Here is a 72,089-nt window from a genome sequence, read left to right as displayed (position 1 = left end):
TGGGGTCAGAGCCCCTATACAGAGTCCCCACTGGGGCACTGCCTAGTGGAGGGTGAGAAGAGGGCCACCGTCCTCTGGACCCCAGAGTAATAGACCCACTGATAGCCTGAACTGCATACCTGGAAAAGCAACAGACACTCAATGACAGCCCATAAGCAACCAGGAAGGGAGCTGTACCCTGCAAAGCCATGGGTTGAGCTACCCAAGAACATGGGAACCAACCTCTTGCATCAGCGTGATCTAGATGTGGAACATCGAGTCAACAGAGATTATTTAGGAGCTTTAAGATTTGACTGTCCTGCTGCATTTCAGACTTGCATGGGGCCTATAACCCCTTTATTTTGTCCAGTTTCTCCCAATTAGAACAGGTGCATTTACCCAATGCCAGTAACCCCATTCTATCTAGGAAGTAGCTCACTTGCTTTTGATTTTACAGGCTCATAGGCAGAAGGGACTTGACTTGTCTCAGATGAGACTTTGGACTATTGTTTTTTGAGTTAAAGCAGAAATGAGTTAAGACTTTGCGGGACTGTTGGAAAGGCAGATTGTGTTTTGAAATGTGAGAACATGAGATTTGGGAGGGTCTAGGGGCAGAATGAAATGGTTTGGCTGCCCAAATCTCATCTTGAATTGTAGCTCCCATAATCCCCAGATTTGGTGGGAGGGACTCAGTGAGAGGTAACTGAATCATGGGGGTTGGTTTTTCCTGTGCTTTTCTCATGATTAAGTCTCATGAGATCTGATAGTTTTATAAAGGGCAATTCTCCCGCACATGCTATCTTGCCTGCCACCATGTAAGATGTGCCATTGCTTCTCCTTTGCCTTCAACCATGATTTGAAGCCTCCCCTGTGGAACTGTGAGTCCATTAACTCTTTTTATTAATTACCCAGTCTCACCCAGGCATGGTGGCTCATGCCTGTAATCTCAGCACTTTGGGAGGCTGAGACATGCAGACCACTTGAGGCTGGGAGTTCAAGACCAGCCTGGTCAGCATGGAGATGAGGCACGAGAATCACTTGAACTTGAGATGCAGAGGTTAAAATGAACTGAGACTGAAGCACTGGACTCCAGCCTGGGCAATAGAGCAAGACTGTGTCTCAAAAAAAAAAATAATTATATATATGTAACTAAATAAATTACCCAGTCTGGATATTTCTTCATAACAATATGGGAATAGACTAATACAATATGTCAGCTATGAACAATGTGAAAAAGAAATTAAAAAGTAATTTCATTTACAATAGCCACACATAAAATTAAGTACCCAGAAATTAACTTAACCAAAGAAGTGAAAGATCCCTGTAATAAAAACTATAAAATGCTGGCTGAGCATAGTGCCACACACCTGTAATCCCAGCACTTTCGGAGGCTGAGGCATGTGGATCACTTGAGGCCAGCAGTTCGAGACCAGCCTGACCAACATCGAGAAACCGCATTTCTACTAATAATTACAAAAAAATAGCTTGGTGTATGGTGCATGTCTGTAATCCCAATTACTTTGGAGGCTGAGGTTTGAGTCAATTGAACGCAGGAGGCAGTGGTTACACTGAGCTAAGATTGTGTCACTGTACTCCAGCCTGGGTGATAGGGCAAGACACTGACTCAAAAAACAAAAGGCAAAAACAAAAACCCGTAAAGCATTGATACATTGATGAAGGAAACTGAATTAAAGAGAATAACATAAAATAGAAAACTATTCCATGTTCATGGACTGGAAGAATCAAAATTGCTAAAATTTCCATACTACCCAAAGCAATCTACATAGTCAAGGTAATCTTATCAAAATACCAATGACATTCTTCACAGACATAGAAAAAAGCAATACTAAAATTTATATGGAACCACAAAAAGACCCCAAATAGCCAAAGCTGTCCTAAGCAAAAAGAACAAAACTGGAGCAATCCCTGTACACTGTTGATAGGTACGTAAATTAGTTACAACCACTGTGGATAACAGCTTGGAGGTGCCTCAAGAAATCAAAAATTGAACTACCATGTGATCCAGCATATGGCATATATCAGGGTATATACTCAAAAGAAAGGAAATCAGTATATTAAAGAGACATCTACATTCCTATGTTTGTTGCAGCACTGTTTACAATGGTTGATTTGGAAGCAACCTAAGTGTCTATCAGCAAATAAATGAATAAAGAAAATGTGGTACATATAAACAATGGGGTACTATTCAGCCATAAAAAAGAATGAGATCCAGTCATTTGCAATTACATTTAAAAAAATTTAAAAATATTAAACAAATGTCCAAATTCAACAACCTTCGGGCTGAAAAGTAACTGCAGTTTCCAGAATATTTTATACCATTTTCATAAAACTATTATATTATTATACCTCTGAATTTGGAAATATAAGTGTGATATTTCAACTTTACATTTAAAAGCTATTTAAATTTTTGTTACTGTTTAAAAAATTTTTAAGTATGCAAAAAAAAACCTTTTTGAGATCTTTGCTAGGAATGTTTCTTGTAGCTAGTATATCAATATACTATCAGTTCAGATGATAATTTCAAAATGATCTCAACATTATCTATTTTTAAAAGACAATCTATAAGCATTTCTCAAAAAAAATCAATAAATCACCTTGCTTCTGAGTTAGTCTTTCCTTAATACACATTAGCTTAAACTTCATTGGTCCTACTTGGAAAATTCATATTCAACAGGTTTGTGAAAAAACTGATCAGAGAGGAATGACAAAAGAAAATGGGTATAATTCTAAGAACACAGCACAGACCAAATACTTTCCCATGGATGGTGCTAAGTGTTTAAAAGAATAATTCTAATAATAAAATATATAGAAGCACATGCCATTTATGAGATGACAGGCATTGTACTGTGAGTTTAACATATATCATCTCATTTAATTGTTTAAGCAAATACTTATCGACTGATATATAATTCACATGCCAGAAAATTCACCCTTTAAAGTATACAATCCTATGTTTTTAATGTATATTCTCAAAGTTGTGCAACCATCACCACTATCTAATTCCAGAACACTATCATCACCCCAAATTGAAACTCCATACCCATTGGTAGTCAATCTGCACTTCCCTGTCCTGCCAGCCCCTGGCAACTACTAATTTCCTTTAGATGCCATCAGTTTCTCTAATCTGGACATTTCATGAAAAGGAAATCAGACAATATGTGGTCTTTTGTGTCTGGCGTATTTCACGGAGCATGTTTTTAGGTTTCACTCATGTTGTAGCCTGTATAAGTACTTCATTCTTTTTTGTGCCTGAATATGTTCTATTAGACGGATATGCCATGTTTTATTTATCTGTTCATCTCTTAAGGGACATTTAGGTTATTTCTACTTTTTGTCTATTAGGAATAATTCTCCTATAAACAGTCTGCTATGTACAGGTTTTTGTATGCACATAGGTTTTGAATTCTTTGGGACATATACCTAAAAGTAGAGTTGCTAAGTGCTATAGAAATTCTATGATTAATATTTAGAGGCACTACCAAAGTGCTTTCCAAAGTGGCTGCACCATTTTACATTCCAACCAGCAATGTATGAGGATTCCAATTTCTCTACATTCTTGTCAACACTTGTATCTCATTTAATTTGTTTAATTTTCACACAACCCTGCAAGATAGGTACAACTTCTATTATTAGAGACTTTACTAGGAGGCTGACTTTACTGTCACCTGCCCAAATTTCACAGTGCGCTTAGCTATGTTAGAGTCAAGATTCAAAATGGAAGTAAAGCCTGATTTCTGGCACTTAGATTATAGCTCTCTCATACAAAGTCTTTAATTTAGAAGCTGGGTTTCACCTGAGTGGCCCCAGTGAGGTCTTTGTTTGTCCTTAAGGTTTTTGGCTTAAGACTCTGGAATGGAAGAGACCAAGAGCTTCATGGTGTCTTCTGAGTCGTCTTTACTTTACAACTGCATGATCTCCCTATCAGTGGTTTTGGTTATTAATGAACTTCCTCACTTTGTTAACCACATTTCAAGCAGCGTAAAAGCACATTTAAAACATGACTTCTGTGAAGAATGAACACCAAATGGTACTGACAGCCAACCTGTGATGAATGCATACTATGCGCTCCATATTATGCTAAGTACTTAATGTTTTTTCTCCCTCATCTTCTCAGCTGCCTCATGAGGCAGATCCTAATATTATTTCCACTTACGTGTAAGTAATCTGAAATGAAAAATTGTTCATAAATGTTCCCAAGCTCATAAATGATAAAGCCAGGATTTGATATCTGGACATCTGTTTCCAGATATCAATATTACTACTGCTCTCCAAATTTTTGCCAAAATTTCTGCTTATAATGGTAACTGTATAAGTGTGTCAGAATATGGACAAAGATAAATTAGCCCAGAAATAAAACAGAAATATTACTGGCCAATGAGACCGTGGGTGCTTTCCTTTATCTTTTATTATTTTATTTAATTATTTATTTATTAACTTTTATTTTTATTTTTGAGATGGAGTTTTGCTCTTGTTGCCCAGGCTGGAGTGTAATGGCGCGATCTTGGCTCACCACAACCTCCTCCTTCCTGGCTCAAGTGATTCTTTTGCCTCAGCCTCCGAAGTAGCTGGGATTACAGGCATGTGCCACCACACTGCCTAATTTTGTATTTTCAGTAGAGACGGGGTTTCTCCATGTTGGTCAGGCTGGTCTCAAACTCCTGACCTCAGATGATCCGCCCACCTCAGCCTCCCAAAGTGCTGGGATTACAGGCTGAGCCCCTGTGTCTGGCCTATTATTTTTTAAATTACCCTTAACGGTGCTATTAAATTCACACACACACTCACACACACATTTGTGATTTTTTGGGCACATGGTTAAAAGTTGTCTCTTTCTTACTGCCTTTTCCTGACCCAAAATTTGCTATCATAGTGTCACAGACAGAATATACAGTTTGGCCAAGCATAAAAAATTATGTTTTTTGTTTTGGGGGATTTTTTTGCCCATTGCCTGTAATCCCAGCACTTTGGGATGCCAAGGCGGGCAGATCACAAGGTCAGAAGATCGAGACCGTCCTAACCAACATGGTGAAACCCCACCCCATCTGTACTAAAATACAAAAACTCAGCCAGGCGTGGTGGGGCGCACCTGTAGTCACAACTAATTGGGAGGCTGATGCAGGTGAATCGCTTGAGCCTGGGAGGCAGAGTTGCAGTGAGCCAAGATTGTGTCACTGCACTCCAGCCTGGTGACAGAGTGAGACTCTGTCTCAAAAAAAAAAAAAAATCAATAATGACTTTTTACACTCATTATTTCCCCTTCCTTATCTTCTTTAGCTTCAGAGGTGTATAAGACAAACTCCATTACAGATACAGATGTGACCTGTCGTCTTTGGACTCACTACCTAACTTCTGTGCCTAGAATAGAAATTTGAATACAGAATCATTAGTTTGCGATTGTTTAGTAAAGGTTATTATGAAACGAGTTCACTGTGGACTGGTTACCAACTTGTCTAAATCCACGGAAACAGAACACACCCATATGCAACAAGTGACATGAAGCAGGTTTATTACTTACAATAGGCAGCAAGGAACAACAGAAGCCTAAGAATCACTAGAAGCAGGCTCTCCAAAGCTCAGAAAGCTGCCTGGGGTGGATGAAGTCTCCATTCTCGTGACAGAGATGAAGTCTCAAGTGTGTGTGTCCCACTTGCACCACAGATAAGGAACTCTGAAAGATAGCTTCTTTAAGATTATATATATCCAGGGATTATGAGACAACTGGGCTCAAACTCAGTTTGAGTATATCAAATCTTAAGCGAGCTGTCTTTCAGAGTTCTGGGGTGAGAAGAGGGGGCTGGATCAGAGCCCAGGCTATTGGGCTCTCCTTCTATCTCATAATGTTGCATTCTTAGCACAGTCTATAGCTATTCTTGAGAACTACATGCGAAAAAGAGGGAGCATGGGGGGAGGAATTGGATCACTCTAAGGCCACCCAAAGAACTGTCTTACAGTTATGTATGTCCATAGTATTTTGAAACTGGGAGGTAACGCTGTTTCTTTTCAAAGGAAACCAAGCTGGCACTGTATGTACCATGGCACCTATGAAAGAGAGCATGAACCAGGGAATAAGAAGCACAGAACAAACTTGGGTTTTAGAACCATCTGTGAGATGGGAATAAGACCTCAGAGGACTATTGTAAATCAAACAAAATATACAAACTGTTAAGCATTGTGTGGCAGATGGTTCTTAGAAAATCTTATTTATTACTAGGACTACAACTACCAGTAAGGCACTCTGTGTAATATCTAGCACTTTAAACATGCTTAACTTCCTTTCTATGCCTTCCTAGTGATGACGTCACCCTCCTCACAGCCAAAGGTGCCTGGGTACCTTCTATCTCATTAGTAAGTATTTTACTCTAAATAGTTCCATCATCTACAAGCTGTTTTGCCCTCCTGCTAGCCCTAGAATTTATCTCAATAGGTCTATACGAGGAACCCAAGTATCTGCCTAACAAGACAGTGGCCCTGCTTTTCAGCAGAGAAAACGTCCTCTCCAATCAGCCCTTGCCTAGGACTCCAGCCCATTCTTACCATTGTTTGTTTCCAAGCATTTAGTTGATTCACAACGTGGATTAAAGAACCAAAATATTTCTAGGATACAAAGATAGCCATGGTCCCTGGCATGCTTATCCTTGTGTCCAGCTGCTCTTTAGGCTCTACAAGTTCCAGAATGCCAAAACATTGCTCCTGACATATAACACCTGCTTCGAGCACATGCCTCACCCCACACCAGCCTGGTTATAGCCACAGACCATGTTTCATGATTCTACACTGCCCAGATGAACTTTTGTTGCTTGGCTGGCTTTTATGGTTGTAGCAAAGTCCATTTGGTCTTGTTTTAATAACATCCCAATAAAAGAGCTGGGAAATTAGATGCTAGGAATGACATTTAAATCCTCCACTTCCCTTTGCTGCAATAATGGCTTTCTTGATAATAAAGAAGATAAATTTTATTAAATTATGTGATGTTTTTCCATTTGAAAGCAATTAAAAAATGCTTTCAGTTCAGAATTACAAAACTATTTGCTTCAGATTCAAGGTTGACATTTTTATTGGCAATTTGAGTTATAACATGCTCAGTTCTGTGCCCATTCATTGGTCCCTGATATTTCTGCCAACTCTTTATGGCTTTATGTGAAAGTACAGTGTTTAAGCCTCCTCTAAATTCATGAGCTGCCCCTGCTTCTGAAAAATGCTCTCTCAGTGTCTCAACAACGCACAACCAGGCTGATGTTTATTTAAAAAACATCTGTTCCATCCTTTGTGGTATAACATACCAAAGTAGCCTGACATTTTAAATACTTTTTCTTTACACTTTGTGTCAAATAACGAGAGAAACTAACTACTTTTCTGATGAAAAACTGTTCAGGGCAATTACAAGATGATACAATAAGTGGTCTAAATGGTACCAAAAGTAATCAAAGGAAAACACTGGGATTAGCTTGAATGATGCAAAAGCCCACTTTTATGGAGATTTCTAGCTCCCCAAATATCTTCATGATTATGCTTAGTGCTTCCTAATTGATAATGAGAATAGTCCTTTGTTATTTAATTTTTTTAAGATAAGAAAGTGAATTATTGTTTTTAAAGTTTTTGACAAATAAGGACAAGGAAAATAACACTATCTCTACATCTCTGATTGCTAGGTCCACCTGGCAGTCAGGGGTGGCCAGGAATTCTTTTAGTGCTACTGACCACTGATTCATTGAAACCACTTTTCATCACCATCCTTACTTGCCAGTGTTATGTTCAGTGTAGAAGTGGATCAACGATATAAAGAAGTGCAGCATTTTTTTAAACCTAAGTGCATACAAATCACTTAACTATCAGAATATTGCCCAGACCCTGCTCAACCTACTTTAATGATAAGATGGCTGTTTCTAGAAAAACAGGTGCTTCTCATATTTGAAATGACAGTTTCTATAAATAGGCCAAACACATCTTCAACAAGATACACATACACACATGTAAAAAACTATTTTCTGTTATAGATTGGGCAAAAGTAAACTTTAGCCTCTATTGATAAAACCATAGGAGTGAAGGTACTTGAACATTCTCTTAGACAAGACATCTGAAGCAAAGGAGACATCTGAAGGAGATGAAAGTCAAAAAGGGCTAAATTTTCTGAGGGGAAATTTGACAGCTACAATACACCCAACATAGGAGAAAGCACAAGTCTGTTTCCTAGGTAAAAGGAAGAACAGTTTCTCTCTGCTATTGAAAATCTTATTTCTGCAGTCACTAAACCACAGGATGTCAGTGCCAGAGGGAAGCCATAGAACAGCAGAACAGAAAGAGGCACTGTCCCCTCCCTGGCCAGTCTCGAGCTCTACCCTTTTCAAGAGGGTTCAATTACAGGTCCCGTCCCGCCCCCCACTCCCCACCTCGCCCCCGACAATTCATTCCACACACCTAGGAGATTCTGCTATCCCACGGCTTATTGATCCTGAGTTAACAAAAGCTCACAATGATACTCAAATGAATTCTCTAAAAGCAGTTAAAAATACAGGGCCTTAGGATATGTAGAAAGTAGATGCAACAGGGAAATGTTATTTGTGACCATTTAATATTGTGGTTCACTTTAGTCCATAAATCTCCTTTTCTGATTGTACCAGCCTACCTTGTGAGCACATGGGCCTTTGATTGCCCTCTTTATTAGCTTAGTAAATGGAGTGGTGTGTGAGTTTCTGTCACAGTGCTGACTCTGTTACAAAGTGCAAAGGGAACTCCCACCCACCATGGACCAGGAGGCGCCCTAATGCCAAAATCCATCTGTTTTATGGACAGTCAGCAGAAATGTTTTGTCAAAAGGCACACATATAAATCTCTACTGCTGTCACTCTCTATTGGACCCTTCCACATTATATAACATGTCAAATCATTTGCCGTCTTAAAATCAAAAACAAAAGAGAGAACCCAGACTCCTCCCTTGACCCACATCCCCTCTAGCCACCACCAGATTTCTATCCTTCTCTTTATAACACCATTAGGAAGAAACAGTCATAATTCTGATCCCCATCTTCTCTCCTCCCATTTTTTCTTGATCCATTCCAATCGGGCTGTTGTTTCCACAATCAACCAAAATAGCCACTTTCAACTGTCACCAACAAACACCTTGTTGATGCTTGCTTACTGACTGCTCTTATTCTCCAGTCTCTTTGTATCCCTCCAGTCACCTTCCAACTTTTAAATGCTAAAGCATGTGAAAGCTCAGTCTCAATACCTCATCCCTTTTCTTTCTACTCTGTCTTTCTTGGTGCTGCTATCCAGATCCACAGACTTAGACACCATCTACATGCTGTTGACTGCCAACGTATACCTCCAGTCCAGATGTAATAAAACACTAGTCCCCAATGTTTTCTTAACATTCTCATCTGAATTCTAATAGAAACCCCAAACTTAACCTGTCCATTTCCTAAAACCAGTTTCTCCTAAAGTGTTCCTCATTTTAGGAAATAAAATTTCCATTCTTCAAGTTGTGGCAGCTCACTCTTACCCCTATAAAATTAGAGTTAGCCTTGACTCTTTCTTTCATACCTCATGTCCAATCTTTCAGTAAATTACTTTGAATCTACCACTGAAGTATTTCTAGAATAAAAGCACTTTTTGCCACCCTAGTACAAGCAACCATCATCATACATCCAGGTTTTTTCCAATGCCTCCTAATTGAATGTGTTTCCACACTTGACCCCAAATGTATATTTTTCACAAAGTGATCAAAGAGATCCTGTAAAATATATATTTAAATTATATCTTTAAATGATTATACAGTGAAATTGACTCCTTTTTTGCTGTTCAGTGTCAAGATCTTGATACTCCTATGATCAAAATCCTCGAATGGCTTTCTGACATCTCCACCCTGGCCCTCAAAGCCCTGTGTCAGCTGAACTCCAATTACATCTCTCCATTTCCCAGCTTCCTCACCTACCGCTTGTGCTCTGCTCCGGAACACTGTGGACTTGCTGTTTCTTACACCCAAAATCACTCTCTCACTTTTGCCTCTCCTCTGCCTGCAGTGCTTACCTTGTGAATATATGCTTCACTTAATATTTCACTCCCTCCAGGTTTTCTAGTCAAATGGTATCTTATCAGAAAAGTCTTATCTGACCATCCTATCTTAAAAAAGGACCTCAACTCTATGCCTTGCACTGTACTGTACTTTCTTTCACAACATTTATCACACCTCCTGGCTCACTACTTCTATTACCTGTTTATTCATTTGCATAATTATTATCCATCACTCTTTACCAGTATGGAAATTTAATGAGGGAGAATGTTTTTCAGTGTTATATCCCATTGTCTACAACAGTATGATTCACGTAGTAGTACTCAAATACATATTAAATCACTGAGTCAATACATCTGTGAATGTTAGTTAAACTTAGAAAGGACTACAGAGAACATCACATTAAATTGAGTTTATCACACAACTCTTACCCAGTAGAATTTGTCAGACATTCTTCTAGGCAATAGGGAAGGAATAACATACAGATTATTTACAGTACAGGTAACTTTGCAGTTAAAAATTAGGCATGCCTTTTGATGTCTAAATTTTAGAAGACATTTAAGTAAGGATGATGGAAAATTTCCACGTTAGAGGAAATCTTAACTAATTACAATTTCCTATGTCCATGTACACATATGTATATACACACACAGGATTCTCTCATAGGAGAAACAGAAGGTATCTGAATGGACAAGCTGATATCACATATAACAAAAATAAGGAGTAAGGAGGGGTTCTAGGGAAGTTTCTATATGTTTAGTTGGTTAAGTCATAGGTGAGAAAGGAGATTTGCAGGAAAGTAAGCAAAAGTTTCTGTATTAGTTCTTTCTCAGGCTGCTATGAAGAAATACTTGAGACTGAGTAATTTATAAAGAAAAGAGGTTTTAATCAACTCACCATTTCACTAAGCTGGGGAGGTCTCAGGAAACTTGCAATCATGGTGGAAGGGGAAGCAAGTACCTCCTTCTTCATATGGCGGCAGCAAGGAGAAGTGGGGAGCTAAAGGGGGGAAGTCCCCTTGTAAAACCATCAGATCTCATGAGAACCCACTCACTATCATGAGAACAGCATGAGCGTAACCACCTCCAGGATTAAATTACCTCCCACTGGGTACCTCCCATGGCACATTGGGGTTATAGGAACAACAATTCAAGATGAGATTTGGGTGAGGACACAGCCAAACCATATCAGTTACTATGCATGGTGAACAATCATTTTATAGTGTAAGGAAATCTGTGATAAATATTTATTTTAAACAACCCATTTTCTCTTAAACAAGGTGGGTGATTCAGATTATCCTCTGAATGATACTAGATATCACTCCCATTCACAATCCTATAAAAGACTACATTCGTGTCAGTGTAAGCTTTAGGAAAACAGGACCAAATGGGACAACGAACATCTTTTTGAGGGCATTAAATCTTATATCACCTCATGTATGAACACATAAACACACCTAATTTTTACTTCCTTTCTCTGTATTTTCACAAGGAGGGTGGTGCTTATACCTGCCGCTGGGAGACTAGAAGACAGGTCACATCACAGGGTCCCTTGCAGACATTACCTAGCACCAGCCTAGAGTATGGCAGCCCCCGCAGGTAGATTCAGAGAAGCAACAGGATTCACAGTACTCTGGTCTACTGTGAAAAAAGGGAAAGTGCACCGAATTAAGGAAGCAGCCCATGGAACTGAGAAAACCAGACTGCAGGTCTTCAGTCTTGTGGGAGGTTTCTTTCAGCCGAAGCAAAGGTGCAGTGCTGGACTCAATGGGGAAAGTCAGCAGCTGTACCCCACAGTCAGGCAGCCCCAGTGCTCATGAAGAGTCTTAGAGAAGGAAACTTCTTCCCCTCACCCACCACTGCAGAAAGAGTTGGGGCTTCTCCCACGGGAGTTCAGCATGGGTGCATCTGGAGACAGCCTTTCTGGAACATTTCAGAGTAACTGCATTTGCTCCCAGATTTATAAAGTAATTACCACCAGACCCTAGGAAAAGAAATAGATGGCAACACAATAATAGTGGGAGACATCAACACTGTACTGGCAGCACCAGACAGATCATGGAGGCATAAAGTCAACAAAGAAGCGCTGGACTTATATTGCACTCTAGAACAAATGGATCTAACATATTACATAACACACTACCAAAGAACTGCAGAATATACATTATTCTCATCAGTACATGGAACATTCTCTAAGACAGACCATATGGCAGACCAAAAAAAGTCTCAATAAATTTTTTAAAAATCAAAATCATATCACATATCTTCTCAGAACACAATGGAACAAAACTAGAAATAAATTTGAAAAGGAACCTTTGAAACTATTCAAATATATGGAAACTGAATGATATGCTCCTGAATGATTTCTGGGTTAACAATGAAATTAATAATATGAGTGACTACAGTGACAAAAGTTATTAAAACCTCTGGGATGCAGCAAAAGCACTACTAAAAGTAAAGTTTATAGTACTAAATGCCTACATAAAAAAGTCTGAAATATTACAAATTGATAACCTAGCATCACACCACAGGGAATTAGAGGAACAAGAAGAAATCAAACCCAAAGGTAGCAAAAGAAAAGAAATAACAAAGGTTAGAGCAGAACCAAATGAAACTGAAATCAAAAACAACAAAAAAGATCAATGAAACAAAAAGCTGGTTATCTGAAAAGATAAACAAAATTATCTATGTTAACCAGGAAATGAAGACAGAAGATTCAAATAAGCTTCATTAAAAATTAAAATGGAGACATTACAACTGACACCACAGAAATACAAAAGAGAATTTGAGACTACTATAAATACCATACCTCTCTGCACACTAACTAGAACGTCTAGAGGAAATGGATAACTCTTGAACAGTTATATCCCCCTTAATTCGAATCAGAAATAAATAGAAATACTTAACAAACCAATAACAAGCAGTGAGATTGACTCAGGAATTTAAAATAAAAATTAAAAAAACTGACAAAAGAAAAGCCCAGGGCCAGATGGATTCACAGTCAAATTCTTTCAGACAGTCAAAGAAGAATTGGTAACAATTCTACTAAAACTATTCCAAAAGATTGAGAAGGAGGGAATCCTTCCTAGCTCATTCTATGAGGCCAATATCACCATGATACAAAAGCCAGGAAAGAACATAATAAAAAAAGAAAATTACAGACCAGTATATCTTAAGAATATATATGCAAAACTTCTCAAGAAAATAATAGCAAACTGAATTCAACAGCACATCAAAAAATTGACCATTATCAGGCGGGTTTTATTCCTGGGATGCTTCAACATATGCAGGTCAATAAATGTGATTCATCACATAAACAGAGTTTAAAACAAAAAACATGATCATCTCAATAGATGAAGAGAAAGTCTGATAAAATCTGGCATTCATCTATGATAAAAACCCTCAACAAACTGGGCACAGAAGAAACACACTTCAAAATAGTAAAAGCCATATGGGACAAACCCACAGCCAACATCATTCTGAATGAAGAAAAGTTGAAAGGATCCTCCCTGAGAACTGGAAGAAGACAAGGATGCCCACTTTCACCACTTCTATTCAACATAGTATTAGAAGTCCTAGCCAGAGCAATCAGGCAAGAAAAAGAAATAAATGGCATCCAAATTAGAAAAGAAGTCATCAAACTATTGCTATCTGCCAATGACATAATCTTATACCTAAAATACCCTAAAGACCACTTCAGAAGAGTTCTATTAATGAATTCAACAAAGCCTCAGATAACAAAACCAATGTACAGAAATCAGTAGCACTGCTATACACCAGCAATGGACAAGCTAAGCATCAAATTAAAAACTAAATCCCTTTTATAATAGCTAAAAGAATACCTAGGAATATACTTATCCAAAGCAGTCAAAGCTCTCTACAAAAAGAACTATAAAACAGTGACGAAAGAAGTCATAAATGATATAAACAAATGGAAATAAATTCCATGTTTATGGATTGGAAGAATCAATTTCATAAAAATGACTACTTTGCCCAAAGAAATCTACAGATTCAATGCAATTCCTGTGAAAATACCAACGCCAATTTTTATGGACTTAGAAATAACAATCCCAAAGTTCATAAGGAACCAACAGAGAGCCCAAATAGCCAAAGCAATACTAAGTAAAAAGAGCAAATCTGGGGGCATCACATTACCGAACTTCAAATTATACTACAAGGCTATAATAATCCAAACAGCATAGTACTGGTATAAAAGTAGACACAGATCAGTGGGACAGAATAGGGAATTCAGAAATAAATCCCAATACTTACAACCAGTTGATCTTTGACAAAGCTCACAAAAACATCAATTAGGGAAAGAATATCCTATTCAATTAATGGTTCTGGGAAGTTTGGACAGCCACATGCAGGAGAATGAAACTGGATCTCTGTCTCTCACCATATACAAAAGTTAACTCAAAATGGATTCAATACTTAAATCTAAGACCTGAAACCATATACAGTATGGAATGAAACCTAGGAAAAACTTCTGGCCATTTGCCTAAGCAGAGAATTTATGACTAAGATCCCAAAAGCAAATGCTCACAAAAACAAAAATAAATAAGTGGGACTTTATTAAGCTAAAAAGCTGCACAGCAGAAGAAATAATCTTTCAAATTGACAACCTAGAGAATGGGAGAAAATACTTGGAAATTATGCATCTGATCAAGGACTAATATCCAGAATCTACAAGGAACTCAAAGAAGTCAGCAAGAAAACAGCAAATATTCCCATTAAAAAGTGAGCAAAAGACATGAATAGATATACAATGGCCAAGAAACATTTTTTAAAATGCTCTAAATCACTAATCATCAGGGAAATGCAAATTAAAATGATAATAGCATATCACCTTACCCAAGCCTTAATGACTATTACTAAAAAGTCAAAAACAATAGATGTTGGTGTGGATGTGGTGAAAAGGAATGCTTATATACTGTTGGTGAGAATATAAATTAGCACAACTCCTATGAAAAACAGTATGGAATTTTCTCAAAAAAATGAAAATCAAACCCACCATTTGATCCAGCAATCCCACTACCGATATTTACCCCAGAGAAAAGAATTCAATAAATAAAAAAGATCGCTACAAACATATGTTGATCACAGCATAATTCATAATTTGCAAAGATATGGAATCAACTGAAATGCTCATCAACCAATGAGTAGATAAAGAAAACGTAGTATTTCATATCATAGAATACTACTACCATAAAAGAGAATGAAATACTGTCTACTGTAGCAACTTGAATGGAACTGGAGACCATTATTCTAAGTGAAGTAACTCAAGAATCAAAAACCAAATACTGCATGTTCTCACATATGGGCACTAAGCTATGAGTACAGAAAGGCATACAGAGTGGTATAATACACAGTGGAGACTCAGAAGGGAGGAGGTTGGATGGGGAGTAAGGGATGAAAAACTACCTGTTTGGTATAATTATAAGGTATACTACTCAGATGATATGTGTACTAAAACCTCAGACTTTGCCACTATACAATGCATCCAAGTAAGAAAAAAACCACTTGTAGAGCTATTGAAATAAAAACATTTTTTAAAAACCACTTCCGAGGTTACAAAGGAATTTCACAAGATAATTTTATCTTTTCAGATAACCACCTTTTTGTTTCACAAGGACTGTCTGAAGTGTCTTAGAAGGAAGACAACATTCAATGTGTAAAAATGTGATCAGAATAAAACAGTTGTTCTTTATAACAGTTGTATCTGAAAATGACAAAAGAGTTAAGTGAAAACCAGTAAAGCCAAATCACTGATCCAGGTACAAGAGGCATTTCAACCACACTTTTAGATTAGGATAGCAATATTTTTTCCTTATGTTTAAATCAATAGGTACATAAGCTTCCAGGCTATTAAAGTTATAAATTGGATTCATAAGGTCATCCAAGGGAATCTGACCTCAGCACACTGAGAAAGAAAATTAGCTCAAATGGACACCATATTTGGATTCTACCCTCAAACAGGCACGTGTTACACTCAGTGGGAATCGTGTGGGTGTTAGTGAGGGGAGAATTGTCCTGGAATAGTTATAAATACTTTTGCAAATGAGCCATCTATTTCATTAATGTTTTAGTTCTACTAACAAGTACATCAGCCAGAAAATTCTTCACTACACTTTATTTTTATTTTGTTGAATGGATAGGTGTCAAATGGAATATCTTTTATGATTTACTGAAAGTGTTTTTATTTTCTTAGTAAGTTGGTTCAACTAGCAGTAAATATTATTTAAAAAATAAGCAGTAAATAAATCAGACATTGATTATTTACAAGAAAAAAGTACCTTTCCTATATTTTATTTTTGCACATAAAGATTTGACTATTAACTATATACTTAAGTGATTTATTTACTCTGGTAACAATCCAGGCAGAAATATTTAAATTCTACTCTTGGAATAAGAATTATCTAATCGTTCACAAGCTCTTATAATAAAACATTTATCGTGAGCCATTAATCCTTTAGGACTTATTTTCCATCCCATCCTTTCACTAGCACCTTGCTTTGAACATAGTCAAGTTTGGCTGCAATTTTTCCTTTTATCATATATCATAGTTACAGGGTGAGATGCACCAAAGCTGGATTCCAAAAACCCTGCACTTTGCTTGAACTTTGCACATAGAAAATCAACTAGTGATTCCAGGGCTGAGACTCATCCAGGCTCAAGGCCTGATATCGCACTTGGATCACAGAGTACCAAAAGTTTAGGGTTAGAAGATGACAGGAAAAAAATATCTAGTTGCAACGTTACCTCACAGAGGTTCAAAAGTAGGTTTTAAATTCACAGGGTACTTGTATTAGTCAGTTCTCACATGGCCAATAAAGACAAACCTGAGACCAGGTAATTTAGAAAAAAAAAAAAGAGAGACTTAATGGACTCACGTTTCCACATGGCTGGGGAAGTCTCACAACCATAGCAGAAGGCAAAGGAGGAAAAAGGCATCTCTTACATGGTGGCAGGCAAGAGAGATTATGCAGGGGAACTCCCATTTATAAACCATCAGATTTCATGAGATTTATTTACTACCCCAAGAACAGTATAGGTGAAACTGCCCCATGATTCAATTATCTCTACCTGGCCACACCTTTGACATGTGGGAATTATTACAATTCAAGAGGAGATTTGGGTGGGGACATAACCAAACCATAACAGTAATATTCTGGTAGTATTATGTACAGGGCTAAATGAGGTGACTCTAAATACACTTCTCTTATCCACAACTCCCACCCCAGCCTGTTTACCTCTACTTTGAACTGTGAAAGCCTAGTAACGCTTTCTTGAAATACCTAACTCACTGCAAGTAAAATTCCTTGAATGTTTCTTGGGCCTAAATAAGACCAACACATATCTTCAGTTTCCTGTTGGATAGCAAACTACCTTTATTCAAAAATTATTTAGACTAAAATAATATAATATAAATAGAGATCTGCATCAAATATGGCTTTTAATTGCTCAAAATAATAGTTAATTTTGCACTAAAAGGGGTAAGGAGGAAGTAACAGATGATTGCACTAAAAATAAGGAGCTGTGTTTTTAAATCAAATCTGCTGTCATTTAATAAAATTATTACTACTTTGTCTCACAGTAATGTTGTAAAATTAAGCTAGTGTTCAAAAAACATTTTGTAGACTACAAAGCAGTGGCCTATATGCCATTATTTTAATAATTTGTGTCAATCATCTTATTGGGTACCAATAAACTTACTGGATACCATACCCAGATCTCTGCTAGCAAATGGAGAAACAATCTAATAGTAGAGCATATAGGCCAAATGTAATCCCAAAAATGCATACTATAGCAATTTTACAGATGAGAAAACAGTTTTACAAGAGATCAGTGATTTGACCAAAGCTACACAACCACCAAATGGCAAGAGATGAAATTTAAGCTGCAATATGCTTGCAAAAGAATAATTCATTCTTGGGTCTACGGTAAAGTGATGCACTTCTTCTAAAGCTCAAATTCTCAAAGAGGCTAATGGGCCCATCTCCATGGATACGCTAGCCAAGTATTGTAACAGAAAAAAAAGTCAAGTAGAATGAGCTATTGCAGAAGCACAGAAGAAAACAAAACAAAACAAACAAACAAATATACATATACACAGTTGACCTTTGAACAAAATGGATTTCAACCATACAGGTCCACTCTATGTGGATTTTTTCCAATAAAAGTTACAGGGAGTGTACCTGCCTCTCCTGACTCCCCTTCCACCTCCTCTACCTCTTCTTTTGCCATCCCTGAGACAAAAAGACCAGCCCCTCCTCTTCCTTCTCCTCAGTTATTCAACATGACAGCAAGGATGAAAACCTTCATGATAATGATCCACCTCCACTTAATGAATAGTAAGTATATTTGCTCTTCCTTATAATATTCTTAATAAGATTTTCTTTCCTCTAGCCCACTTTAGTGTAAGAATATAGTATATATGTAACAAACAACATACATGTTAATCAACTGTTCATGTTATCAGTAAAGCTTCCAGTCAAAAGTAGAGTATTAGTAGTTAAGATTTTAAGAAGTCAAAAGTTATAGGTGGATTTTTGACTACTTGGTAGGGAGAGGTCAGTGCTCCTAACCCTGGAGTTACTCAAGGGTCAAGTGTATACCCACACGCATTTTCCTTACAGAGGATAAACATTTGAGGAAATGTCATATATGAGAGTTAGAATAAGCTAGGACATGCCATCAATAACACTATATTTCTTCTATTTTTTCAATGTAAAAGATACAGTTTAATCTTTTTGTTTTCTTTTAAAAAATTATTATTTTGTGATTGACAAATTATAATTGCAAATATTTATAGGGTACAATGTAATGTTATGATATAGGTATACAGCATTGTGTCCTTCAAAAATGTTGTTTTTAAAACTGAACACAGCTTACAATTCATTGTCAAAAGCAACTTGTCAGTAGTTAGAGTGATGATTATGAGAGAATTTTCATAGTTTGCTCATCTGTGAATATAGCTCAACTACAAGGTAGTTCACCAGTAATTATCTCTAAGTAGTCATTTTCATTGATGCCACCACATATAATCAGATTTAAGCTTACATTTATAACACCAATTGTTGCTTAAAATATTTCAAGATTATATTATAAAGCAACATTAAGAGAAAAGTATTTTTTGTTTGCTTAAAATTTAAGCATATTGTTTGTCACGTCAGACAATTCAACAAATGTCAGCAAAATTCCGTGTTTTTCAAAATTAGCAAAGACCAGTAGTTTGGGCCCAAGCCAGGATGACAGACAAGTAAACAAACTGACTCCCAAGCTCTTCTATGCCCTCCCAGACACAAAGTACTGTCTTTCCAGCATTAGAAATTTGTCAGAAATGTTCTGGCTTCTCTCAAAAGAGACTACTGGACTTTCTGTGAGAAGTAATTCAATTAGTCAAGAAGAAGAAGAAAGAGGTAACTTGGTCTCCTATGACAAACCTCAAATTTCACTGTCAGTAGTAAAGGTGCTGTGTCAAAATAACAAGCAGGAGGTAAGAAACGAGAAGTCAAATGGTATTCTCTGTAATCCCTAGTGGCCAAATTGATTCACAAAATGTTTAGACTGGATATTTGCATGATTCACCTCAAACATTGATGTTGAACCTAAAGAGGAAATTAATAGGTATTATATGGATTAGAGTATGTTAGTGGTTAAAGATACAATAAAACTAACATACTTAAGCCATATCCCCCCCATGTTATCATTAAATCTGGTGGTCAAGTTATCATTGTTGATGTCTTAAATTTGATGATGTATGATTAAAACCATAAAAGTGAATCATTATTGAGGACTTACCAGGCACTGTATTAAGCTTTTAAATTTTTATTATCTTCCTTAAATCACACAACACTATGTGACAGGTATATTATTGTCATTTTGTGGGCAACAGAACTGAGAGTTGGACACAGATAAAATCCATTTTCACCACTCTGCTGATAAATGATTAAGCCAGAATGTTAGCCCAGGCCTCTCTGATGACTGGGTCCTTTCTTCAATGATCACACTGCATGAATGAACCTCTAACTGCAGGAACATATTTGTCATCTGTCTAAAGAGATCCCAAAAGTAAGAAAACACCTGCCCTTCTAGAGGTCATAAACAACCCTTTAAACATTAGAAAGACTGAACTTTGGTTCTTTCATTTCTAAGTATTACTGTTTGCTGCACCTTTGATTAAACCCCTCGCTACAGACTATGTGGTAAAAATACATATGAGGCCTTCCTATATAATTTTTCAGACACTCTAAGAGAGGATCTTGCTAAATGTAATGTGATAGAACCAAAGAAGCATCTCATGCCTTTTGACAGGGGCTTCTTAGGCACATGGGTTATGTCACTTTTGTTATTCATAACTCTTCTGTCCCAGAAGTTCTGACAATATAAAGTAGACAATAAAACAATTAAAATGGAACTATTTTTCAACTACTTCTCATCAGCAGCAGGTCATCCAGTTCTAACCTGGCTAGACCGTACCATCTCACACTTCAATCTCAGCTTATCTGTAAAGTAGGGAGAGCCATACTTTCCTCCCATCACTTACTTTAATTCATTGGTCATTTAATGATATCAAAACCAGACATGTTCAAATGTCTGCATTCCCCGACACATTACAGATGTTTGTACTTCTGGATTCTGAGGGAAAGTGGCAATACAAAAAGCACTGGATTCCAATTTCTCTCTACCTAGAGTAAGCTGCCTCTGCACATTACACACGTGTCATGCACTTCTACACTCACAGCACATATGCATTCACACATACACACAAATGCACAGCACATCCTCTGTGTGTATGATCCCATGCCACCCTTCCCCTAACTAATGGAGAGATGACATTGGTTGGAGTGGCAGCCCTTGTCTTTGCTCTCTCAGTTTTTCTTGCCTGATTTCTTCAACAGGAAGCAAATTTTTCAAATAATGCATTATATGATTTAATCTGCAATGCCTAATTCCCAGGTCACCTAGCTAAAGATCTTACATGTCAGCAGACTTTGTAAACATTCCTTTCATTTGGCAAATATTTTTGAGGCATTCCTGGATCCCAAGCCAAGTTTAACTACCCACAACAAAAAGGATGCAAAAAAAAGAAAAAAAGCAACATGCCATTTCCACTCAACACAATAGGGGTCTGCTTGCTCCTGGCAGCTTCACTTATTCTAACCCACAGAGACAGAAGAGAAAAGCCAGAGGGAAGGCTGAGTGCAGCCATTTTAATTTTTTAAGCTGATTATTTCCCAAACCAATACTTACTTTTATGAGCACTCTTCTTTTACATAAACACATAAAACAACATAGCTATTAAATTGCAATTTCTAGTCGACACTCTAAATGCCAGTACAAACAACTAACTGGATTTCTTATCATTCTGAAATCTTTCATATATTTTGGGAGAGCTCAATACATAGCTTACAGAGCCAAACTTTAAAACCAAGAGTTTATATTATACTTATCAATTATTGATATGTAAGACACAGCAATATGTTTTTATGAGTTTGCATTATTCTCATTGTTGTGTGTATGTTAAGTCAATTCACCCAGTACTTTAAATTCCATCTGAATTTAGATTGTTGGAAGGAGTGATTAATAAGGAAATATCACTCATATTTTGGTTTTAGTAATTAAATGGTTATATTCAGAGGAAACCAGGGTTTGGCTTTTTCAGTGCTGAGGTGACCGCAGGTTTAACGAGAGTCCATATCTACATGTGTACTGGCAGCACACAGGGGACAGGTAATGACACAGGGTCTTGTCTTCCAGTCTCCCAGGATGAGAATCTGGGAGTTGGCAGCATGGACTGCTCTCTTCCACAGGGAGATGTTTAAGAGCCCTGTAGGATCATCCAAAGACACCTCTGAAACTATGTGTCCAAACTCCTTAGAGCCCCATGGAGAAAGCCATTTCCATTCACCCTCTCAGAGGCATCTGGGCAAGAGAATGGTACATTTCAGTCTCTGTTCTATAGAGTATATCACAGTATCAAAAAGGGAAAAAAGAAAGGAAAGGAGGTAGGAAGGGAGGGAGGAAGGAAGGAACCTCTAACATGAAGTCATAAGCCAAGCAAAACCTGAAGCCTGAAGCCTTGGAAGCATATCCACATGCCTGAGCTGACAGGGCTCTGAAAACATGCAGATAAGTCACTTACAGCACATGTCTACTGTGCTCTTGGACCTTAGAATCTAGTGGAATATACACACATGAAACATGGCAAGTATAATAAGTGTTGCCAAGGGGAAATATAAAATGAAGGTCCTGGAGTGGTCAGGAAACTGCCTTAATCCATCAAGTATTTTGGTGGCCGAACCAGGAGCAGATTCCAGTCTCTGGCCCTGCAGCCTATTGCTCCATCCATCATGCCTACCCCACCTTTGTGTTGCTTTGTTATTGTTTCATTGTGTAAAAGCCAAAACCAACATGAATCCCAAACTTTAGGATCCACATTTATTATTGGTTGCTGACATTAACCCAAAGCCTTGACTTCTTCCTAGAATTTCACCCTAAGATTCTATTTTCACCACCTGACAGAACATAGGGCTTTGAAAGTCCTGGATGTACATTAGTGACAGAATAATTTCTCTTTCAAAACCAACTTATATCCGTATCTTTAAATATCCTGTATGTCACTTAAAAAAAAAAAGATTCATAAGCTCGGAATTTTATTTTTTTACTTGTGAATGGTCACTGCAGCATCCAAACCCTGCCAGGACTGATGAATCAGAGCCCCTCTGTGGATGTGCCATCCTTCACTGGGACAAGCTCAGTGATCCACTCATTCCAACCTGCTTCCTGCTTTCCCCAATTCTCATGTCGTTTCAAGAGTCCATGCATTGCTCAGCTTGCTCTTTTTGCCTGGATTTTATTACCTGAGGAATATCTCCTCAATTTTCAAGACTTAGCATATATGTCACCTGTAAATTTTCCCTCTCACCCTTTTATAGCCTCATTCTTCCAAATACAGACTTCTAAGAAAGCAATGACAAAAACTGTCTTTTACTTGTTTGTGTACACATTTGTTTTTCACATAGACTATGAGCCCTTTGACGGCAAGATATATATCCAATTTACTCCTCTACACTCAGAATTGAGTATAATAAATTTTGTTGCTCAATAAGTAATAAATAAATGCTGCTAGGTAAGTAAATGATTGACCTAGGACATTTCTGTTTTTACAGCAGTATTACTATATTTCAGACAGCCAAGCCTAACCTAAAAATCTCTTGTTGGCTACAAAAAGAAAGAAAGAAATTGAGAGATAGTAAGAAACTGAAACAAAACTTTAGCATGTCCAAACTCAATTCCATCTAGCCAGCAGGATTAGACCTCTGTAAGTGATCTCAAAAATTAATTAAAGCAGCAACCCAGAAGAAAACTTTAAAAGATGAACACAAATTTCCTCCAAGATCGGGAGAACAGAGCAAATGTACACATATTGTCTTCCAGGAGTAACAACTATTTCTAAACAGACAGGTTTAGAAAGGAGAGGAAGAGGAAAAAAGAGTGACAAATGGTTATATGGTACAAACATAGATGTCTCAAGTCACGGGACCTGTGTTCCCACTATGATGACATATTCATTGGAAGTTATAGGATGATTAATATTTTTGTTTCTCATTGCTCTCTTAGGCTTCCCTACCTTTGAAGAAGCAATACAATATGAGAGTGTTTATATCATTTCATTATTTTTCCCTTTTCTTAAAAATTAAAATATCTGCATATTTGAAGCTTTATAAAAAGAGAAAACTATAGAGCCCTTTCTTGGGGTTGAGTTAATCTTGCCCCCAGATAAGATGTTAAAAGAAAGCTGATAATAGGCTGAGCTGCTGACTTTGTTTATAGCTTTGCTGTTCCTAGAAAAAGACCACCTGCATTCTTCTTATATCAACACACAGACGGAGTCTAGTAAGGAGAAGCTCATGACCCAGAGTTGCAAATCTTTATCCTGTTACCAGCATTTTTTTCAGTCTAGGCAGTGGGATGAAGTCTCTAATTGACTTACTCAAAAATCCTAGAATGAGAGTTATGATGAAACCTTTCAAAAAACACATTTTTGCATAGCATATAAAGCCTTTAATAATCCTTCCTTTCCTCTGAAATTACAAGTATGTAAATCCCTGAGCATGGTGATAGACCTGTCCAGGAAGTGGAAGGCATCCTCCATCCAGCTACAGAGGTCCTCAATTGAGAGGCTGAGGCCGGTCCCATTGTTTGACATGAGGGTTAGTTTTCAGATAGTGAAATTTCAGTTGCCAGGTGCCAGAGGCAATTTATCAGACACTCATAAAATAAAGATCAAAAAGCCCATCCGTCTCCCAGTGCATCTGGGATCTAGGAAGGAACACTCACAACCCTCAGTCCTTTAAACAGCTCTCACTTAAAGAGCTTGATGTTTATAATAACAAGAAAAGGAGAAAGGGGTCAGGTCAAATTCTGCTGAATAGCAGGTGTTGTTATAAGTTTTTTGTTCTCTTTTTTTTTCTTAAAACGTAATCTAAAAGGATATTGAGCTGTTGCAGTGGATGCCCTCCATATGTACTTTTGTAACATCTGTGAGCCGAAAATTTTACCTGAAAACCAGAAAATAAAAGCCCTTGAACATTTTTTTAAAAAGCATTTAAAGTTTTTTCATGAAATAGTCAATATATTGAATTAATAGAATTGAATATTTTAACAATGTTACAGTGGACTGCAAAATGGTGTTATCTGAGACTTAAAACGTATTTGAAACGTAACAATCTGGGATGACAATAATTAATAGCTAATGATAACACGTGTATGTATATAAGATTTTTTTTTCTTCATTATTTCCTTGAGAAACAAAGAGACAAGGAGGCTTGCCTGAGGTCATAGAACATGTGAGTGATAAAAACTTGTAAGCCCAGGTCTTGGAACTCTAGATTCTGTGTTCTTACTACTGAGCCTTCCTGCAGCAGAGCTTGGAGATGTAGCTTTGCACTGAGTGGTCACTGCCTCAGTGAAGTGGACAGCTTCACTTCAAATTGAATTGAAATGATTACATCCAGACTTTAGGTTAGTTAAAAGCCAGTTTTGGGACTGATATTTATATAAGAAATCTTTATTTTACTGTAGTTTCGAACAAATATTTTTCCATTTTGTTACGTAAATGGCATGATTCTATGTTTAGCGACAATGTATATGTTGCAACTAGTCATATTTCCCTTTTAGTGTTCACTGGACAATCATTCAGTGCTAAATATATTGCCCACTAATATTAGGCCTTGTAGGTTTAGGTATTTTCTTCTTTCCTGTTCCCATCTTCTCATTTTACCACTTTATGCTTCTTTTTCCTTTCCCTTATGTCTTTTTCTTTCTCTCTCCTTCCCCACTTCTCTCCTCTATTCCCCCTCCTCCTTCTTCTTGTCCTTCTCCTCCTTCTCCTTGTCTTTCTCCTCCTTCTGCTTCTTGTATCTTTCTTCTTCTACTTCTTTTATTATACACTTTTCATTCTTTAGGAATTATAAAAGAGGCAGAAGAGGAAGGAAGGAGATAAGAAGGCAAGGATGGAGGCCAGGCAGGCAGGAGAGAGAAATGAAAACAGAAAGGCAAAAAGAGTAGAAATCTGAAAAAATGTACCATGACGGAGAAAATAGGTAAAATATCAAGAAGATTAAAATTTAGTATGGTATCCAAGAGTTCACTGAATTCAAAAGTTCAGGGATAATGAAAACAAAAGGAAACTGGGAAAACTGAAGTTCAAGAAGAAAACGATGCTTCCTATTTCTGGAAATAAATCTACCACCATATATACTTCCAGTATTTCAAATTTGTCTATTAAAACTTTAATTTCATTAAAATATTTTATATATTCAAAAAAATAACATACTATTGCAGATAGATGATAGATAAATAGGTCAATGGATAAATGATAGACAGAAATAAAGATTTAAGATCCTAGAAAGGGCTGAATAAATCCTGGGATTTTTATAAAATAATAGAGGGGAATGGCCAGAGTTACATCAATCCTTAATGGAAATAAGGAAGCTTCTGTGCCATGCCCTGACCTTGGAACGATGCTGATCCTGAAAGCTAGATCTGCAGACAACATTTCAGATATGTTTACGAGAGAAGAAGACAGTAAAACAGTAGATAGTTGCCAACCTTAGACATTCATTGGTAGAATTGAGGTTCCAATTTAGCAAAGAATAAAATATCATTTTCCAAGTGTATTGGACACAAGAGAAAATAAATCAAAGATAGCTTGTCAGCTATCATCATCTCCTGGCCCTGCAACTCACACATGGGATCATTAATTCATGTGTTTGGGGAGGGAGATACTTGGAGGTTCCTAGGAATGATATTTTTCTTAGCTTAGAGCCCTTCCTAAATGTCATATTAATTTGGCATCCTTGTGGAGACTGTATATCTTGAGGGCTTTGAGAACTATGGCCCACAAATTCACACTTGCTAAGGAAATGGCAATTGAAGGCATCATGCTGATTGGTTTAAAATCAAGGGACTCCTGCACAGTGGTTCGGAAGTAAATGAGTTTGGTGCTGTGATTTGTCATGCAGCATTACAACCTAGCTCTTGCTAGTGGGGCCGACGTGCAAGTGAGGCAGTTCTGAGCTATCAGGAGGAGCCACACTAGAGGCAGGCCATTGAATAAGAATAAATCATCTGACTCAGGGCCTGACAGTCAAACAATTAGTAGTTATTTTGAAAATGGGTTATTTTTGAGTTCCAGGATAATTTAACTGTCTTCAGCAGTCACCATTTCCAAAGATAGCCAAGACACAGATTTTGGGGGAAATCAAAACTCATTTAGGATAACAGACTATTCCCCAAAATTGGAAAACTCAGATGACTTTGGTAATCCATGACACTGAGTGTAAAGAAAATCCTCACTGATTTGATTTCTAGAAGCAATTGGCATGTGGACAGATCGAGGTAACCCAGTTAAGTAACTTGTTTGTATTCTGATTTTATGTAACCTATGATCATCACTATCAGAAATCATAACTTCACTGCTTTATATTTGTACAGTTCCCCATAGACTATTTTGTGTAGAATTGTGTTCCCCAAAAAGATACACTGAAGTGTTAAACCCTGATAACTTAGAATTTTGAACTTATTTGGAAATAGCTGTCTTTGACAATGTATTCAAGTTAAGATGGGGTGATGCTAGGTTAGGGTGGGCCCTCAATTAATGACTATTGTACTTATAAGAAGATCCTAGGAAGATATCAGAACTCTGATACACACAGAGAGGGAAGACAGCCATGGAAGACAGAAGCAGAATTTGAGGGATGTAACTGCAAGGCAAGAAATGCCAAGGATTTCCAGCAGCCACTAGAAGCTATGAGAAAGGCATAGCCCAGAGTCTACCCAAGAACCTTCAGAAGGAGCCAACCCTGCCAACACCTAGGTTTAAGACTTCTATCCTCTAAAATAGTGAGCATAAATTACTGATAGCTTCAGTCACCCAGTTTATGGTACTTTATAATAGTAGCCCTGGGAAACTAATACATACAGTATACAGCACACTGACACTGAACATCTGATGGGACTTTTTATGAAAAATTGGGGTAAACAGAATCATTGATGGCATCATCATCATTACCATGTCTTCATTTCTTATAGAATGACTTTGTACTAGGCATTGAGCTCTGTGTCCTTCCATGAAAAAAAATTTAAAAGTATTATCAGCTCCATTTTACAGAAATAGAAACTGGGGTTCATAAAAATTCAGTGACATGATCAAAGTCACACTGTTAGTAAGTTGTAGAACAAGAATTTGAACACACTTTCAGTCTAAATCAGAACCACCCGCCCTTAAATGTTATTATAGAATACTCCATGATAACAATTCAAAATCAGGTAAGAATTGTAACAGATTATTTTATCCCAGCCTCCTCATTTTATAAATGAAGAAACTGAAGCCTCTGTGCAAAAGATAAATTTTACTTAGAAACACACCAGCTACTCCATGATGCTATCACAGGTCTTGTCTCTGCATTCCATTATACCATCTTAAGGACACTTTCTCTTCCAGTATCATTCGCCCCTTTCAGTGCATCTTTTATGCTATATTATGTATGCTACATTTATTAGGAGATTCAGACAAATGTGAAAAAGCATTGAGTAAGTGAATCTTTTGGCCCATCCTCCTCAGACAGAGCCAGACATAGGTCACATGGGGATTAATTCTGGAAGGTCTATACTGGTCACCTAGCTTCCTTGGGCCAATCGTTATTTCCTTGCTTTATGACTTGAGACACATTGATATTTGTGTTTCAAAGTTGTGTCCTTGGCTAGCATAAAGCAGCAGCCCTCACTGTTTCTCAGAAAAGGCACAAACACACCAGGGGCCATCAATGCATGGACCAAGCTGACATCCTGACTTCAATGCTACAAGAGTGAGATGTTCTTGGATCACTAGGTGCTCTTGGTGTCACTTAACAGAGAACACCTTTTTCTCTGACCTACTCTCTGTCAAGAAGGTGTGTTAGAACAACATGGAGGCCAGAATGACCTATAGTGCTGAGTTGCCACGTTGTACTTCCAGTTCAGCACATGTACAGAACTCTCCATAGGATCACATAGGAAGGCACACATGTCAAGTGCTAAGGAAGCTCCCCCATGCAAAGCTTTGACACCTGCAGCAAAACATTATGTTGTTCCCTTTCCTGTAGGACATTCAGTTTTTCAAGAATCTTAGATCTTTATCACATTCATTAGCAAAACTAATAGTTTTATTATTCTTAATTTTGACTTATTTATTCTACTATCAGAAAATAAGTAAATATAGAATAATGTATAATAATACAGGCTTTGGGATCAAATAGTTTTGGATTTGCTTACTGACTGTGTAGCCTTGGATGAATTGTTAATTTCTCTGAATACTAAGTTACTTGTAAAAAGAAAATAGTAATCAATTTAGAGATTACTATGAGGATTGATTAATGTAACACAGGTGAAATACTTAGCAATATAATTAAAGCACAAAATATAAATGTAAATGCTTATTATTATTATACAAAGAAAATTTGACAAAGAAAACCAAGCTTAATATGAAAAAAAAATCTGTTGCAACGTTACATAAGGCAAAATGGGAGCAGAGGAAACAATTTAATGATCCAAAATATGGGATAGTTTATTTACTGTCAAGATCCATGTATTTTTTTCCTTGGAACACAAGATTAAAGCACTGCTCTTGACTTTGAAGATCTCAGGGACTGGTTGGAAAGACAAACATACAGTTCAATATTTTGTCCTAATTAATAGAATAAAATTTGGGGATGGACATATAAACAGGATGCTATGGCCAAGAAGAATAATATCCAAGCCCTTAACATGATGTTTGGATAGGGAGATGGTGTAAGAAGAGAACAGATTATGCACCTGTTAAAGGCAGTCAGGCCCAGCCCATTTTCTGTAGTATTCAATACATAACTGTTGTTAAAAGAAATTTTTAAGTATACTGGATGACCCAGGATAAATTCATTCTTTTTTTCCTGAATCAGGGACATTTCCAGATTTAAATTTTACAAAGCAACTTCTTCCGCCTTTAAGTAATGATTACAAATGTACCTGAAGCTTAAGAATTCTAATCTCAAAAGTAAATATTTAATAAAAGTTATTTCCACATAATCTCTACTACCAAGAAACATATTTAGATTGCACCCAATGAACATCAAAATTAGAGACATTTCCTTAGCTTTAACCTCTAAAATGGCCAGGGGAGAAAAAAAGAACCATAACAACACATTCCAATGAATGAATTTCATTTTTCCAATTTTCTGTCATGTTTTATGTTTATGGTATCAAAATATAAAAAGGACACCACCTTAAAAGCCATTTCTAAGATTAACAGCATTTATATAATGCAATAATGAAGTGGATTTATTATAAATTTTACTACGATTCTGTTTGGGTTTAATGCCAGAAAAAATCCCTTCTCCTACTCAATGTAGATAGTTTAACTTCAGTGAATGTACTAAAACTGATAGCATCCACTCTGAAGATATAAGCTAGCACTATGTCTGCAGAATTGATAAGGAAATTAATTTCTCTAAAACAAAGTCCAAAGAAAAAGATAAAAAAGGAAATGGCACACTTTATTCTTTATGCTTTTAGATGACAATTAAAGCCTTGGGATTAATTGTCTACCATTTGAGGGACCTCATTTTTTATAAAATAATGTTATCTTAGGAATTTCCTACTTCAAAACTGAGATGATGGTCTCAATTTTAAGTGTAAAATCTGCATTTAAACCACACACCAATTTTTAAGACACCAGTTATAAACCAGAAACATACTTAAAAACAGATATAGAAAATTGATTGCTAAATATCTCACCAATCTCTGTGTCTTTGCTTTGATGTTGTAAATCAATATCAGAAAGCAGAGAATAAAATAGCTTTCCTCTAATTTTCTTTTACTTTATATATTTCCAAGTCTTAATGTGTAGTATTAAGTCAGCCAAATAGACAAGCCAAATAGATACACATGTGCGCGCGCGCACACACACACACACACACACACACACACACACACACACACACTCAAATATATTCTGATCTATGAACCCACCGTGTACCCCAGAATGCCAAATACAGTGATTTCCAGGGCTTTAGTATTCTCTCCCTACGCTACATCAAGCCACTTTTCCCTAGGATGGATTGGAAGAAAACTAGTATGAAAACGCCAACCTAAGAACAGTCAATAAAAGGGTAGTAAAAAGTTGTATTTGTTTTAAGTTTTAAATTGAAGCATCTAAAGGTCCCAAGAGACAACTCCATCCTGTATACTGCTTCCCAAAGAATGATAGTTTTGGGATAATTTGTATTTAATTTCTAGGATCAGCTTCCATCTTTGTTGAAATGTAAAAACCCCAATTTTACAAGACTTCCTCCCAGTACAAAAAATAAGGGTCCAACAAATATGGATGCATTTTAAACAGAACATTAAGGAAAGCTAACAAGCACCAAGGAATCCTTCATTTCACATGCTAGTAATTCCTACTATTTATCCTGAAAACATTACCTCATTCTTCCTCTCATTCATGTATTGCTTTTGTTATTTTACTCTGCTCTAAAGATTTTTTTCTATTGAATTATTTTTTCTATTTTATTCTACAAATAATCACTGGTGGCCCATTATGTTCCATTCATATACTAGTTATACAGATAGAAAGGTGCATTCATATAAGCCAAGGTCCCTTTCTTCAAGCAACTCAGTTTAGTGAGGAAGGCAGACAAGTAAACAGGCATTTCTAACTCATAATTTATGCATTAGCTTCCAATATCATTGCCGAAAGCAAAGGACCAGAATTAGAAATTCTCCCACTCTTAGCTTCTGCCTTACTGATTCAATTAGCTTAAAAATTTGCTGAAATACTTAGCTCGTTTTTCATATTTTCCTAAGCATAATGGAACAATCTAGGCCTCACTCTATAAAACGCTGTACAAGGTCTGCCTTACCCCTGAGAAAAGTCAGGCCTAAAAGGCAGTAACATCTAGCCACCCAGCAGGAATGCTTTCAGGGTTGGATCATGTTTTTATTCTTGCAATGCACCATTTAAGAGCTACTGTGGTTTTCTGAAGTTCCATTTGTGGGGCATTAAATATGTAGGCATTCCTCTTTATACTGCATTATGCTACATTACACAACCATATTCCAAAGTTTTTACCTTTTCCTCTCTAAAATAAAAGGCAGCTAAGCTTCAGGGTAAAATGTTCACGGTACTGTATTTTAATACCCTGCTACTTTCAAGATGAAGCAAAATAACCTCAGAACTGTATAAAAACCAGCCAACATTCCACAGCAAAATTCACTGTAAATATCTGATTTTGGTAAGGAATTTCTAATATAGCTATTTGATTGAATCACTACAAGATACTACTTCCTCTGCAAAGACTTTCAAAATTTAAATAAATTTAACATGCCCATCAGCTGTTTGTTTACAAAAATAGTTGACTTTTTTTCCTCCTTGGCAGGATGAATGACTTATACTAGAATTATACTGCAAGGAAAGAATGACTTGACATGTTTGCCATCATATCATATTTGAAGTGTATCGGCTAAAAGTAAATTTAACGCACAAGTCAATATGAAACGTGAAACTTCAGCCACTCTTGGATTCTTCATGTTTTAAAAACCATACAATCCAAATTTCCTTGTAGAACAACAATAAAAACTAGAGCTGGAAGAAAACTTGGAGATCAAGTCAAACCAAATAATTTTACAAAAGACACAACTGGAGGTCAAATAGGTTAAGTAACTGGCCCAAAGTATTAAGTCTCAGTCTTAGTCAAACCATGACAGAAGCCAAAGCCAATGATTCCCAGTCCAATTATTTTAATGGCTACCAGGGTACAATGATTGATTTACACACATAGCACAGCATCCTTCTAGGCCATAGCCGGTAAGCAGAACTCACACAGAGCCAGAGTCTTTGTCCACAGCTTCATAGTACTTCTCAGGATCAAGCACAAATCCTTAAAGTCCATGATTAAGGATACCTTATGTCTAAAAATTAAATGAAAAGGATCTGGAGCGTGCAGGCAGGGAGAAGATAGGCATGGTCCAAGGATGGTCGCATTGGAACAGAAATTAAGTAAAAAGCCAGGCACCCTCTTTGGCTTAGCGTGTCGCCTGGTCTTTTCACCAGCAGGGGATCCTTCTCTTTGAAAGGCCTTTTCAGCTTCCCTAAAATCTATTGCAGCATATGGAGAAGCTCATGCCAGAATGAACCACAGGATGGCAGCTTGGAGAAGTGGAACAAAGAGGGAGGTGGGATTCAAACCAGTGCTCACCTACAGCAGGCTTTAGTGTATGGCCTATTCTAAATCTGCACTAGAGCAAACCTCACTCTAGTGTTACTAATGAGAACAGATTCTAATGATGACCCAGATTTCCTTGCCACAGTCCCCAGTGAGCATCCTTTATTCTCTGTACCCAGACTTCTTCATACTCTAGCACTATATACCCCATCTCCACAAATTGTGCATGCCATATTTTGCTTTTTTTTTTAATATCCATTCACCAAAATTCACACTTTCTGTAAACTCTTTTGCATGTCTCTCTTTCTCCATGTGGCTTTCCTAAACTCTAAATCTAGCATAAATGCCAGGTTTTGTTCATATAGTATTTTTCTTTGTGCTTCTCTGTCACATTTAATGTCTTTTTATTCTTGGAAATAATTCCCAAAGGAGAGTCTCCCAACTGTATCATAAAACGCTGAGTCTGATTCATCTTTCTCATCTTTCAATGTCTAACACAATGCTTGGCACATAGTCTCCATAAACATTTGCTGAGTTGACTCTAGTTAACACACACTCTAGAATTACAGAAGCCCTAGGATTATTAATTGCCGATGCTAATCTTAGCATTTCTGGCACAGTAGCAATTTCACTTTATTCTTCTGCTCCTTTTATCCTATCCTTTTTTTAATCTTACTATTATTATTTGTATTTTTATTCTGATCTTGATCAAGATCTCAGAAAAGTACTGTCTATAAAATGTGTCAACATATACAGACAGACTTGGCTGCTGTGTGAAGTGTACAAGTCTTGGCTCCATTTGGTACTTCATGAGATAGCATCTCCTCTCTTAAATCAACCAAGATTCTGAGTAGCAGAGAAAATCTCTGACCATGCATCTTTCTGCCATGGAAAATATAAATTATGCCTGACCATTAAGACACAAAGTAACCTTAGAAATGCAGGAAGCTATAAATTTCCCTGGAAATGTTTTAATCTCTCACTATCAGTTCTTCCTTGGATCATAATCAAAGTGTATCCTATTTTAAAAAGCCCTTATGGGTTTCTTCTTAGCAGAATGCTTTGTTTCACATGAATGTCTAGGATGGAGCAAAAGCCATTTGTGTTTTAGTGTAACATCTCAGAAGGAAATATTTCATTTTCTCAATTAAATTGTGACCCGCTACAAATTCATGTTCTGTTTCTGAGTAAAAGAACTTTGAGAAACAATGGCCATTTCACATACCAAAACTTTATCACAAAATATTATTGTGTAAAATTGTCCAAACAACTCTACTAATACAGCTGTTCAAACATCTGGATTACTCCATCACAAAAATCTCTCTCCCTATGAGCCTTCTCCCAGGAGTACATCCTACACCAAGGTCTTTGTGATAAGTGATGACAGTAGACACACCAGTTCTCCAGCTTAGAATTACTAGTCCCCTATCATTGCAATGAATAGAATACCGTTAGGAAGTACTCCTTTACTTGGATAAACAAAACTTTACTTATTTATCTACAAAGAGAGCAAAATATTCAAACAAAATTTATTACATATCATGGTTATCCTGAAATATATCTATATGTATGTGTGTATTTATATAAATTTATACATGTAGATATATTTATTTATATATATTCACATCCCAACATCCAGACTATCTGTCAAAAGTCTCTTAATTCCTCATAACCTGGTTGTGAATTTTACTGTAAAATGAACGATCACATTTATATTTGGTTTCAAAAATTGTTTATAAAATATTTTTAGTGTCTTACAAAGTATGTGATTTATATTATTATAAAAGGAAGAAGCATAAGTGAGACATTTTATAAAAATCATTTTATAAGTGAGAAATTTTTTAATAATCCAGCCTTGCATTCACACACATTTCTATAAACTCAATAGAAGTGGGTCCCAAGTATTCTGAGTATAGCCCAGCATGCAAGTTCATTGAAAGAAGGAACTAGGTCTATTTGGGTTTGTATTCCTAGTACTTAGTACAAAAATCATTGTGTACCTAAGTCTCTTGTGTCTGTTGGTTTTTATTTTTCACATTGGTAGGTGGAGGCATACGTCCCTCTGACCACATTGTAGCCACTCAATCAGAAGACAACTCCTGAACAGAAAGTAGGTAAAGCAACTTTTGAAATCAAATAAGAATGTGTCTGAAAGTATACTGGAGAAATAAAAAAGCACACCAAATACAAGATACTATTAATAACATGATTTAATATCTGGGCCAGAGGAATTAGAATCGTCATTGAACACATTTTCCTGATTCTGAAGCCTTGTATGATATTCAGGTTTCACCTACAGCATGTTACAAAGTGTGTAGGACAATAAAGTAGTGGTGATGAGAAGCCTAAATAATATAAAATTACTCTTTCCTGCAGTTCTGGGAAGGAAAGAGAAAAAGAAACTCAAGAACTTGAAGATCATGCCAAAAATTCCATTGTGGAAGGAGGATACTGTCTCCAAAGCAGCAAGTGCCTCCCACTTCTCTGTTTTGATATACAACCCATCACCAACTTTGTTAAAACTATTTCTCATCCAATGCAACAACCTAAGGATCTAATCTCATCTAATTCTGGGGAAATGCCACATCTTTTAGGGCAATTGAGAAAAGGTCATTTCATTTTTAAGGCAACATGAGCAAAAATGTCATCTGAAGGAGCCTGGAAGAAAAAGTTAAAGAAATTAGGCATTATAAATGAACATTCCTTCTTCTTCAGTGTCTTAGAGGGAGAATGAAAGAATTTGGGGCCAGAAAAGGAGCCCAAGCCAGAGATACTGCAGCATTTAACATCTTGAGGTTACCAGGAGCGGGGAAAGAGAGGCCAGCATGGAGGAGCGAAGCAAGCCCTAGGCCAAGTAGCATGGGGGAAATGTGTGAGGTTAGTCCTCAGAGGCTGTGGGACGAGAATAGAGAAAGAAAAGGGAGGCAGCCAGTGAAGGTGTCTAGGGCTACTTGAGAATATCAGATTTCTTCCTGAGAACAGTGGGTCCCCATTCACAATGACAGACTCTAAATCAAGAAGAAACTAGAAATAGTCGGATAGACCACAGGGAGATTGCTACCAAGAGCCCTTTCTCTCCAGGTAAGATATGCTACTTATTTCAAATTGTTTCAGTGTTGGAATGAAATACATTTGCAACCTTGGGAGATATAAAGCAAAAGGTAGAGGAAGTCTAAATTTGGGAGTTAATTGAAGACTAGAAAATATAATTTTCAAGACTTGAATGTGGAGGTGGGGGAGGATGGAAGAAGAGGTTGTAAAATTACACCTAGGATGTGCCATTTGTTCAGGAGCTAGTGAAAAGTCCCAGAGGGAGATGTGTGCTGGAATTGGCTGTGATGAGCCAAGGCTGCATCCACCAATCTCTGTAAGTGCAAGAGGAATTCAGAACATTCCAGGAGAAAGCATAATGAGGCTACAAACAGGGACCAGGGGACTCTCCCAGTTTCACATCTCTCAGTAAACATTCAAGACATTGGAAAGCATTTGAGCCTGTTTTTCTCATCTAGTTGAGAAAGGTGAATTGTAGCATGACAGTTCTCCTGCTATTAGGTTGCAAAGAATAAATATTTCCTCCTCTTTCCAGCTCTCAAAATTTAAGAAGTCTCTTCAAGACTTTGAACAAGAAATTCAAGAATACCTTTGTTGTTTATACTCTCAGTTTCCAGCTCTTAAAAATGCTTGCTCGCTCAAGGAATGCAAACAGAATCTGTGTCTCTTTCTCACTGTGTGTGCCCCCATCACAAATGTCTATGGCACAAGCATGAACATAAATATAGGGCTGGAGCTGCTACTCTATATTTTCATGTCATTGAAAGGGACTATTTCAGAATTATAGAGTTGGCTGGTTTGCTGAGGACAACAGTAATTATTGTAATAAAAAGACTAACAAAGCTAGCATTTATTGAATGAAAGATATCATTCAAAGATATCAAGATATCCACATTTCATCCTTACAATCCTATGTGGGAGACATATACATTTATTATCCATATTTATTTGGGGTTTGCTGATTCCTTTATTTATGTCAGAGGTAGGGGGAAGGATGCAGAAGAAAATTACCTATAGGAAAAGGGTTGAGAAGGATCTGCAGTGACTGAACCAGAAAGCAGTGACACTGTTTTCACAGTTGGAAAGAAACAGGGTACATTTGTAAGTACCTAGTGTGAGTTTTGTAATAAAAACTACCTTACGAATAAGCATGGTGGAATACTTAGTGCTACTTAGTACATTCATACATGTCTCTACCATCTTGAGATTTTTGTATACATAGTATATGATCTGTTTTTATAAATATACAGCTTGAAAAAAAAAAGTTTCTCCTTGTAATAAGTACAGCGTTTAAACACAAAACAAGCATGGCCCAGTCACATTCCAACTGAAAACCCAGAGAAAGAAACCCAGCAGCATAACCCCCAGCCCCTGCCCTGCTTGGTGGACCAGATGGTCCCGGCAGTGTATTACTCCTGTTTTACAAATGAGGAATCTGTGGCACAGAGAAAGTACATTTTACCCAAGATCACATACTAAGATTTGTACTCAAGAAGATTGGTGTGAGAACAAACAATATCAAACACTAAGTAATAACTTGTTAATTTCCATCTAAGTGCAAAAGAGGCTCTTCAGGACTATGGAATAGAATGTCTTCTATAAACTAAAGAGAAAAAAGCTTTCCTCATTTCCTAGGCATTTTCCTCTGAGTTCCCACAATAGCAAACATTCACTTACATTAGCCCATGGGACATTGCCCCAAATATCTGTTTAAATATCAGCTTCTCTACTATCTGTGAGCCACTTAAGAGCAGCGACTATGTTTTTGGTTTCAGCATTCTTAAAGTCTAGCATAGGGCTTTGCACATCATAGGTCCTCCCTAAATCTTGTTAAAGAAATTAGTACATTCAAGTCACATTATTTTTAAGCATTTACTGCATTCCTATTATTAGCTTGTTCATATGCCAAGCACTATAGATAACAAACTGAGTTGGTTATAGCTCCTGCTTTCAAGATACTTGTAATATAATTGGAAAATTAGATGAGTAAATTGAAAAATTCACTAGAGAATCAAAAAATCCTTTGACAGAATAAACTATGCAGTGTTAAGGGAACAGAAAGGAATAGCATGAACCTAGCCTGAGGCTGTCAATGAAAACTTTCTAAAAGAGGTTGTAAAAGACCCTCTGGGAACTATACCAACATCAGGACTAGCATAGATACAGACCAGAAAAAAACATGGGGGCATTTGCGCACTTTAGAGTGATTGGATGCTGATGTTTCACAGGTCACGAGGCAGTCCACTGGAAAAGAATGCTAAAAATGCAACCAGAAGTCAAAATTAAGGGCAGTGAACGTTCAAAAATTAAATGTCCTCCCCAAAGATTATGGGGACTCACTGGTGTGTGGCAAGCAGGCAGTACAACAGCGCTAAAAGAGATTATTCCTCTTATGATGAGTTGTCAACAGGAAAGCTGGCATGTTTTCTTGTTGAGAACATGTTGAGAGAAGAGGAAGGGAAAGGGCCTTTTAGGCATGAGGAGCAAGTTACAGCAAGAGCAAAGGAGCCAAGAGCCAAATTGGGGGACAGGAAAGGGCAGAGAAATGGAAGGTATCACAGAGTGGAAGGTATCACTTTTGGCATTAGACAGAACTTACACAAATCTCAGCTCTTTCACAGTGTGCTTGCATGACTTTGAGCAACTTATCTAAACACTCTGTGCCTCAATTTCTCTTTCTGTGTTCTAGAAATAATATCACTGTATGAAATTGATATGAGGATTAACTAACATATGAGATGTTCAACTAGAAAAGAAGGTAAGGATTTCTTTCCCTGTATTATGGTGACCAGACTTTGCAAAATAACAGGTACATATTACAGAGAAGCCCTTATCTTTCCTTCCAGCTGAGCATATTATATTCTCTCATTTAATATTCATATCAATCTTATATGGTTGTTGATAGTCTTGTCATAGAACTCAGGATACAATGAAGAGCGGCACTCTCCTTCATTACCAGCACCTGCCCCATCCCATTCAAAGTGCTTTTTGCTTTGTGTTGTACCCCTGCATCCTGGGACTGCACCACCTAAGGTACACTGAGAACCTCAGCTGATTACTAAGCCCACGATGCCAAAACAGCATTACACTGCAAGACACTCAGCACAACTAGGCAAAAATTTGCTCACCGCCCATACCTCATTTGGAATTTTCACTTCAAGTAGTCTGTTACCCATCATCTGGACGGACCAGACAGCTATCAATGTCAGCTAGAAAATGTCAGAAGTTTCAGTTGTATTAAATTGCTGTTCACTGGAAGGAAGATTCATTTTCAACCCACACACACTCTTCACATTCCCAAGCACATCGTTTTATTTAGTTTTTTTTTTTTAATTAGCCAGCCATAGTGGCACCCATTTGCAGTCCTGGCTATCGGGAGGGCTGAGGCAAGAGGACTGCTTGAGCCCCAGGAGTTCAAAGCTGCAGGCAGCTATGACTGTGCCACTGAACTCCAGCCTGGTGACAGAATGAGACCCTATCTCTTACATAATAAATAAATAGCTTTTAGTTTCAATCACTATAAAAGTAACCAGGAAATTAAATAGACTTCTGGTTTTCCCAGCTCAGCTGCCTCACCTTAGGTGATGGGTTAATCTGTCTCTGGTCCCACAATTACCTGTCTACTCCTGGGCACATGGTATGCTAATAGGGCAAGCAGGTACACAGTGGCTTTTCTGGTTTGGAGGAGAGGCTCTACGCACAAATCCATCCAGGAGGCTAATCTTGACTTTCCATGGATGATGGCTGGGAAGAGAAAAGAAATAGAGCAGAGAGAGATGTTTAGACCCCAGTCTGTGGCTGTCTTTCACCAAACCTTAACTGGGTATTTCCTTTATCTGTGTTTTCAACAAGCAAACTTTAAGTACCAAGTATGCTGTTTCAGTGCACAATAACTTTTAATGATCTGTACATATTAGGAGAAACCCCAGCCCCCATAGCATATGTAAACAGTTTTATAAAATAGGCTCCTAAATGCTAAAAGGTACTGAATAAAAGAAGGTCAAAATAGGAAAATACAAAAAGATAGCAAGAATATCACAGTGAACAACTGCCTTGAATAATAAATTGTTATACTGAGTGCTTTAGTGTGTTAGCTCACTTAATTATCCTAACAATATTATTACAAATACACTATTATTATCTCCATTTTACATATGAAGAAGGTGAGGCTCAGACCTTAAGACTCTTTATAGCTATGCACTTAAGGGAAGACAAGCGTATAGATTACTGAGTCTATGCAGTCTGTGGATGGACCTGAGAAAGGATCCAGTAACACCTCACTTCACACAATCATCTAAATCTCCTGTAAACAAAATGGGGCCAGAACAAATCTAGCAGATTCTGAGATTAGTTTTCAGCTTCTGCTCTTCCATCACAGGTCCTCATATGACACAGATTGACTGTAGTCTGAGGAGTACCAGACTTTAGAGAGAGCCACTTGAGAGTAAATTCCTGCTTCCTTTTTCTCCCTCTTGATGTCCACTGCATTAGTCCAGGAAATCTTTACCTTTTGCCTGAATTGTTGCAACAGCTTCCTCACAGTCCTGAGTGGCTTCATTCCATTGTTTTGTTTTAATTTTTAAACTTTTATTGAGGTATAATATACATATAACAAAAAAATAAAACATTCAGAACTTAAGTGGTCAGTTTGATGAGTTTTGACACTTGTATAATATATAATCCATGTAATTAAAATCCAACACAAGATAACACATAAAACATTTCTATCAGCCAAGAAACCTTCTTTATTCTTTTTCTAGCCAACTCCTTCTGTTTCTCAGAGGCATACTTTTCGTTTGTTTGTTTGTTTTATGAGATGGGGTTTCACTCTTGTTACCCAAGCTGGAGTGTAATGGCACAATCTTGGCTCCCAGCAACCTCTGCCTCTCGAGTTCAAGCGATTCTCCTGCCTCAGCCTCCTGAGTAGCTTTGATTACAGGTGCTGCCATCATGCCCAGCTAACTTTTTTGTATTTTTAATAGAGAGAGAGTTTCGCCATGTTGGCCAGGCTAGTCTTGAACTCCTGGCCTCAGGTGATCCGCCCTCCTCGGCCTCCCAAAATGCTGGGATAACAGGTATGAGCCACAGATTAAGCCATTAAGCCAGAGGCATAATTTTTATCACCACAGATTCATTTTGCTTGTTTGGGGACTTCATGTATATGTATCCTGCAGTTGTGTTATCATTTTGCATCTAACTTATTTCATACAACATAGTATTTTTTGTGATTTGTACATGGCTGTTGTATGTAACAGTAGTTTGCTCCATTTTATGGGGTGGGTATTATTCCACTATATTAACACACCACAATTTGTTAATCCATTCACCTATCAATGGGCATTTGGAATGCTTCCAGCTTGAAGCTTTTATGATTAAGCCTGCTTAAAGATTTTTGTACAAGTCTTTTGTGGACATATATTTTTATTTATATTTGTTAAATATCAAAAAAAAAAAGAAAAGAAAGAAAGAAAAACAGAATGCTGCCTCATACAGTAAATGTGTATTTAGGATTATGAGAAATTGCCTGTGATAGAATCACTTCACCTTCCCATCAGCAATGAATGAAAGTTCCAAGGATACCACATTCTTATCAATATTTAATATGTTGTTTTTTTGAGGCTAGTTATTCTAGTAGGTGAAAATTACTCCTTGTGGTTTTCATTTTCATTGGTATGTATTTATATACTCATTGGCCATTTGTGGGTCTTCTTTTTCTAAATGTCTGTTCCTTTTTTTTATTGGGTTGTTTGTCCTTTAATTATTTGCAGAAGTTTTTTTGTATAATCTGGATACAAGTTCTGTGTCAAATATATTTATTGCAAATACTTTCTCCCAGTTTAGTAGCTTGCTAATTTATTTTCTTTTTTGTATCTTCTGATGAACAGAAAATTTTTATTTTGATGAAGTACAATTTATTTTTTCTTTGATATTACATGCTTTTTGCAATCTAAAAAAAATGTTTTCTACCCATGAAATCCTAAGGTTGCCCAGTTATCCTCCTGTGTCTTAATTAGAAAGTTAAACAGTTTAAATTTTCCTATAAAATTGTAATTCATCTCGAGTTATTTTTTGTTATCCTACAGTATGAGGCAAGGATTGAAATTCGGGGGTTTTTATGTGACTAGTCAGCTTTCCTAGGACCATTTATAAAAATACATTAATTTCCTCCTTTGAATTAACTTGAAAGCTTTGTGTAAAAAAAAAAATCAGTTCATTATGGACGTGTAGGTATATTTCTGTTTTATTTGACACAGTTTTGGTACTTATACTGATACCATCCATTCTCTTGATTACTCTGTAGCTTCACAGTACAATTGGAATACGTCTTTTTTTCCTCCTTTTTCTCTCTCTTCTTTCCCTCTTGCTTTCTTCCCTGCCTTTCCTTTTTTTTTTTTTTTTTTTTTTTTTAGTTTTTTTTTTTTTTAGTTTTTTGGGACTTTTTTGATATCTCATAGTTATTGATTCTAATCTATTACTCTTGTGGCCAGAAACATATTCTGTGTGATTTCAGTTCCCTGAAATGCATTGTGATTTGTTTTATGACCCTGCATACGATGAATGTTTTATATAAACTTTAGAACGGAATACAGATTTTAAATGTTGGATGTGGTGTTTTATAATTGTCAGTTATGGTCACATTGGTTGATAATATTGTTCAAATCCTTTATATCCTTACTGATTTTTATTTCAACTTACTCTATCAATCTCTGAGAGAAGGTCTTAAAAATCTCCAACTGTAATTAGTTCTAGCAATTGTTGTTTCTCTCTTTATCTCTAGTAACTCTCCTATTCTTGAGGTACATTTTTTAATTAAGAGTATAGTTTCACCAGCCTTCTTACGCTTATCATTTGCATGTCATATCTTTTCCATTCTAATTATTTCAATCTGTGTCTTTATATTTAAAGTTCATTTAAATGAATGGCTTATTCTTTTTGTCTCACACAAAGATCAGTTTTTAATAGTTTTTTTGGAAAGCTTTGCTTCTGTATTCCTTCTAGTAGATTCAGGTTTTTATGAACTATTTCATTCCAGCGTGAAGAACTCTTCAGTTTCTTACACCACAGGTGTGCAGGAAACCAGTTAGCATTTGTCTATCTGAAAAGGCCATTATGTTGCTTCATTTTGAAGGATAATTTGCTTATATTTCATATTCTATAATATAATATTATATGATTCTGAATAAACTTTTTTTTCCTGTCAGCATTTTAGAGATACTCCATTGTGTTCTGGCCTGCATTGCTTCTGATGAGAAGCCAACTGTTATTCCTGCTTTTGGTCTCACATACACAGTACGTCCCTCCACAGTGTGTTTGCCAGTGTAGCGGGAGGCAGGGATGAGGCTAAACCAACCTGAACTGTAGTTGATCTGCCTGGGTTTTATTGCAGATCTGGTTAGACGGCTTTGACTGGCTTCAAGTGATTGGACCACAGGATTAGGGCTTTTAGCTCAATATGGCTTAGAATCTGAGAATGGTCAGACTCTGAAAGACCCTTTAAGCTTTATAGCCCAGACTGCAGATTTCTAAACCAGGTGGTCTCTTCCTATTTTATAGCCTAGTAGCTAACCCTTTAAGTCACTGAGTTCTCTTTGCCTTCTGGGCTCCTGATCTGGGGTTTGGGGCTTCAGTATATCCCTTCTCCACTCATTCCCTTCCCCCAGCATTCAGTGGGCATCTGAAGCACTTTCTACAAAGGTCTGATGAACTGCAGAAGGCTGCCTCTCAGGACTCCTGCCCCATCCAGTTTTCCGCAAGCTTCTACTTTGCACTTAGCCAAAGCTCTGCGTGCTCTGGATGAATCTCACTGCTCTCCTACTTGAACCCCAGACTTCTATAAGCTGCCTCTGTGCACATGGGGAATGAAGGCTGTGCTTCAGAGTGATCTTTAACTCTTGTGACATTCCCCTAGCCTTCAGCCTGCTATGTCTCTGCTCTCCATGAATACACATAGGTAAAGGTTAATGGGTAGGTAGAAACATTCTGTGACTGGGGGTCCTCAGTATTCTGATCCTTATGCCAGGCCACAGGTAGCCATTAAGAATGAATTAAGTCTCCTCCATCAGTGTTCCCTATATTCCCAGAAGTTATGTTTTAACTTGTTCTATCTATTAACTATCTATTTCGACATATTCTATCAATATCTGAGAGGTCTTAAAAGTCTCCAACTATAATTATGTCAGTTGTTGTTCCATGTATTAACTACTTATTCATAAAGGGAAAAATTAAAATTTTCTAAATTTTCTTTCCATGTCTTTTTCAACAACATGAAAAGAAAAAAATAAAATTGTGCAATGATCATACCATGGAATACTACACAGCACTGAAACTTCAAAACCAGAGCTGCAGCTGTTTTTAACTGGCTATCTTGGCCCACAAAGCGGGGCCAAACAGCCAATTAGAAACAGCTGCAGTCTGTGGCGCTCACGGAGACGAACGAATGGGGAGAGTGAATCCAGCACCTTCAACTGAAATATCTACGTACTCACATTGGGACTGATGAGAGAAATAATTTGAATCATAGAAAATAAAGAAAAGCAGGGTGGGGCGATGGCCTACCCCGGAGAAACAGGGAGCCGAGAGAACCCCCATTCCCAGCCAAGGGAAGTGGTGAGTGAAAGTTTGACCCCTGGGAAACCACACTTCTCCCACAGATCTTTGCAACCAATAGATCAGGAGATCCCCTTGTGAGCCTACACCACCAGAGCCTGGGTCTGACACACAGAGCTATGGTGTGGAGTCTCGGCAGAGCTGCTGCTCAGACACACACAGAGACCCAGGAGATGTACACACTCTGGTCTCAGGATTCCCAACAAAGGTGTCTGCAACGCAGGCAAGGTGTGAGATACATACATACCCCGAGGAAGGTGGCTGAATTCAGATGGCCGAGCAGCATCAGTCTGCAGGTTCTACTTTGATAGCACCTCACAAGATAAGACCCAGTGGCCTGGAATTCCAGCCAGCCACCGGCAACATGGTGGAGCCTGCCTGAAACAGGATGGGGCTCCTGTTAGGAGGGGTGGGCTGCCATCTCTGCTGTTTGATCGACTTAGCCATTCCAGCCTGCATGCTTTAGAGAGTCCAAATAGTTCACACGAAGAAGGGTCCCTCCAACACAGGACAGCTGCTTTGCCAGAACACGGCCAGACTGCTTCTTTAAGCTGAACCCATTTGATCCATTTCTCCTCACTGGGCGGGACCACCCAGCTGGGGCCTCTAGTCATCCTACACACATGTATTCTATGAAAAAAGTTCTGATCTCTCTCTAGGATGGAGTGCCCAGGGGCAGGGCAGGCTGCCACCTTAGTTGTTTGGATGATTCAGCTGTTCCAGCCTGCAGGCTTTGCAGAGTCCAAGCTCACAGGGGCAGAGGTGTTTCCCCAGCATGACATGGCTGTTTTGTCTAGGTGTGACCAGACTGCTTCTTTAAGTGGGACCCTGATTCACTCCTCCTTATGGGGTGGGTCCTCCCACCCAGGGCCTCTCCCCCTTCCCCCCTCCCACCCCACAATGTTCTACAGCTGACAGAGTTTTAATTTCTCCCTGGAATAGAGTGCCTGCGGGTCAGGGCAGGCCACGATCTTGGCTGGCTGATTGGGCATCTCAGCTGGTCCAGGCTGTGGGCCTTGGTGAGCCCAACCAAATTGAAGGCTGAATTGGTATCTTCAACACAGCACAGCTGCTCTACCAAAAAGTAGCCAGACTGCTTTTTTAAGCAGGTCTCTGATCCTATTCCTCCTAACTAGGTGAGACCTTGAAACTGAGGTTTCCAGCCACCTTATAGAGGTGCATTCAAGCTGGTAGCAGGTCAGTAATCTCCTGGGATGGAGATTCCAGAGGAAGGGGCAGGCTGTCATCTTTGTTATTTTGCAGCCTTTACTGGTGATACCTACAAGTATAGGAAAAACCAAGATGACTAGGGTCTGGAGTGGACCTGCAGCAAACTACAGCTGCCCTACAGAAGAGTGTCCAGACTGCTAAAAGAGAAACAACAAAAACACACCAAAAAACAACATAAAGTCAACGACCTCAAAGATCAAAGATAGATAAGCTCACAAAGATGAGAAAGGATCAGCACAGAAACATTGAAAATTCAAAAAGCCAGAGTGCCCCTTTCCTCCAAATGATTTCAACAACTCTACAGCAAGAGCACAGAACTGAGTCAGGCTGAGATGGCTGAAATGACAGAAGTAGGCTTCAGAATGTGGGTAAAAATGAACTTCACTGTATTAGTCAGGGTTCTAGTCTTTCCATGTTCTTCTGCCTGCTTTTTATTCTGGCCGTGCTGGCAGCTTATTAGATGGTGACTACCAGATAGAGGGTGGGTCTGCCTTTCCCAGTCCACTGACTCAAATGTTAATCTTGTTTGGCAACACCCTCACAGACACACCCAGGAACAACACCTTGTATCCTTCAATCAAATCAAGTTGACACTCAATATTAACCATCCCACTCATTGAGCTAAACAAGCATGTTGTAACCCAATGCAAGGAAGCTAAAAATCATGATAAAACAATGCAGGAGCTGACAGCCAAATTAGCCAGTAAAGAAAGGAACATAACTGATCTGACAGAGCTGAAAAACACACTACAAGATCTTCATAATGCAATCACAACTATTAATAGCAGAATAGACCAAATGGTGCAAAGAATCTCAGAGCTTCAAGACTATCTTTTTGAAATGAGACAGTCAGACAAGAATACAAACAAAAAGAATAAAAAGGAATGAACAAAACCTCCAAGAAAGATGGGATTATGTAGAGACTGAATCTACAACTGATTGGGGTACCTGAAAGAGACAGGGAGAATAGCATCAGTGTGGAAAACATACTTCAGGCTATCATCCAGGAAAACTTTTCCAACTTAGTAAGACAAGTTCAACATTCAAATTCAGGAAATGCAGAACCCAGTAAAAGACTCTATGATCATCCCCAAAATACATAATCATCAGATTCTACAAGGTTGAAATAAAAAAATGTTAAGGGCAGCCAGAGAGAAAGACCAGGTCACCTACAAAGGGAAGCCCATCAGACTAACAGCAGACCTGTCAGCAGACATTCTGCAAGCCAGAAGAGACTCGATGACAATATTCAATATTCTTAAAGAAAAAAATTTCCAACAGAATTTCATATCCAGAAAAACTAAGCTTCTTAAGCAAAGGAGAAATAAGATCCTTTTCAGACAAGCAAATGCTGAGGGAATTTTTTGCCATCAAACCTGCTTTACAAAAGCTCCTGAAGGAAGCACTAAAGGTGGAAAGGAATAGCCATTACCAGCAACTACAAAAACATTCTGAAGTACACAGAGCAGAGACACTATCAAGGAATGACATAAACAGGTCTGCGAAATAACTAGTTAGCATCATAATGACAGAATCAAATCCATACATAACAATACTAACCTTAAATGTAAATAAGCTAAATGCCCCCAATTAAAAGACACATAAAGTCAAGCTGGAAAAGGAACTAAGACTAATTGATATGCTGTCTTAAGAAACCCATCTTATATGCAAAGACACACATAGGATCAAAATTAAAGAAATAAAGAAAAATTTACCAAGCAAATGGAAAACAGAAAAAATCATGGGTTGCAACCTTAGATCAAAAAAGAGAAAAAAGACAAAAAAAGGCATTTTGTAATGGTAGAGTTCAACAAAAAAAAAAAAAATAGGCCAGTTATTATAAAGCTAAAAAAAAAAAAAAAAAAAAAAGAGCTAACTATCCTAAATATATATGTACCCAATACAGCAGCACCCAGATTCATAAAGTAAATTCTTGGAGACTTTCAAAGAGACTTAGACAACCACACATTAACAGTGGGAGGTTTTAACATCCCACTGACAATATTAGACGGATTAACAAGACAGAAAATTAACAAAGATCTTCAGGACAGGAGCTCAGCTCTAGATCAAGTGGGCCTGATAGATTATCTACAGAACTCTCCACCACTTCCCACCAACCAATAAACTCAGAATATGCATTCTTCTGATCACCACATGGCACTTACTCTAAAATTGATCACATAATCAGAAGTAACACACTCCTCAGCAAATGCAAAAGAACTGAATTCATAACAAACAGTCTCTCGAACCACATTAGAATCAAACTAGAACTCAAGATTAAGAAAATTATTCTGGACCATGCAACTACATGGGAATTGAACAATCTGCTCCTGAAAGACTTTTGGGTAAATAATGAACTATAGGCAGAAATCAAGAGGTTCATTAAAAGTGTTGAGAACAAAGATATAATGTACCAGAATCTCCAGGATGCAGTTAAAATAATGTCAAGAAGGAAATTTATAGCACTAAATGCCCATATCAAAAAGCTAGAAAGATATCAAGTTAACAACTTAACACCACAACTAAAAGAACCAGACAACCAAGAGCAAACCACAAGGCTAACATGAGACAAGAAATAACCAAGATCAGAGCTGAACTGAAGGAAATAGAGTCACAAAAATATCCATTCAAAAGTCAATGAAGACAGGAACTGGTTTTTTTAAAAAAATATTTAGATAGACTGCTAGCTACACAAATAAAAAAGAAAAGAGAAAATATTCAAATAAACACAATCAGAAATGATAAGGGAGATATCACCACTGATCCCACAGAAATACAAACAACCATCAGAGAATACTATAAATACCTCTATGCACATAGCTAAAAAAAATAAATAAATAAATAGAAGGAATAGAAAAATTTCTGGACACATACACCCTCCCAATATTGAGCCAGGAAGAAATTAAATCCCTGAATAGACTAATAACAAGTTCTGAAATTGAGGCAGTAATAAAGAGCCTAACAACCGAAAAAAAAAAAAACAAAAAAAGCCCAGGAACATATAGATTCACAGCTGAATTCTATCAGAGGTACAAAGAAGAGCTGGTACCATTTTTACTGAAACCATTCCAAACAATTGAAAAGGAGGGACTCTTCCCTAACTCATTTTATGAGGCAAACATCATCCTGGTATCAAAATATGGCAGAGATACAACAGAAAAAGAAAACTTCAGGCCAATATCCATGATGAGCATAGATGTAAAAATCCTCAATAAAATACTGGTAAACTGAGTCCAGCAGTGCATCAAAAACCTTATCCACCATGATCAAATTGGCTTCCTCCCCGGGATGCAAATTTGGTTCAACATATGCAAATAAATAAATGTGATTTATCACATAAACAGAACTAAGGACAAAAACCACATGAGTATCTCAATAGGCACAGAAAAAGCCTTTGATAAAATTCAACATCCTTTTATGTTAAAAACTCTCAATAAACTAGGTATTGAAGGATCATATCTCAAAATAATAAAAGCCATGTATAGCAAACACACAGACAATCATCTTACTGAATGGGCAAAAGCTGGAAGCANAAAAAAAAAAAAGGAGACACTCTTCCCTAACTCATTTTACGAGGCCAGCATCATGCTGATAGCAAAACTGGGCAGAGATACAGCAACAACAACTAAAAGAAAACTTGAGGCCAATATCCTTGATTAACACTGATGCAAAAGTCCTCAGTAAAATACTGGCAAACCAAATCCAGCAGCATATCAAAAAGGTTAAGACCACAATGGAATAGGCTTCATCCCTGGAATGCAAGGCTGGTTCAACATAAACAAATCAATAAATGTAATTCATCACATAAACAGAACTAGAGACAAAAACTACGATTATCTCAATAGACGCAGAGAAGGCCTTTGATAAAATTCAACATCCCTTTATGTTAAAAACTCTCAGTAAACTAGATATTATAAACACAGCTCCAAATAATAAGAGCCATATATGACAAACCCACAGCCAATATCATACTGAATGGGCAAAAGTTGGAAGCATTCCCCTTGAAAGCCAGCATAAGATAAGGTTGCCCTTTCTCACCATTCCTATTCAACATAGTATTGGAAGTTCTGCCCAGGACATTCAGACAAGAGAAAGAAATAAAGGTATTCAAATAGGAAGAGAGAGAGTCAAACTATCTTGGTTCGCATATGACATGATTTTATATACAGAAAATCCTATTATCTCAGCCCCAAAGCTTCTTAACCTGATAAGCAACTTCAGCCAAGTCTCAGGATACAATATCAGTGTGCAAAAATCACTAGCATTTCTATACACCAACAATAGCCAAGGCAAGAGCCAAATCACAAATGAATTCTCATTCACAATTTCCACAAAGAGAATAAAATACTTAGGAATACAGCTAACAAGGGAAGAGAAGCGCCTCTTCACAAAGAACTGCAAACCACTGCTCAAAGAAATCAGAGATGACACAAACAAATGGAAAAACATTCTATGCTCATGGATAGGAATAATCAATTATTAAAATGGCCATACTGCCCAAAGCAATTTATATATTCAATGCTATTCCCATTAAACTACCGTTGACATTCTTCACAGAGAATTAGAAAAAACTATTTTAAAATTCATATGAAAACACAAAAGAGCTTGAATAGCCAAGTCAATCTGAAGCAAAAAGAACAAAGGTGGATGCATCCTGCTACCCAACTTCAAACTCTATACTACAGGCCAACAGTAATTAAAACAGCATGGTACTGGTATAAGAACAGACACATAGACAAATGGAAAAGAATAGAGAACCCCAAAATAAGACCATACACCTAAAATCATCTGATTTTTAACAAACGTGACCAAAACAAGCAATGGGGAAGAGATTCTCTATTTAACAAATGGTGCTGGGAGAACTGGCTAGCCATAATCAGAAAACTGAAACTGGACTCCTTCCTTACACCATATGCAAAAATCAACTCAAGATGGATTAAAGACCTAAGTGTAAAACCAAAAACTACAAAAAGCCTAGAAAAAAACCTAGGCAATACCATTCAGGACATAGGTACAGGCAAAGATTTCTTAACAAAGATGCACAAAGCAATTGCAACAAAAGCAAACATTGACGAATGGGATCTAATTAAAGAGCTTCTGCACAGCAAAAGAAACTATCAACCAAGTAAACAGACAACCTACAGAAGGGGAGAAAATTTCCACAAACTACACATCTGACAAAGGTCTAATATCCAACATCTATAAGGAACTTAAACAAATTTACAAAAAAAATAAAAATTAAAATTAAAAAGTGGGCAAAGGACATGAACATACACTTCTCAAAAGAAGACATACATGTGGCCAATAAACATATTTTTAAAAAGCTCAACATCACTGATGATTAGAGAAATGAAAATCAAAACAACAATGAGATACCATCTCACCCCAGTCAGAATGGCTATTAACAAAAAGTCAAAAAAACAGACATGGCAAGGTTGTGGAGAAAAATGAACACTTTTATACTGTTGGTGAAAGTGTAAATTAATTCAACCATTGTGGAAGGCAATGCAGCAATTCCTCAAAGACCTAAAAACAGAATTAGAATTTGACCCAACAATTCCATTACTGGATATATACCCAAAGAAATATAAATCATTCTATTATAAAGATACATGCATATGTATGTTCACTGCAGCACTACTCGTAATGGCAGAAACATGAAATCAACCTAAAGAAAATGTGATGCATATACACCATGGAATACTATGCAGCCATAAAAAGAAATGAGATCATGTCCTTTGCAGTGACATGGTTCCAGCTGCAGGCCACCATTCTTAGCAAACACAGGAAAAGAAAACCAAGTACCACATATTCCCTGGACCTGGCCCAGGGAACCATTTTTTCCTCCTAGGCCTCTGGACCTGTGATGGGAGGAGCTGCCTCAAGAGCTCTGAAATGTCCTGGAGATATTTTCCCCATTGTCTTGGTGATTAACATTTGTCTCCTCATTACTTATGTAAATTTCTGCAGCCACCTTGAATTTTTCCCCCCAAAATGGGTTTTCTTTACTATTGCAGTGTCAGGCTGCAAATTTTCCAAACTTTTATGTTCTGCTTCCTCTTGAATGCCTTGCCACTTAGAAATTTCTTTTGACAGGTACCCTAAATCATCTCTCTCAAGTTCAAAGTTCCACAGATCTCTATAGCAAGGTAAAATGCCTCCAGTCTCTTTGCTAAAGAATAACAAGAGTCCCTTTGCTCCAGTTTCCAATGAGTTTCTCCATCTGATACCACCTGAGCCTGGACTTCATTATCCATATCATTATCAACATTTTGGTCAAAGTGATTCAACAAGTCTCTAGGAAGTTCAAAACTTTCTCACATCTTCCTGTCTTCTGAGCTCTCCAAATCTCTAGGAAGTTCCAACGTTCCCATATTTTTCTATCTTCTTCTGAGCCCCCCCAAACTGTTCCAGCCTCTGCCTGTTACCCAGTTCCAAGGTCACTTCCACATTTTTTAGTATCTCTACAGCGGCACCCCACTACCTGATACCAATTTACTGTATTAGTCTATTCTGACGCTGCTAATACGGACATACCCAAGACTCGGTAATTTATAATGAAAAGAGGTTTAATTGACTCACACTTCAGCACAGCAGGGTAGGCCTCAGGAAACTTCCTTCTTCACATGGTAACAAGCAAGAGAGTGTGTATGTGCACAGGAGCTGCCCTTTATAAAACCATTAGATCTGGTGAGATTTATTCACTATCATGAGAACAGCATGGGAAAAACTCACCCCCATTATTCAATTACCTCCCACTGGGTCCCTCTCATGACACATGGGGTTTATGGGAGCTATAATTTAAGATGAGATTTGGGTGGAGACCACAGCCAAACCATATCAGTTCCCTTGAAAGTTCCTTGGAAAACGCACCTAGAGGCCTAGATATGTGCAATTCTACAATTTTTTTTTATAAGCTTAATTTTTCCTTGCAACATTAAGCACCATTTCTCCAGCTTTGTCTCTTCCTTCTTCTACCTGGAGTACTTTATTGTCTAAGAAGAATAATCTACTTCAGTTTTAGTTGTGCCAAGTTCTCTCAGCTCTTGGATGTTTTACACGCTGCTTCCTCTCCCACCTCCACCTAAGTAATCTTTAGTTTCCTCCAAAACTTTGTCATCCTATTGGGAAGCCTAATCTCTCACACTACCCCCTGTAGGCTGGGTTGGGTACACCTCCTGCAGGCTCCACAACTTCCTGTTTCTACAGAGTGCTAATCATCTAGGATTGCCACTTTCTCTTCACTTGCTTCCTTCAATAGAACTTAGACAATTCCTTGGAAGCAGGGACCCCAAGACATTCATCTCTGTCCCTTAAGCATTTGAAGCACAGTAAGTGCTCCCTAAATGTTTGGTAAATCAATGAGTGAATGAGTGTGGATTCCAAAGCAGCCTGATAAATATGATGGCACCAGGTCTTTTAAAGGCTCATTTCCCTTGAGCAATTAGAACTAAGACAAACAACCCAAAGGTCTCCACTCAGAAGAACGATGCCAAGCTCTTTGGCACAGTATGGTCAGCAAAGAGTGCGACTTCACGAGATTGGTGAAGACAGCTGTGGTCGCCCAGTGGTTACTCTTCCAGTTCTCAACAGAGCCTCAACAAGCCTAAAAGGAAATACTAGGCATTTGCATTGCTCTCCTTTCATCATTGACTCATTCATTCAACAAATATTTATTTGGTCCCTGGGCACTTTTCTAGTATGGAGATTCAACATCAGTGAAGAACAAAAAGAATGCCACTGTTCTCATTAAGCTTGCTCTCTAGTGGCAGAAATAGACAACAAACAAATAAGCACAGATAAATATCAGATGGTAACAGGGCTATGAAGCAAAAAAAGCACCATAAGGGATGTGGAGTGTGGTGTCAGTCCAATGGAGGGTGGTCAGGGAAGGCTGCTCTTAATTGGGTGACACAGCAGAGAGCTGAAGGAAGTGTTGGGGATGAATCATGTGGAACTGCGGGGGCAGAGACCACAGAGCAGAGGGAATAATGGCCAAAGCTCAGGCAGGAGGATAAGAGCAAGGGGTTTGTGCAGTTGGAGAGTGGGGAGGAAGACCGAGGACAGAGGTTGAAAAGAGGTCAAAATCTAGTCAGAGTGAGATGAGGAGGCCCTCAAAGGTTATGGTAGGACTTTAGATTTTTCTCACTTCATTCAATTCTGTAACTCTACTTCTTTCTAGAAAAAAAAAAAACATAGTAATCATCTAAATTTGGACCATCGTGTGTTCAGACATTGTTTACTTACCTTCCCATCCTTAGATTTTTTCACAATTTTTTTTTTAATCTCAAAAGTACTGACATCAGCCAAGTAAAGGAAAACATGCAATTTTCTCTGGCACCCTTCTGGAGAAACTCTCAGCCAAGAACTCTTTTGGAGAAACTCTCAGCCAAGAACCCACAAGTGAATTCTTCAAATACCTCCAATTGCATCCATGATGTGACTAATTATCACACAGATTTAGATGCAGGTGGCCAAATCATAGCCTTCAAAACTTATTTCCATGAACTATAAGTCAGGTAGTAGCTGGGTTCTTCTAGCTGTTTACGAATTATAGGGGTCTCCTAGAAAAATCTTGCTGTCCATTTGACAGCTGTACATTGTCATTGCCCAAAACAAAATAACACTCAGATTTTGCATTTATAGTTCAACAATTCTGTATTTAAATGTCAATCCTGCTAAGGTCCAGTCATTGTTTCACTATGCTGTCATGAGACCCGAAGAAGAAAAATAGCTTTTCAAATTATACTATGCAGCCATAAAAAGGAATGAATTAATAGCATTTGCAGTGACCTGTATGAGATTGGAGACTATTATTCTAAGTGAAGTAACTCAGGAATGCAAAACCAAACATCATATGTTCTTACTGATATGTGAGAGCTAAGCTATGAGGACCTAAAAGCATGAGACTGACACAATGGATTTTTGGGACTTGGGTGGAAGAGTTGCAGAGGGACAAGGGACAAAAGACTACAGATACGTGGTGCAGTATATACTGCTTGGGTAATGGGCACATCAAAATTTCACAAATCACCACTAAAGAACCTACTCATGTAGCTAGATATCACCTGTACCCCAAAAACTTATGGAAAAATGAAAAATATATAAAATAAAATAAATGAAGAATAAATCATTAGTGGATACATGTTAAAAAATATGTAAAGTGAGTCTTCCTCCAGAAGCAGAATACCTGGGTTCAAACCCAGCTCTACATATTTTGTATTTTCTGTTCTCATGGAAGTTTCATAATCTTTCTTCTTCAGTTACATCATCTGCAAAATGGGAATACTAATAGCACACACAACAAAGGGAGATTAGGAGGGTTAAATGTGCCCAGGCACAGTAGGCAATATATATATGTGTGTAGGTTTATATATGATTGTGTTTGAATCCTAAAATTTTTTTATAAAAATTAAAAGCAATCTAGTCATTTATTTTCATATTGAAGTTAATTCCATTTTAAACATTTAATAACTTCCAATTTTCAAACCCCAAAGCCAGTGTAATCATCAACATCCCTAGCAGACCGTTAATCTATAAATGAATAGTTTTGGAATGAATGATATATAAGTATTTTTTATGAAACAATTGTATAATTTTAGTGATCCATCAAAGCAGTCTCTATCCACTTTCTATGATTTCAGTGAGGTGGGAGAGAACTGAGGCTGTTTCTATGTATCCCCATGCTCCATGTACCTCTGAGTGGGAGGAGGAGGAGCAAAAGGGAAGGGCTGAATTGTACAGTCATGTGAGATCCAGTACAGTTGGAAAAGGTGACAGTTATAAAATTTGAGATTCCACGGTTACCTCATTCCTGTAGCTTTTCGAACCAATAGAAGGCTCCAAAGCATACCCTGCTACAAATACACAGTGTAAAAAATAATTATAATCCACTTGATAGTTCTTCCCTATATAGTGACCTCAGCAGAAGTTTGGAAAAATGGACAATCCTCTTTGCCTTTCTCCTAAGACTTTTTTAACCTTTGCAGGCAACATCATGGGTACTTCTCAAAGGCTCAACACTGCTAGCCTTATCTTGTTCACAGAGCCCCAGAACTGACGCAGTATCAGAGTTCACTTTCAAATCTACCAGCATCAACTGCTTCCTTCTACAGTTCAGAAAACAATAATGGCCTCCAAGATATGAGCATTTAGCAGTATGTTTGGCCTTGGAATCTTGTTGAGGCACACAACTGCCAAATGAGAACTTACAAATTCAACCAAAGCCTTTTGTTGATAACCAACTATGTATTCAATCACCGCTAAATTGAAGAAAACATATTGAAGAAAACATAGCTGCAGAGACTGCAGAATAAGTAACAAGTATCTCTTCATATCGCAGCTAAGTAAGCATTCACCAAGCTCCTACCCTATGTCATGTACCAGAAGGCAGAACAGTCATTTTTATAGTTTGTTACAGAAAGGGTATCTACAATTATCTTACTATTTTGTTTACCTGTGTTTTGCTATCCTGTCCACTAAAATAAAACCACCATGAAATTAAGGTCCATGTTTAGTATTTATAACAGACATGGTGGACAAACCATAGCTCACAGGCCAAATCTGGCCTACCACCTGTTTTTGTAAACAAAGTTATATCAGGAAATAGCAAACTTATTTGTTTATAAATTTTCTATAGTTGTTTTCACACTATACAGCAGAGTTGAGTATGTGCAGGAGAAAGCATATCAACCATAAAGCCTAAAATATTTACTATGTGGCCCTTTGCAGAAAGTATTCTCTGAGATCATTTCTAAAAAAAAAAAAATACCTTATATACAGTAGGTACTTAATGACTTAGTTGAATGAGTGTATGGATGGATGGGTGTATGGATGAAATGTGTTATTTAATCTTCACAACAACTCAATTTCATATAAATATTAAGTGGTAGAGCTAAGATTTGAACTGAGTTCAGTCAAACCTATGACCATTCTACTATGTCATATTTTCTTCCTAAAATAACTCTGATATGTTTAATGTTCTATCACTTACAAAGCATTATTCTACTCTTATTTGACCTTAGTAACAACCTTCTCAGAGAAGTATCATCATTGCCATCCCATTTTTAGATGAGGAAGCAGACTCAGAAGGGCAGAGTACGTCATCCAGCATCACTCAGCTAGTAGAAGAAAGTCTGAACTGGGCCCATGCATTAGAGGCCTGTTTATTTTTGCTTATCATCTGTGCTCCTGAGAGGTGTGAATTTATCTTATTTATCTTTATATCCTCAATGCCTAACATCATTTTTGACTCATGGTGAACACCCCATAAATAGTGCCTGAATGAATGTAATTCATTTTCCCACTTCACAGAAGCTAACCAAGTCATGCCAAATTAGCTTGTATAAGAATGACTTAAGGTCAACTGGAAAATGAGTCTCATTGGTCAGGCTCAGAGCCTGGCTGTGTTCTAGACCATTGTCTTAGTCCTTTTTGCTGTTCCTATAGCAGAAGACCACAGAGTGCGTGATTTATAAATAATGTATTTGATTCATGGTTCTGGAGACTAGAAGTCCAAGATTTAGGGGCCATATCTTGTGAGGGCTTTCTTCCTGTGTCATCCCATGGTGGTAGTGCATAAGAGCATGTGAGCAAAAGAGGAAGGGGCCAAAGTCATCCTTTTATCAGGAACCCAGTCCCATGACAACAGCATCAATCAATCCTGATGACCTAATCACCTCTTAAAGGTCCCACCTTTCAACGCTATTTTAAGTTTCCAGGACATGAAATGTAGGGGGCACACTCAAACCATAGCACTCACAGATTCCAGCATGCAGAGCACAGTCTCTTATCCCTAACTCCAAACTTACTATATAAGAGAAAATGCATAACTAGAGATTATTTTCTAATTCAAAAAAATACTCAAATCTTAAATAGATGTCTCTACTAACATCAAGTGATTTTCCTTCATGTTGCACATGCAACATCTACTTCTTTTGTAAAAATCTAGTAGATCAACATTGTTTTTAACATATGCCATGCCTTCCTCCAAGAAGCACAAGACACTCTTCAAACATTAAGCTAACAGTAAAGGATAAAATGTTTTATATAATGTATCTTTTTTGAAAACTACTATAGAGTTTGCAGGAAACATGATTAATTGCATAAAAATTGCTTCTATCTTTGGCTAACTAGCATCCGGTAATGAATCAACTCATCATAACTGAAGATAACATGTACTCTTAGTGTTCAAATTTCTTAAAGATGACATGATTGCAAGTGGAAATATTCCAAATTCTGAAACATTTCCACAGCAATGAAAACAGTTAAGACACAACAGGCGAGTAGGGACAGCATTGTTCTGAACAGAAAGACAGACATGGGAAATGTCTACTGACAGATGAGCAGATATATGGGCCCTTCTTAAAGGGCCTGGGACATCTCCCAGGATGGCATGCCTTTTTCAGAGTTAATGATTCATATCCCTTCCTATTTCTGAGATGTAGCAGTCAAATGCTCTTTGTTCTCAGTTTGACATTATAGGATAAAAGCTAAAGTGAGAAGTAGCTGCTCTGGACATTGGCCAAGTGTCACTTAGTGCATTTCTCTCTTTCTTTTTTCACCTCCCCTCCCAATCCTCCTCCTCCTCCTTCTTCCTTTCTTTCTTTTTAGAATTTTCCTAAGCCTGTATTTGTTTTTTGCTCAGAGCTGAAAAATTATATTATTAGCATATGATATTTAAGAACTCTTTTAAAATATTGTCAGAAATAGGAAGAACAAATGGTCAAATATACGCCAACTTCTACATATCCATTATTATATTTCAACAATGGATTGTTAGTGTCTAATCAACTTAGATTCTGGGAACTGATTCCAAAATTCCATATTGAATTAATTTACAAAATTTACTTTTCCCTTCAGTGTATCCTCCCTTCCTTCTAGATTCCATTATCACTAGACTAAAAGAATCAAACCATTGTTTTGTAATAATAATCCCAATTCTCACCAACACAGTTAATATAAGTAAACAAAAAGAAAGCATTTGCAAACAGATGTTAGGAGGCTGTTATTTGCCTGAGGTCTAGCTCAGAAGATAACTGGATTTTTTGGTATATGAGGAACTATAAAATTTATAACCTTTTAAGAAAATTTTCACATTGAAATAGCAAAACTTACATTTCTAAGATGCCAGATATAATAGTATTCAAGAGAAATGGATTATTTTAAATATTTCTTTCAGTGTTCTGATCCAAGAAAGTCTTAATAAGAAAAAACTGCACTACTATATTAAATTATTCAAGTAAAATATAGGAAAAAATAAACAAGATAATTTTTCTCCCAATTATATCATTTGGCCCACTTAGACATAGGCTTTCTTAAAAATGACAGTGGACACTCTTGCATATCTCTAGTCTTGATAGCATAAGAGCCTTTTATTTTATTTATTTATTTATTTATTTATTCATTTTTGAGATAGGGTCTCACTCTGTCTCCAGGTGGGAGTGCAGTGTCACTGTTAGGGCCCATTGCAGACTGTACCTTCCCAGGCTCAGGTGATTTTCCCACCTCAGCCGCCCAGGTAGCTAGAACTACAGGTGCATGCCACCACATCCAGCTGATTTTTGTATTTTTTATAGAGATGGGATTTCATCATGTTTCTCAGGCTGGTCTAGAACTTGTGGGCTCAAGTGATCCACTCATCTCAACCTTCTGAAATGATGAGATTACAGGCACGAACCATTGCACCCGGCCAATAGCCCTTTAAGTAGGAGAACTGACAGGCAGGAATTGTCTCTAGTTTTAGATTTATCCAGTCATTTAGAATATTGTTATTACTTGACATTAATCTTTTCTTTTAAGCTTTCATAGCACATAGGCTAACCTCACAGTGTAATTACTCATATTTTATAGTATAAAGATCTTTCTGGTGGAAAACTGCACCTCTTCTCTGGTCATATTTAATAAAATCTCATGCACTATAATTTCAAGGACTGGTTCACTACTGAGTACCCTCTTAGTGCTTAAGGAGAGCTCCCTAAATCAGTCAATGGTATGGGCAGGTTGTAGTCAATGGACATCTTGCCTAACACAGTATGTCTGGTCCTAAAATTTATTAACTTTCACTAAAAACCAAGCATTTTTGGTTCTACTAGGATGAATTCACCCTTTATCAGCATAATTGTGGTAATGGCTGAAATTGTTTACATTGAGTTTATTTTACGATTATAAGTTAACACTTATGATATGACAACCATGCAGTAGACACTCCACTAAGTGCTTTATGTATAATATCTCCTTTAATCCTCCTAACAACTAGAAAGCTATAATCATTATCCCCATTTTGCTGATAAGGAAATGGAAACTTACAGAGTTTCCATTTCAAGGTCATATAGCTGATAAATGTCTTAAATGCAGCTTTGCTGAGTGGTGTAACCAGTTTTTGTTGTTGTTGTTTTTGTTTTGTTTTTTGGTCTAATTCTTCACTGCCAATAATATTTAATTTATAAGCAATTATTTAGGTGAAAACAAAAATAAAGTGCACATAAAATGTCTCTTTTATAATGTAGTTTAAATAGCCTTTCCTCTAACTTTAACCCTCAGCTTGAATTTATTAGAACTCTGCAACAAAAACACTGGGCTTGGGATTAGGAGAAAGGAAGTTTAGCCTTGACTTTACCACCAATTTGCAGTGTATTCTTGGGAAATCCATTTAACCTCTTTGTGCTGAAAAATAATGGGACTGGATTGTGTCATCTCTTAGATTACTCAATATTCTGAAATTCTATGAGCTGTCCATTGACTGAGAAAGATTTGTCTTCTTGAAAATATATACCATATCTCAGCTGCATGGTCATGATTTTTCAAATTAGTGAAATTTTAAGAAATGAGCATCATCTTGAAAAATTAAGCCATGGTTGAGAGAAACAGCCAACTGAACAGCCTGAATCTAAAGATGGGAAGCACAAGACCCAGGGTATGCAGCAAACATTGTATTCCAGGTTTTTCACTAGCACTTTATCAATTCTGAGATATGTCCCTTTATTTTTGCTTTATGCACAAGGAAATTAGGCTCTTAGAGGAAAGATTTCTTATCTGAGGCTATTCAGCTAATAATGGGAACAGCAGGGACCTGGACACAGATCTTCTGATATTGTCCACAGGGTAGGAGCTAATGTATTAGTTCCTATAGGATCAGAGTGTAGCTCTTGCTTTGTGAATACAGTGAGTCCCTCTGAGACCCTACCTAAGACAACCTATACCCTTCAGGCTAACAGTTGTCTCATTCTTTTGGCAGTCTTTGGTTAGAATGCTTCTCTAAAGAGTAAGATCCCTCTGAAATCACAGACTGTCACAGTGGAAGGAGTTTTGGAGGCTATATAGCTTAATGTTCAGTCTAAAATTAAGTTAGTGGTGAGTGTTCTTTCTTGTGAAGTAATCTGGTATCCTTTTAACAGGATGTACATTTGAAAGATACACTAAATACACTAAATAAGTTTGCTATGACTTGAATGGAAAGAGTAGGGAAAAACATAAAATTTATTTTAAAGTAATAATAATAAAAGCGAACTCCATTAAAATGAAGGAAGTTCCAAACTTAACACAGTGATTAGGAGCTCAAGCCTTGAAGACAGACTGCACTATTACTGACAGTTAATAGTTGTGACAATGCTAGGCTCAATAAGCCTCAATCTCCACATCTGTGAAATGGGAATACAGTATCTGCTTCTTGTATTACTGTGAAGATTAAATGTGTTAATCCATGTAAACAGCTTTGAAGAGTGTCCAGAACACACATAAAAGTGGGCTATTATGCTTACTTCCCAATGAACTAAGGGAAAGAAAATGAAACTGCAGCCATTACCTACCTCTGAACTCCAAGGCCACACCCTTTCTCTCATATCCCCAGCCGTCAGCGTTAAAAAAGAAAAAGAATAAAACGTATTTCACTGAGGACGAATAGACCCTGATGCACATGCTTTACCCGGTTATTCAGGTCTGAGTAGCAGCTGTGTTAATAGCAAAACATTTCAGAAAAAGACGAGGAAATGTATCGTTACCAGCCTCCCACTGTGAAGCATCAGTACTCAACAAGAATCACAGCTAAATAAAAGGCACCATCACAGACCAGGTAGAAACCTATGCAACCTTTAATCAAAACATATTTGGCAAGAACTGAAAATGTCAGAAAATGAGGAGAAAAGAAAATAGCATAAGGTAAGAAATATGTTTGAGCCTCAAACAGAAATGAGATGAATGCTTAGTGATAGGGCTGTGCCAGAAATTGGTAGCATGGATGATTTGTCTTGGATGAGCTTGTCTAAAACAATAATTCTTGTTTATGTGCAATTTTTACAGTACTTTCTTTGGAAAAAATGAAGGTTCTTAGCACAGTACCTCAAGTTCTTCCAAGGAACAATTATAATAAATAGTTTTAGAACTACAACAAGGTTGGCAAGGTTGAGCGTAATCAGGGAACTACAAGGACAGTGGGCAGCGAAGGGAGAAATGGCACAGGAACAATAAACTCGGATGGGAACACAAAGAGAGAGGGAAATCACTCCCACAGTGCTGGCTCTTCCACCCATTCCCGAAAGGAATCAGTTACTGCTTGACTCTCCCCTCCAGCCTCTTTTCTATTACCGCTTCCTTTTGCACCTCACATTAGGAGCATATAGAGGGCAGGGATCCTATCTTTCTTCCTTGTCTGCCTGGCCACAGAAACTCAGTAGATGCTTGTTGAATGAATAATTAAAATCTAAGTAACTTCCTTCATGTGGATGTACCTAAACCTACAAGGCTACATATTCCAACTTCTAAACTCCATAACTGTCATGTCCCACAAGTTAATATGGCTAAGCCTCATATTTTTTTTTCTAGGAGCATAAACAACTTAACAATGTGGTCATGAATCTTCTTCATGAGTTCAGGATGGGTAGCTATAGAAATAAGTTCTGTGCTGGTAATGGTCTAATCCAAGTATCCTCGGACTAATTATTTAGTCCTTCTTAATATCTGCTGATCCTCATAAAACAATCGTACTACAAATTAGCTTGTTTAAAGTTTGAGAGGGAATACATGATCTGACATCCTTTTCCATCTAACAAGACTGCTAAGCCCTTGGGGATATTAAGTTGACTATTTTTAAAAGAATGATATTTGTATAAAACTATATATAAGATTTTTCTTTGGGTGTAGGAAAGAAGTGTAGCCTAGAATCTAAAAGAAAACAAATGCTACAGGCAAGGTAGTGTAGTATATAAAAAAAATCAGTGAACAGATACTTAAGACATCAGAGTTCTGTGTATGTCTCAGCTTTAACTTGTCATGACATGTTGGACACACTTTCTGGACATCTTTTTCCTTATTTGTAAGTTAAAGTGGCTAGAATAACTTCAAAAGCTTCTTCACAGTCCTAAAACTGAAAAAGTGTGGTCATAATTCATTATGGGACCAAATTTATACTACACATATATACAATGCTCCTGAATAAGAAAGCATAGTATTTGTGCTATTTAAAATGAGCTACTACAGAAAAGATTTAACTAGTGTATCTGGGAAAGGAGATATCTAATGAAATAATATACAAAGGAGGAAAATAAAAATTAATGTGGATCTGATTAAATAAAAGAACAAGGGAAAGATTTTGATGAGTTTCCAAAACTGAAGTTAAGCCAACTTGTTCAATGAAAGTTTAGCAATATTTATTCAAGATAAAAACTACAAGACTTGAATAAGTTGTCCTAATTTTAATACCAAATGGAGGCTTAAAATAGAAATTAACACAATTACTCTCACAAGATGAAGAAATTTTAAAAAATCATAATTTCAAGCAAATCAGTGCTACGTAAATTACAGAAGGTTTTTATGTTAATTATGACAAAGAAACTGGTAAACCTAATGCATATAATTATTTCCTATAAAACACTTTGAAAAGATAAAATATGCTTGATTACTCAAAAACTAAATATTTCTATAGTATTCACAGAAAAATACTTATTAAATAGTACTCTTGAATTACTTTGAAAAATCTAACCAACCTTCACTTAGGACTGGATCCATGGGGAAAAGTTTTAGTTTCTCAATAAAACAGAATTATAAACGGATTATCTGGTTAGGGCCCATTTTTAAGTTAGGCATTGTAAATATCATGGAATATTCTCCTATAAATCCATAAAAGGAATCCACTTAGGACATAAAATCTCCCCTATCACAAAACCCAGTCTCCCTTCTACCTGCAGGCACACCATGTCCAATGTAAAACAAGAGAGCTAGCACATCCTCGTTCGCTATCTCAGTTCTAACCACTCTCATGGATCCCTTCCTTGAAGATGATTCTCCACTGCCTTCTGTCTGTCCACTAAACTTACCATCATTTCCCTATTTCTATCCTTACCTTTCTCCTGACTTATCCTGCCATTTAGCATTCAACCTTGGTTTCTCTCAACAACATTGTTCTTCTTATAATATGGTTCCTCTTCCTATCCTGAATCAGCATCCTTGAAGACTCCACTTGGCCCCAAGACTGCCTGCTTCAGTGTACTCTACAGTTTGGGCTCCTAGGAGCTGTCCTCAGCCCATCAGAAAAAACAAAGTCAGTATTTGTATAATATTCTGATAGGTAAGGTTTATAAACTGGTCTCAATCCTATATGTTGAAAATGCCTAATTAATGCCTGATTATTTTAAATGTTGACTAAACATATGAAGAGAATATTCATGAAACAGGGTCATCAATTGTTAATTTGGCCAATAAAGAATTATTAAGCAGTGACTACATATCAAGCACTGGGCCAGGTGCTGAAATCCAGTGGTGAACAAGATACATGCTACGACCACAGACGCTTTAAAATCTAGTAGGGATAAACTTTTGACAAGTAATTATAAGTTAGGTAAGGGTTCTGAAGTAGAAGTGCATATGCCATAGAAATGCATTTTAAAAAGGAACCTATCTTATCTTAGGATGCCAAAAATTCTAGGTAAGTAAGTCAAAAGGGATGTTATAAATTACTCCATCTTGAAGCTTCGACTTACAAATAAGGTTATTTTGAGCTGAAAGTGAAAGAAAAAGTGACCAGCTTGTTTGATGAATTAATGGCTAACTAGGTAATGGCTAACTAGATATACTAATCCCTCTGTCTTACTGCTTACTTTCCAAATGGAACCTTCCAAATAAAACAACAGGTTAAGAAGACTGCATTATAGAGACTGGTAGGCAAATAATAAAAAATGTTTTTTATTATTGTAGGCAAATAATTTAAAACGTTATGGTAAATGAATATTTAGCAACACTTAATTCAACTGAATACAAATGTTATAATGTAAATAAAAGTGGACAGTATTAAGTAAATGTTATTATACATTGACAACACAGGAATTCCCTCCGATAGTTTAGATTCAGTTCATCAACAAAGAACCAGCTAATAATTAACGTTCTTCAAGAAAACTTAGTCTGGTTACAGAGAGTTTCTCAGTACTTCTGTGCCCTATTTGTACCACACCTCTGGCATTTGATGTTGGTGTGCACTGGGATATTTTCATTTGCATACTGTTTTAAGCTTGAGTTTAGCAGGGACTTCATACCAATACTTTGAGCATAGCCTTTAGTGCTAAACTGTAATCAAGGAAATCATGTCTATGGTAGGCAAAATCTAGAGTGGTCTCCAAGATTCTTACCAGATCCCTGTTGTATACATCCTGGATAATGTCCTACCCTTGAGTTTGGTAAGACTTTTTGCATATGTAATTAAGGGCCTTAACCAGTTGACTTTGAATCAATCAAAAGGAATAGTATATAGGAGGCCCTGACCTAATAAATTAGCTCTTTAAAAGAGACTAAGAGCTTCAGATATTCTCTTGTTGAGCTTGAAAGAGTCACCATAAGTTCTGCAGCTGCAAAGAAATAAATTCTGCCAATAGTCATGTGAGGTTGGAAAAGGACTCTGTACCTCAGATGTGACTGGAGTTCCTGCCAACACCTTGATTGCATCTTTATGAGACTATGGGCAAAGGACCTAGCTAAGCTGTGCCTGCTTTCTTGATCCATGAAACTATGAGACCATCAATGGGCATTGCTTAAGCCACGAGGTTTGTAGCAAATTGCTATGTAGCAATAACAAACTAATATAATATCTGTGGTGATTGTGCAAAGCTGTGCAGGATGATCTGGAAAGAAGGGAGCTGTTTCCTTCAAGCACACGGTGACAAATAGTGTATTAGTCAGCAACTGCTGCCATAACAAAATACCAGTATGGGTGACTTAAATTTTGGAGGCAAGAAGTCCATGATCAAGGTGCCAGCTGGGTGAGTTTTTGGTGAGGCCTCATTCCTTGGCTAGCAGATGACCACTTTCTTGCTTTGTTCCCACATGATCTTTCCTCTGTGCAAGAGTGCAGACAGAAAGAGAGAGAGATGTATTGTTTCTTCCTCCTTATAAGGACACAAGTTATATTGAAATAGGGACCTACCCTTGTAACCTCATCTAATCTTAATTGCCTTCCTAAAGGCTCTCTCTCCAAATACAATTGTGTTGGGGGTTAGAGGTTCAAAATATGAATTGGAGGGACACACTTTGGTTCACAAACAATAGGTAATGCAAGTGGATGGTAGAGGTATAAATGGGTAGCAGTGGAAAATGAGGAAAAGGGACAGTGCTTAAACAATGTATGAAGGAATAATTGTCAGGGTACTTACTTGGATATTGCTGATTTAAATATTGAAATACTTATTTAAGTCTGAATGCTTACTTGGATATTGAAGATGAAGGAGGAATTCAAGTTGAAGCAAAGTTTTCGGTCCCGGGGAGCTCCATCAGAAGAGATGTAACTGACCCAAAATAAATCACTATTCCGACAGGGCACGGTGGCTCACACCTGTAATCCCAGTACTTTGGGAGGCCAAAGTGGGCTGATCACGAGGTTAAGAGTTCGAGACCAGCCTGGCCAACAAGGTGAAACCCCATCTCTACTAAAAATACAAAAAATTAGCCAGGTGTGGTGGTGAGGGCCTGTAATCCCAGCTACTTAGGAGGCTGTGGCAGGAGAATCGCTTGAACCCAGGAGGCAGAGGTTGCAGTGAGCTGAGACTGCGCCATTGCACTCTAGGCGACAGAGCTAGACTGTCTCAAAAAAGAAAAAGAAAAAGAAATCATTATTCCTTAATGTGTGTTGTACTTTGTTTTGAAAGGAATTATCTAGGGTAGAAGTAGGACAAGAAATTTTGCTGAAATTAAGGAATCAACAAGTTAGACAAGTAGTTTTGTCTACTAGACAACCAGAAATATTAATTCAAATGAATGAGAAACTTATGGATTTTCCCATTTCTTGCTTTTTGTGTTATTTATTTTTAAAACTAAATAAAAATTGTATATATTTATCATATATAACATGTTTTGAAATATGTATACATTGTGGAATGTCTAAATTGAACTAATTAACATATGGATTGCCTAACATATTTATCATGTGTTGTGGTGAGAACACTTACGATCTACTCTCTTCAATCCTGCTACTCTTTTAGCAATTTTCAAGAATACGGTACAGTGTTACTAACCATAATCACTATGTTGTACAATAAATTTTTTTCAGTATAACTTGGTTTTTTGTTTTCTGGTTTTTTTGAGACAGAGTCTCGCCCTGTTGCCCAGGCTGGAACTGCAATGGCGCATTCTCGGCTCATGGCAACCTCCACCTCCCAGGTTCAAGTGATTCTTCTGCCTCAGGCCCCTGAGTAGCTGGGATTACAGGTGTGTACCACCACATCTGGCTAACTTTTGTTTTTTTTTTTTTTTTAGTATCTTTAGTAGAGACAAGTTTTCACCATGTTGGTCAGGCTGGTCTCAAACTCCTGACCTTGTTATCTACCTGCCTCACCCTCCCAAAGTGCTGGGATTACAGGCTGAGCCACTATGCCTGGCCTGCTTTTGGTTTTTTGTTGCCATTGTTGTTGGCTGGTTCCCAGTAAAGAACCTACCTATTTTACTGTTCTTAATACAGTTAAATGTGGAAAAGTTGTCAAATATAAGTTTATTGAATTTTGGAATATTTCCTACAGCAGTTCCAAAGCATGTTTCATAAAACATAAGTCTCACAAAACATTCTGTGACTAAAGGATTTTGTGTTCACTAAAAACTATAAGTCTCTACCAGAGATCCTCAATGCCCATTACTAATGAGATTCTAAAATTAATAAGAGTAGTCAAGAATAGTGGTTCCACAACACACACTAGGGCCTGTCGGTTGTGGGGGGAGGGAAATGGGGGAAGTACAGCATCAGGAAGAATAGCTAATGGATGCTGGACTTAATACCTATGTGATGGATGATCTGTGCAGCAAACTACCATGGTGCACGTTTACCTATGTAACAAACCTGCACATCCTGCACATGTACTCTAGAACTTAAAATAAAAATTGAAAAAAAAAATAGGAGTTCCCAAATTTGGTTGCATAGCGGAATCACTTAGTGCTATTTATAAAAGCACAGATTAATAAGATCTACCCTAGGTTTCCTAAGTCAGATCTTATAGCTTGGTCTGAACACTTATACATGTAAATTTTCCTCAGGTAAATCTTAAGCAGGTTAGCAACACACTTTTCACACTTATTTTGTGTTTTGACTTTCTATGACCATCATTATTTAAGGTATTCCTACTGGGGGCTGTCATTCCACAAAGGAGAAAACTAAGATTTAAAAGAATTCGTAAGTGACCCTGCCCCATTATGTCATACAAAATGATGAAGCACAATCCAGGACTATCCAACTCCAAATCATGCTGTTTCCACTACACTAACTTCCTTCCAGTGTCTACAAAATGTCATATTTCATTCAGGAATCTCTGAATGTATTTAAAGAATATTTGCTTAGTAGCTACATCATTAGCTGCATTACATAAAAAGATGAGAAAGCACAGTCCCTGCTTCTAAGTAGCTTAGAGATTAGTTCAGGGAAAAATAGCAAGTAGGGGAATAGAAAAGGAGGACTATGTATTAGTTAGGATTCTCCAGAAAAATAGGACCAACAGGACATTTATAGATTTACAGAAAGAGATTTATATGAAGGATTGGCCCAGGAACACTGGTGGCAGGGTTCCAGTCCAAACTCAAATGCCTGAGAACCAGGGAAGCCAACAGTATAAATCCCAGTCCAAGTCCGAAGACCCAAGACGAGAAGCTCTTAGGTCTTTGGGCTTGAAGACCGAAGTCAAAGGCCTTTGGGAGTTGAAGCTCTCCACTCACTTTTGGAGGGACTGCTAACACACAATTTGAACAATTCAGCATTTAACTGAGTAGCAGGTGATTAAGCATAAATTTATGGAGGGGGGGGCCGGGCGCGGTGGCTCAAGCCTGTAATCCCAGCACTTTGGGAGGCCGAGGCGGGTGGATCACGAGGTCAAGAGATCGAGACCATCCTGGTCAACACGGTGAAACCCCGTCTCTACTAAAAATACAAAAAATTAGCTGGGCATCGTGACGCGTGCCTGTAATCCCAGCTACTCAGGAGGCTGAGGCAGGAGAATTGCCTGAACCCAGGAGGCGGAGGTTGCGGTGAGCCGAGATCGCGCCATTGCACTCCAGCCTGGGTAACAAGAGCGAAACTCCGTCCCCCAAAAAAAAAAAAAAAATTATGGAGAGGGAATCTCCAAAGACAAGAGAAGATCAGCGTTCCAGCTTAAGCAGAGAGAATTATTTCACCCTGCCTCCCCCCTATTCTAGCCCTCAAGAAATGACCCCCAATACACATCTTGGTGAGGGTAGATCTTCTTTACTCAGTCTAACCAGCTCAGATGCTAATTTCTTCCAGAAACACTCTTACAGACACACCCTGAAATAATATTTTACCATCTATCTGGGCATTATTTATCCCAGTCAAGTTGACACATAGGTTAACTATCCAAAGGGAAAATATAACTAACACAAATATGACTATGATAAAATGTGGTAAGTGGTTTTAGAGAGGTTCCAAGGAAATGCTTGGCCAGGAGAGTGGAACAGGCGGTAGGATCTTAACATTATTTGAATGAGATGAGATGATCAGGAATGGCTTCTTTGAGAAAATGAAAGTGGTGTTTTATGTGGTTCTTACAGGCAATCATTCCTCTACCAGTAATAGAAGGTGGAACAGCACAATTAAAGAAAGCTCCCTCTCTTCCATTCCCATCACCACCTTCTAGGAAAATGTGCCCTCTGGCTACATGGTCAGTGCCCTCTGAAGGACTGATCTAGGAAGGCTCTCCAAGCAGGCACAGAAACACACATGGAACCCTTTGGGTGGAAAATTCTGGAGCCCTAGGTACATTGAGTATGGTGTAAAGTGCAGGAAATAGTAGGGTGTATGCTCAGATGTACATATGCCTTTTGGTTTTAATGAATTTGTGCCTCGTATGGGGAAGCATGGCTAAGAAATGTCAGAGTGAGTTTTCTAAAGCATGGATACTGGATTGTACAGAAATTGTACCTTTTAGTGTCACAGTGTAGATCTCTTAGTGTCACAGTTAGTCAGGATTTAACACAGTTCTGGGATAAGGAGGAGGAGGCAGGGAGAAAGGACAACATTCTTGACCGAGAGAACTAAATAAGTAAAATCTTGACGGGGGTAGTAAAGGGAATGGTTAGAGTGAGTGATTCAGAAGCTTAGTTGAAGCAGAAGGTACACATAGTACTTGCGTCCTGGAGAGCTTTCCTTCTTATTCTCCTCCTCTACTCTTTGCTTCCCGAAAGCCTACCTGTTATGGGTTGAATTGTGTCCCTCCCAAAATGCATATACTACTACCTCAGAATGTGACCTCATTTGGAAATAGGGTAATTGCAGATGTTATTAGTTAAGATGATGTCGTACTGGAGTAAGGTGAGCGTCTAGTTCAACATGACTGATACTCTTATTAAAAGGGGAATCTAGACACAGAGACATGCACATAGAGAGAACACCATGTGAAGATAAAAGCAGAGATTGGGACACAAGCCAAGAAATGTCCAAGGCTGCCAGCAAACCACCAAAGGCTAGGCAAGGGCATAGAATAGGTTCTCCCTCCCAGCCAATAAAAGGAAGTAACTCTTCTGACATCTTTATCTCAGGTTTCCAGCCTCTGTAACAATGAGACAAGAAATTTCTTTTTTTTAAGATACTCAATTTGTGACACTTTGTTATGACAGTCCTGGAAAACTAATATATCTGATCTCTCATTCACTCATCCCAATGGTAAATTCTCTAGGAAGCCTTTCTCTTGCCACACTTTATAAACCTCATTTGAACCTTCTCACTTTTGGACTCTGAGGGCACAGTGCTTTGCTCCTACCCCTCTTCAGATGGACACAGCACCCACTGTGTCACAGTCATGTGTGCACTTGCCTTTTCTTCTTGCTAGACTATAAGTTTCTGGGGGCAATCAATGACTGAGTCAGATTCATCAACTTATCCCTGAAATCTGACACAGCACCTGGCACCCGGTATGTACTCAACACAAGTTTGTGGAATAGAAATGACCTAAAGGAAAAACTTACATGGGGCAAAGTCTATGACAGTACACTCTTGGTCAATGCTATATGAACGTCTTTTTTTTTTTTTCCCACATAAAGAGCTATGAGCTATCTTGAGGCCCAATTTTTGGCAACTGCACTGTAACAGGCACTGGGACTGCCCCTAGTGATGCAGAGATAAATTGGACACAGCCCATGAGTTAAAGAAACTGGCAGTCTAGTGAAGGAAATTTTTGAATAAACATTCACAATACAGTGTGGTAAGTAGCAGGTTAGGATGAAGCCCAGAATTAATTTATGGGAATCTCAAAGAGGAAGTGCTGAACCCACTGAAGAATGAGGGTAGAGGGTGTGGGGAAGCAATCGATGGCCAGGGATGGCTACAGCAGAGCTGAGGCCAGAAGCCTGGGCCTCCCTACTCTCTTTTGGAGGTGACTGCTAAAACACAGGCCGAAATTGTTGATCTTAGCTTTCCCAGCAATGTTTATTTGAACAATTCAGCATTTCACTGAGTAGCAGGTGATTAAGCATGAATTTACGGAGAAGGAATCAGTAGGTGGCACAGTTAGAAAACAATCACCTCCTGTAGTCAGTGGTTACCCCTACCAGGGCTGAGATCTGAAAAGTCAGTAGGAGGTATGGTTATAATGAGTTTGCAGCTGATTGGAATGCAAGTCAGCGAAGTGCAAGACTGAGGACAAGGAGCTGCCACTGGGAGCTGCTCACATGGAACTGACCAAGTGCTTTAAAAAGGCTCCTTGGGACACAGGGGCCATGGGCTCCTGACACTCAGAATAAATCCTTGCATCCCTTATTCTTGTGATCTTAGAAGCTGGTCAATTTGGGATGTAATCGTATCATAAGGCAATGACCCCTCCTTCTCCCTCTATCCAAGTATATTGATTTGCTAGGGCTGCCATAACAAAGTGCCACATACAGGGTGTCTTAAACAACAGAAATTTATTCTTTCACAATTCTAGAGGCTGGAAGCTAGAGATCAAGGTATCAGTAGGGTTAGCTTCCCCTTAGACCTCTCCATTT

Source organism: Cebus imitator, unplaced genomic scaffold, assembly GCF_001604975.1.
Source record: "Cebus imitator isolate Cc_AM_T3 unplaced genomic scaffold, Cebus_imitator-1.0 Scaffold1, whole genome shotgun sequence".
Taxonomy (NCBI): Eukaryota; Metazoa; Chordata; class Mammalia; order Primates; family Cebidae; genus Cebus; species Cebus imitator.
This window is presented reverse-complemented; position numbering follows the sequence as displayed.